At 40.9% G+C, this 72,089-nt stretch overlaps 1 protein-coding gene and 1 pseudogene across 8 annotated transcripts; both read left to right on the forward strand.

Moving 5' to 3' along the window:
- The first annotated feature begins 8,092 nt into the window (after positions 1-8,092).
- Icos (inducible T-cell co-stimulator) lies at positions 8,093-43,966 on the forward strand. Of its 8 annotated transcripts, none has more exon segments than NM_001431818.1 (7): positions 8,093-8,203; positions 14,595-14,693; positions 20,846-20,984; positions 37,077-37,415; positions 38,033-38,139; positions 39,061-39,145; positions 41,326-43,966. In NM_001431818.1, coding segments are annotated over 5 exon segments (603 nt in total). In that variant the 5' UTR covers positions 8,093-8,203; positions 14,595-14,693; positions 20,846-20,926; the 3' UTR covers positions 41,340-43,966.
- Positions 43,967-49,804: 5,838 nt separating this feature from the next.
- Positions 49,805-52,679, forward strand: Psma7-ps3 (proteasome 20S subunit alpha 7, pseudogene 3; annotated as a pseudogene).
- Positions 52,680-72,089: the final 19,410 nt, after the last annotated feature.

The following is a 72,089-nucleotide window of genomic DNA, read 5'->3' on the forward strand; positions in this document are numbered from 1 at the left end:
TGTCATCCATCATCGCTACAGTTCTTTCCATTTTAAATTGTTTTGTTTCTTTAACTGAAAATTTACCAGTTATTTCCTCACTTAGTTTAATAGTTATTTTTTCTTTGAAACAGAAAGAAATATATTTCTGGTTAGGAGGCAGCGTTTTAAGAGCTTAGAAGCTGCCGCTTGAGTCTTAACACAGTGTGCAAACATTAAATAAGGCTTTTTAGATTCACCAGAGCCGTGAGGTAATGGGATATGCTGCAGCAGACTTGGAAAGGCAGATACAGACAGGCACGTAGTCACTGTCTGTGCAGAAAGTCCTGAGCGGGACCCAAGGGGAGCAATTTTAAAGCTAATTAGACACAAAAATAACCCAAGACAACCAACCCAACATTTCAAAAAGCAAAGCTGGAAGACTGGCAGCTCTCGTCCTTCAGGCACATTTACTGTACGGTTACAGTAATCAGGACAGCATGCTTTGGCAAAATAACAGGCAAGTAGACGAACAAGGCGAAAGAGAGATGAAGACACACGCACGTAAAGCCAGGCAAAGATCACGTGTGAGAAAAACTGAGCTGACCTCCATTGTGGGAATGGCTTCTGAGCTACAACAGTAAAGGTCTGAGAGCAAGAGTCTGGATTCGATGAAGATGAAAAAAAAATGTGGTGCAAGAGATCCCAGAAGGAGGGTAAGGGGCCAAGCCACCGAATTACGTGCAGAAAGTGCGTCTGATAAAGGGCTGTTGCCCAAAGTATAATGACAGCTTCTCTTAAAATTCAACGAGAAGATATATGACCTAAATAAAAGCTTGGTGAAACCTATGAGCTGATATTTCACTAAAGGAGAAACGCCAATGACAGGGCACATCTAGGAAGCTGTTCGGTATCGTGCCACTGAGGAATTGCTCCTAAAAATGGATGACCAGCCTGTGTTGCGGTTATTGGAATGTTCAAAATACAAATTACCCTCAATGCCTAGTACTGGCGAGGATTTGAAGCAACAGGGAATGACGGTCATTGCTAGCAGTATTTAAAAAAATGTTATTGTCTTGTGGAAATTGAGTAGACAATTTCTTATAAAACTCAACCTTGTCTTATTCTGTAAGCCAGACAGTCATACTCTTACTATATGCAGGCACATGAATCAAAACTTCATGCCTACCCAGAAATCCATGCACCGATATTTACAGCAGCTTTGTTCATAACAGGCAGAACTTAGGAGAGAAAAATGTCCTTTAGTAGGAGAATGGTCACTAACAACTACAGGAGATCCAGACACGCAGCGCCAAAAAGGTGGAGGGATGGCCTGCTGGTTAAAGCAGTCGCCATGCAAGCACGAGGGGAGATTAGATTCCTGTCACTGGTGTAAATTCTATGGGAGCGGTGGCCTGCCTGCAACTCCAGCCTCAAAAGACAGACACTGGGAATCCCCTAAGCAAGCTGGCCAGGGAGACTCTCCGATCTGCCAGCTCTAGGTTTGATGGAGAGACCCTGACTCAAAGAAGGTGGTTGAGGGCTGATGAAGGAAAATTTTCTATATCAGTCTTGGGCCGCTACATACACATGTACATGCATGCACATTTAGTTTTACATGCATGTGTACTCACACACAGGGAATCATCTACTCTCAGATGCATTTAAATGTACCATATACATAAAGAAGGAAAAGAAATGAGATACCCATCCATCAAAACAAAAAGAAAATGGGGGGAAATTAAAAGTATCAAACGAATACTACTAAGTAAAATTAAAAAACACATATATCTATGACTGTAACTGTGACAGTACAAAAGAGGAAAAAAAACCATGGAGACAGTTAAAAAAAATGAGTGGTTTCCAGGGTGATGGAGAAGGGAGCAGTGAGTAGGGAAGATAGGGAATACTTTTAGGGTGGGGAAACTCTTCTGTGTGATAGAAAGAAATAGCTCGTGCACACCATCGGTTTTTGCCCAAATGTATAGACTGTAACACCAACAATGAGGCTTAGAGAAACAGCAAGTTTTGAATGATGGTGATGTGTCACTGTAGCGTCATGGATTCTAACAAATGTCCCACTCTTGCACAGAAAGGTGACAGGAGTGAAGTTTGTGTGTGTGTAGGGACGGAGTGCATGGCAACTGTCTGTGCTTTCTGCACAGGTGTATTCAGACTGATTCAAATGATATTTATTAATAAAATAAAAAATTGGACCATTAAGTACTTTTTAATGGATTTTCACAGTTAAGTATGAGTTAGGTTGGGCACAGTTGACTTTTCTCAAGCAAAGTATGACTATCAAGGGAAAAGAGGAAGGTGGTATTAAGGCTTAAGGACTTGTAATAGCATCAAAAGTAGGAAAGAAACAACTAGTAAGGTATAGGGGTATGAAGGTCATATGTGTCAAGGAGTATGAAGGTCAAATATGGTCAATAATCTTTGTCAATTTAGAAAGAGTACCAAGTGCAACAGTTGATTTTATATGTCCACATGAGTGAGCGAAGAGATACCCAGAGAGCCAGTAAAACATTTCAGGGTATGTCTGTGAGGCTGTTTCCAGGGGAAAGTAATGTTCTGATGGTGGGCAGAGTAAAGATCTGCCTCCTTGTGTGGCAAGCATCAGCTAGTCTTTTGGGCGAACATCAACTAAGGTGGAGGAAGGGCGGTTTCTCCTGCCCTCAGACACCTGCATGTTCTCGGCTGTTGGATCTTAGACTTAGATAGGGACTTACATCATTAGTTGTTTTAATGGTTCTCAAGCCTTTGGTTATGTTGGAGCCACCAGCTTTCCTCTTCCTCCTTGGATGCAGGTGAAATACTGTGGTGCTTTTCAGCTTCCATTGTTTGCACAAGTCAAGCCCCTAGAATAAGTATCTATCATCTATCTATCTATCTACCATCTATCTTCTATCAATCTACCATCCATCCATCCATCTACCTACCTACCTACCAAATCTACCCATCCATCTACTCTTCCTATTGTTAATATACCAGACTTAGTCCTATGCGGTGTGAGGGCAGTATTATGTTAATTTGCCTCTTTTTTCTTCCTCCATTTTCTTTCTTTAGAGATTTATTTTTCTTTAACGTGTATGGGTATTTTGCATACATGTTCTGAGATTCATTGAATACATGCCTGGTGTCTATGGACCTCAGAAGAGACCTCTGGATCCCTTGGAGCTCGACTTATGGTTATTGGATGCCATTATGTGGGTACTGGGAATGCAACCCAAGTTCTCTTCAAGGGCAGCATATACCCTTTTAAAATAAATTAATATTTTTTATTTTATGTGAATAGATGTCTTGCATGCATGTCTGTTCACCAAGTGAATGTAATATCCATGGAGGCCAGAAGGGTGCACCAGATCCTCTGGAACCCAAGTTAAAAGCAGTTGTTAAGTTGCCATGTGGGTGCTGGGAATTACACCTTGACCATCTGGAAGTTCAGTCAGGGCTCTTTACTGCTGGCCGTCTCTCCACCATCCTACCTCTTTGAGGCAGGATCTCATGCATTTCAGGTTAGCTTTGAAGTTACTATGTAGCCTAGGAGACCTTGAACTCTGGTCCCCTCCATGTGCTGGGATTGCAGATGTGTATCACTACCAACTTATGTGGTGGGAGAGAACTAAGCAGGAGACCTGAATGTTGGGCAAACACTTGAAAAAGAGCTACAACTTACTCCTATTTCTCTTTATAATAAAATAATTAACATATGTAATTTTGCATTTTTTCAAATACTCCACTTCATTATTATTATTATTATTATTATTATTATTATTATTATTAATCAGTCTCTAGTGAAGGTGGTCTCACAAACGCTATGTAGCTGAGGCTAGCCTCAAGCTCCTGATTCTCCTCCTTTGTTCTGGGGCATTGTGCTCCACACAGCACCCAGATCCTGTCTTTATTTTTCTTCACAGGAATGTCATTATTCACATAGGTAGGTCTAGGTACATTTGTACATTTTACTGTTCTCATCCAAAGCATTTCATAGAAATCCCCCACATTAGACAGATGTTACTTTTTATTCCCGGTGCTGGCATTTGTTAATTGTGTGTCTCTGGGCAGATGACGTAACCTTTCTGGCATAAGCTCCCCACCTAATCATAAAGTCAAACATTTCTCCTGGGACAATTGTGAGAACAAATTGATATCACATGTATAAATCTCTAAAACAATGAACCCAGCAAATAATAGGTTCTAATCAAGAGTTAGCTAATCCTACAACCACTGCAGGGAAAGCAAACCCTTTCTTCCTCTTTTGGCAGTTATGGCCTCTCCGGGACAAGGATTAAATTGAAGTCTGGATGTCTACTGAGTCAGGGGCTGTAGGATGCCGTGGGTAGAGCTCTGGTTGGAAATCTGACCACATCGATTTCTGACCGTGCTACCTTGGACGAGTTTCTTCACCTGTGCTTCAGTTGCTGCAGTTTCAAAATGGGAATAACAACAGTGTGTGTGGTAAGACACCTACTGTGGTGCAAATAAAATTATAGGTGTAACACCCAACAAACCGAAGCTAGTCAATGGAAGCAAGTGCACAGTGGAGGGCAGAGGCTTTGATGTTCACTGGTTTAGCCCCTCTCATTTTCTGGCTGTAAGCTTTGAGAGCATTATTATAAGCATTCATTTAAAACTTGCTTTTTTAAAAATAGGGTCTTATGTAGTCCTGGCCAACCTGGAAATCCTGATCCCCTGCTCTGCCTCATAAGTGTGGGAATCACATGCGTGCACCACCATGCTTGTCTATTGTCTTCCACCCCCAGTATTGTAGCCAGCCTGAAGGACACGGGTGCTTTATTGACTGTTTCCAGACTCTAACCTCCCTTCGAAATCTCTCTCGATTTCAAACCTGGTCTTGCCAAGGAACTCTCAGAATCCAAATCTGCAGTGAGTACATGCCAACATCTTAGCTGTCTGATCCCTGCCTCTGGTCAGAGCCTAGAGCGAGCCGGGGGACGTGTTTAACTCTCCTCCACTGACATCATCTTGTTCTGTTTCTTCCCTGTGTGTGTGTATTTAAAGTTACGAGTAACTGCCGCTTGCCACATCACAGATCTGTCGCAGATCTGACAGGGTGGCTGCACAGCGAGTCAGCAGTCAGAGGGCATGGGAACAGGATGGGAGGAGACTATGTTTACCACTCTTGCCAGCTTCCTATCCTCCGCAGGAAATTGCAATCCCCCAAAGACATCTCAGCGTCCTTCTCAAATCTGAGTGGACGCTCCTGCACTTCTTCCTGAAACAAAGAGAGAGAAAAACCTGCAGCTGTGCAGGTCATTGGCTCCTTTGAGGCTTACATAGAAATTTTAAGGAAGTAGGTAAGGTGTAGCACTCTTTCATCAGACAATCTGTCTATCTTCTGGCTTCCGCTGAGAATACAGGAATTCACTGTGCTTGTTTCTGGGGGCTGTGACTAATTAGACAAAAATCCATTCCTCCTACTGCACCTCATATGCATTACATAAATGCCCGAGGAATCACTTCGTCTCTTCCCCAGAAAGGGAGGGAGCGCTAGCATCTGTACAGCTGTGGGTTTGAGGACCATAAGTATGATTCAGCACTGCCCCCCTGTGGTCTTATTCGGTAACTATCGAAGGCTCAGGGATGAGAAGGAATTGAAATTTCAAAGCAGGAAACCCTTAGAAACATACTTTTCTCTCTTAAGTACACAGTCAGATAACACCACTTCCACTTTAAACAAGTATGTTTTGTTGCATAGAACTAATTTCAAATTTTCAAACATGTCTACTTTTTAAAAGCAAACAAACCCAGTTGAACAAATAACACACATATTTTTTTTTCTGTATTTTTGGCTGTAAAAATCTTTGGAATGTTCCAGTTGGGCCACGCTTCTGTCTGTTTCCATTTAAGTTATACAACCCTAGGAAGTGGAGCCCAGTAATACACGTCCCTTCAGGAAGGCTCTGTCAGGCAATTGGTTAACTTACTGAAAACTACTTGGTGAATGCAAAGTGATCCTGTATCCCTCCATGGGCATTCCACTTGATATCACCTTCTACATTAATTCTTTTGTAAGAAGAATCAGTTGCACTAACTACCAATAGGCCAGATACCCCGTCTTTTCCATCAGACATCCTGGAAAAAGGAGAGTTACCCTGTAGGGATGAACAGACCTCCTACACCTTCAACTACAACTAAACATTTGGCATTAAGGTGATACACGTTTTTTTACTGTTGTTACCTAAAAAGGACATACCAGGGTTGTTAATATCAATTTTCATAAAAGTAATGGGTTGAAATGATGCTGACAAATAGAGTCCCCTCATTCAAACACCATTCTTTTAAGTCAACGATAAAGTGCCATTGCTCAGACTCAGTAGCCAAGCAACAGTCTGGGGGAGGAGTCCGGTTTGGCATTTTCACATTAAGTTGTGTTTTATTAGGAAACCTCCTGGATATCAGGTAAAATAAGAATCACATTCAAAGGATGGGGAGATGGCTCGGCTGTTAAGAGCATCTGTCCTTCAGGTGGAGTGAGAGGACTTTAATTAGCATGTCCCGCCATTACTGCAGGAGCTGGTGATTGAGAACTGATGGAAACTCTAACATTTAAGCCTGGTCTTTAGAATTTTCTCCTTGTTCCATTCTGGTCTTGCCATGTAAGCTGAGTGGGGACCTCGTACAATTTTTAACCTCTTTACAGAGCACTTTCCAGGAATAATAGGGCATCTATCTCATCAGGTTCTATGGCAGTTTAAGGGTCCTCTGTATGCAAAGTGTTTAGAGTGGCAGGGAGTGAGTCCTCCGTAAATACCTGCTGCTGTTAGCATTGGAATCCAGCCAGTGTCTAGGAAATAATTCAACTCACTTATACCTGTTAGGAGCCTGCTCTTCAAAGTCAACCAGACTATTTTGCCTGGATGTGGTATCAGCCAGTACTGCTCAGTGGAACCAAAAGCTAAGGCATTTCCATAATCACAATTTTTGTAGGAGTCCAATTAAGTAGAAGGAAAACTCACCAGCCGCAGGACATCCACATCATGAGAGAATGCAGCAAGGACTCTTCTGTGTGTGAGTCCTTGTCCAGCAGTCATAACCTGATTCTCATCATGAGAAAACATGGGACAAACCAAAGCTGGGAGACATTGTACAAAATAATAGGTCGATGCTTCTCAAAAGTGTTACTTTCATTTGAAAGACCGAGGAACTGTCACAGATTGTTGGAGGTTAAGGTGGAGGTGACAACGAAATAGCTTATCTCCATACGAGCCTGCACTTGGGTGTTGGAGGCAGGAGAGTCAGGAATTTAAGTAGAAGGAAAAGCTGTCAAGTGTACACCACGGTTAAGAAGATGGCGCCCCAGTAAACAAGCAGAAGCTTAAAGCCTTGGAACTTTTGAAAGCAAACAACCCCACCAGTGGGGCTTCTGCAACCTGCAGCGTTCTGCTTGAGATGCTGAAGTCATTAAGCCTTTAGCAATTTAGTTTAGATTTCCTTTGAGTTTTTTAATTAGTTTATGGGTTTTGCATTTTTTTTCCCCGAGGCAGGAGTTCTGAAGCACACGTCCAGGAGAGCAATAAGCTACAGTCTAAGGAATGCGATCAAAACGATAGAAACGATAGAAACGGGGTCGGCTGGGCAGTGTTTAATTCCCCTGGGAAGGAAAATGAAATGCGATTGCCTGGGGGCCTTTGCTCGCTGTGTTCTCCAAGGCTGTTTAGAGTTTTCCTGTTTACAGGGCACTGACCAATAGCTAACTAAATAGGTACCTTTAACAAGCAAACTGCAAATGCATGTGTGTTAGGGTTGGGTACTGGTCCTAAAAGAGCCAGATGTCTCTGTTAAAAATCTTTGTTGACGATGCCTAGGAGTTCTGTAACCAAAGGTCTCATCTTCCCTTATGCCATTGTATGTCTTACTCTTTCCCTATGTGTTGAATGTATTGGGATTTTCCATTTTCTTTTCACACAATTGTAGTCCGTGTACTGCATCCATTTAGAGCTGAAGGTCAAGGTGAAAGCATCAGAACACAGAGTCGCTAGAGGGACACAGCCTGTGCTTAACCTCCCTGGGGGCTGAGTCTTAGAAGAGTAGCAACCTAGGGAGCTAACGCTGCTGTTTACTTCCGCTGAGCTCCTATTGGTGAAAGTAACAGGAAGTGCAGCCTGAGGGTCAGTCTGACGAGGCAGGATAGAGCCTTTCCCAGGAAGCCTTTCACTTCCTGCCGATCCCGAGGGAAGAGGATGGAGTTACAAGGACCTTCTGACAGTCAAACAATGTGAGGAAATTGCAGGTTCCAATTTCTCATTTTCTAATTCGAACGATGAAATGACTTAGGAGAGCTTCTGTTATCACCACTGACTTCCGTTCATTCTATAGTGTACCACAGTAAGGTGGGGTTGTAAGGCAGGATCTTTCAGTATAGCGAAGGCAGATCTGGAGCTAATCGTGCAACCCGGTCTGTCCTCAAACACATGATGCCTCAATTTCGGGTCTGCCGGGATTATAGATATGTGCCACTATGCCAGCTCCAGACTGAGTGTTCACACATTACCTGGGCCTTGAACTTTGACCTCTGTGGCAGTGTTCACCTAAAGAACTCATCTCGGGTGTAAGCTAAAATAAATCCCTTTCTCTCTGATTGCTTTTCCTCATGATGTTTGTCACAAAAACTAGCCTCTAAGGGCCCCCATGCACTCTCATACTACATAGATGTATATGCAGGCAAAACATTCATACACATTATAAAAGAATGAGAAAGGAAGAAAAAAAGAAAGAAAGAGAAAGAACTGCCTACATTTGGGCCATTTGGATTGATTTTATATGGTGAATTTTCTTTAATAAGCTGCTAAATTAGATCTATTAAGTACTTAAATACATATGTATGCATGTATGCTCATGGTCCATGGTTTGCCTCTGATTCGTCTTGGTTATACCTTCCTATTAATACTATGTCAGCCTCACAATGCCAGATTTTGATTCCAGACCACTTTACATACCCTGGAAACTCTGTGTTTTGAGGGCCACTGAGGTTCGTTTGTAGGGTGGTCTGTTTTCAATCCTGAGCTGGTCCTTTCCTTAGTTCTGTTTCCGATTTCTTCACAGGTTCATAGTCTGTTCCATTTTCCCGTTTCTCTGCGAATTTTATGTGTTCTAGAAAATTAGCAACTCCTGGCATGTTTTTAAAAGTTATGTGGTATTTATTTGGTGTTGCATTTCCTTTAAAATTAAGATAAGACTCATTAGTATCTATGCTCCTTTCCTTTCTAATATTGGTACTATGGGTTCTCTTTATCCTCAGACTAAAAGAATCTCGCCCAGATTAATTATTGAAGCAAAGATAGCACTTTTAGTTTATTATTTAACATTTCCTGATTCTTAATGTAATAGTTTTGTTTTAAGATACATATTAATTCTATATTTCTGATTTATAAGGTTACATGATAGTTATTCTTTTTTAATTACTATCAAACCAAGGGATTTATTCATTGGTGCTATTTCATTTATGCATGTACATGTGTGTGATGCATGTACATGTGTGTGATGCATGTATGTGCGTATATGTGTTTATGTACATATGTGTATATGGATGTGTACTCTTTCTGTGTGTGTACGGTACATGCATGTGTGTTTGTGCATGTGTATACGTACATGTGTGTATATAGGTGTGTCCTCTGTGTATGTATGTGCATGCATGTCTGTGCATGTGTGTTCGTGCATGTGTATATGTACATGTGTGTATATGGGTGTGTGCTCTCTGTGTGTGTATGGCGCATTCACACATGGAGGACCAGAACAGATGTTAAGTGAATTTCTCCACTACTCTCCATCCTTCTTCCTAGAGACAGGATCTCTTGTGGAACAGGAAGCTGCTCTTCTGGTTAGTCTGCTGACCACTGAGTTCTCAGGAAACGCCTGTCTTTGCTGCACTATGTTGGGGCTACAGGCATATGCAGCCATACCTGGAGTTTTATGCATGGATGCAGCCTTATGGTTATGAGAAACTCACAGAAATGTTAAGAGCAGGGGGAGGGATTGGACTCTGAGCCTGGGATCTGCTTCAGACAACCAGTGCCAAGCCTACCCGTCAAGCTTAAGGCTGGTAACAAGTCCAGTTTTTGATAAGCTGGTTTCGCAGAACCTGGTTTCTGGTACCAGTGCATGAGTCTATATAACATGCTTTATCAAGCCTTAAAGTCTTGTGTCCACAGGTACCTGATTCTGTTCCATCGAACTGTCTGCATGTTTTCCAGACTGATTAAATGATTATACCTTTATACTGTGGCAGGCCTAGTAATCATCTTCACCTTTCTCTCTCTAAAACACACTCTTCAGAATGAAATTTAGTATCACTCTGGCAGTCTCCTTTTACTTCCTCTCTGTGATGGTTTGTATGTTTGGACCACAGAGTGGCAATATTTGGAGGTATGGCCTTGTTAGAGTAGGTGTGTCACTGTAGGTGTGGGCTTTAATACCCTAGCCCTAGCTGTCTGGAAGTCGGTCTTCCACTAGCAGCCTTCAGCTAAAGGCGTAGAACTCTCAGCTCTGCCTGCACCATGCCTGCCTGGATGCTGCCGTGCTCCCACCTTGATGATAATGGACTGAACCTCTGAACCTGTAAGCCAGCCCCACTTAAATGTTGTCCTTATAAGAGTTGTGTTGGTCACAGTGTCTGTTCACAGCAGTAAAACCCTAAGACACTCCCTTCCTGCATGTTCCTTGGGAGATTTTGAGAAAACCATTTGAGAAAACCACTTATGCCCTGAGCTGGGGAGTCCAACTTGGTTTTGATTCCAAACTTAGTAATCCTGTTCTGAACTAATCTGATTTAAACAGGGAAGTTGGATAATAAAGTGTGACATTAATATTCATGGCTTTATAACTGTACCTGTCAAAAAACTTTGTTAATATTTATATACCCACATGGCTTATCAAACTCCAAAACCAAAGAGCTATGAATACTTCTGCGTGTCTATAATTAGAGGAACAGAGAGTGGTTAGCCATGTCCAAGGTTATTTATAATTGCATTCCTTAGGCAGCATAGCCTCTGAGAGATGGGACTGTAAGCAAACTTTCAGGGCCAATTCTTACACCCCAGAGCCTTTGCTTCTCTTTCCTTCCCAGCACATGAAGAGTGCTAACATAGAAGCAGGTCTGTCTGGGTTCCAGCCATGGTCACAGCTTATCGTAAAGCAACTTCTCTGAGACAGGCCCCTGTGTTAATGAGATGGAGATTATAATATTATCTGTCTGCACAGAGCTGTTCCTGTGAGCATATCATGTGCTAAGGTGTTGTGTGCCCAGCCCCATGCCATGCAAATAACTTTCCCGCCTTCCAACAGTCCTTCCATTTGCCTCTAACTAAGGCATTCTGGGCTGTTTCACAGCATCTTCCCCACTAAGCTTTTCAGGCAGCTCTGACCTTTCTTGCCATAACTCGAGCCTCAAGCAGATATCTATTTACCTCCTTCAAGGTCCTGTCATGGCCTGCCAACTTTTGAGAGAGCCTTGCTTTGATTTTCAAGTGGTTCAGAAGTCAAGAACAGGGGAAGACCTAGTTCCATGTGACTTTCTTAAATCACAAGGCAGTCTACCCAAGACATAAAACAACAGTTCAGAAATGAAAGGGGGCATTGATAATTTGAAATGCTCAATAATTTTACATCTGGAATTTTAAAATTGTTTTCTTTTCATGTACATATGGTGTGTGTGTGTGTTTGTATGTGTGTGTGTGTGTGCGTGCACATGTGTGTGTATTTGCGTGTGTGGTGGGGGTGCTTGGCTGAGGTTCATCTTGGGAATCTTTCTTGACTGAGGCAGTGTCTCTCAGTCAAACCCAGAGCTTGATACTATGGTGAGGCCAGATTTTCCAGGGATCCTTTATCTCTGCTTTCTGAAACTGGAGTTACAGCTGAGTCCCCACACCTACTTTGCCATTGCATGGACTCTGGGGATCCAAAGTCTAGTCCTCTTGCTTGTGTTGTTGGGGTTTAAATCTTGGCTTGTGTCCAGACAGAACACACCAAACCCACATGATTCCATGTGGAGAGGTTTAATGAGAGAAGAGGAGTAGAAGAGGGGAGAAGTAAAGGCCGGCCATGAGCAAGTGGAAGGAAGCAACGGGGAGGGGAATAGGAGAGAGAAGGAACAAAGGAAGAACAGGGAAGAGAAGAGAGCAAAGAGCAAGAGGGAATGGGGAGGGGCAAGCAGCCCCTTATATAGTCAGGCATACCTGGCTGTTGCCAGGTAGCTGTGGGGTGGAGCTTAGACATAATACCAACATGTGTGGCAAGCATGTTAACTGATGTGCCATCCATCTTCCTGTTTCCGTATCCAAATACAGAACTATACCTATGAAACCCCCTTTTTTACACATAAAATCGCTTATGAATTAGTAGATTCTCTGTGCTCCCGAGAGTCACAAGTAGGTATGTAGGGGTCTGACACTCAGTTATATAAGGGGTGGGATTATTGGGGAGTTTAAAGGGCCAGGAGGCTGAACATGGAGGTTTTGGGGAGAAAGGAGCAATAAGCCTCAGGTTCACAATGAAAATAGTGAGGTGCAGTGGAACTAACAGCCAAGCAAATGAGAACATTTTCTGGGCATATTCTCAAGTTCATTGTAGGGCTGGAGAGATGGCCCAGTGGTTAAGAGCACTGGCTGCTCTTCCAGAGGTCCTGAGTTCAATTCCCAGCAACCACATGGTGGCTCACAACCATCTGTAATGGGATCTGATGCCTCTTCTGGTGTGTCTGAAGACAGCTACAGTGTACTCACATACATGAAATAAATAATTCTTTAAAAAAATAAAAAGCTCATTGTTAGCAATATGATTATCTTTGTTCTTTATGTTTAAGGCACTCTACTCCTGTATGCACAGTGAAGAGTCACCAAACTTTAACAACACCCCTCACTAACATTCAATGCATCTTATTCTCACTGAATAATACATGATTCAGAAATATTTTTAAAATTTAGAAAAGCACAAAGAAAATATAACTTTTGAAATGTTAGCATTTTAATTAAGATTAAAATGTAATTAAGATTTAATTTCATCAAGATTCTGGCATCTAGCTTTTTGTTCTGTTATAATTTCTACACAGTTTTCTTTTATATAATATTTTACTTTTGTTCATATGTATATGTGTGTGAACATATGTGTGTTTATGTATGTGTACCTGTGTGCTGTACACACTTGGAGGGCAGAGGACAATGTCAGTCTTTCTCTATTAAGTCTACCTTGTTCCTTGAGGTGGGATTTCTCAGTTAGGAGTTAGGCCAGCAAGCCTTAGAGGTTCCAGTCTCCAATCTTCATGGTGATGGGGTCACGCTTAAGCAAGCAACCTTGCTGGATTTTTAAAAGTTCCTTTTATCTTACTCTCCCTCCCTCCCTCCCTCCCCACTATGTGTGTGTGTGAGTACACATGCATGTACCTGCCTACTGTGGGGTGTGTGTGTATGTGTGCGTGTGTTTGATAGCACAGTTGATGGGAGTAGATTCTCTCCTACCTTGTGGGTCCTGGGATCAATCTCAGGTCACTAGGATTGGCAGCAAGTTACTTTATCACTGGGCCATCTTGCTGGCTTTGCCTAGCTCTTTCTATGTAGATATTGGGAACTCAGAAGCTCACATTTGTGCAGCAAATACTCTTACCCACTGAGCCATATTCCTGGTTACAACTTTATATATTTCATATGAAACTTTAAATATTAAGATTAAATAAATGGTGTACATATCACTTGTCTTTTCCACTTACTGTATCCTAAGAGGCTTCTCAACCATTCCATGTAATCTTTGGCTTGAACCTTTGTGCTGGCTTCTACTGGATGTGGTTTTTCTTTTGCTTTTTTGGTGGCCTTGAAAGATGAATAGTTATTTTTTTTTTCTTTAAGAATGGAAAGCACACTTTCAGTTTATACCAGTAGGTGTCATCCATTCATACAAAGCATAATCTAAAACGTATAATGCAATTCAACCTAATTTCTAATGCTAGTCTACACAGGTGCCTTGGGGGGGAGGGTATTTAAGTTGTAGCAGATTTTAGAGCTCCTCCTTCTATGTGCGTGCGTGCGTGCGTGTGTGTGTGTGTGTGTGTGTGTGTGTGTGCATGCGTGCGTGTGTGTGTGTGTGTTGAGGTTGGAGGATGATTTTGGGTTTCCGTATACACATTCTACCTTGTTTGAGACAAGGTCTCTTTGTTGTTCATTACCATCTAACCCAGGCTAACTGACATGTTAGTTTCAGGAAATCCTCCATCTTGCTGTAAAAGTACTAGGGGTACAGATGTGCACTAACACACCTGGCTTTACATGGCTTCTGGATATCTGAACTCACTTTTCAGGTTTGTATCTACCCAGCTAGAGGGCAGGTTTATTTTTATTTTTAATGGAATGAAGCTCATATGTTTGAAGATATTGCTTTTGCATCCTCAAAATGTGTCAGTTACTACGGGGGTTACTAAAGTCTTACTTTGAACAGCTACGAAAGTTGTCATGGTTTTCTGCTAGGGGTCACTGGTCTCAATCCTGTCAATAAAAAATTGAAACATAGTAAGATTTATAGTAAAATATAAAATAATTATTAAAACTGATGAAATATTTAAATAATCAATAATAATAATTAGTACTGCTTAATTTTCATATGCATCATCCTTTTCTCTTTACAAGGGTCCTTTGAGGTCACAGATAAAATAATTTCTGAGCAGAGAAGTTAGACTTCTTTCCCAAGTTCCTGGACCTGGTAAATGATGGAGCCGACTCTAGAATGTAAGTCTTGATGTTGTTCAAATCCATATGTATGTATATAATGTCAAAACTTGTTATGCTTCAAAGCACATGTTTGAAATGGACAGTCCAAGCAAGGCACAGAGATGCGTGTCCATAATCTCATCTGTTAGGAAGCTGAAGCAGGAAGACCAAGAGTTTAAGGCCAACTTGGGCTATGAAAAGCAAGCAGCCTGCTAAAACAAAAGCCACCAGCACCAGAAAAACGTGTGAAAGAAAAGAATATTCTACGAGACAAATCAGATCTTTAGGTATATTTTATTTGCCATTTGTTATGAAGGCTCATACTCTTTTGATATATATATATATATATTTTTTAGCAGGCAAGGGGAGAGGCTGGGTGCTGATAATGTAGTGACCCTGGTAAGAGAGGAAGAAAAATGCTTGGGACATAGCTGGGAAGGACAGCAGTTGGGGCTCACTTTGAATCATTGGGAGAAAGGAGAGGGCTGGTTAAGAGGCTGGATGTCCTTGCTACTCCACAGAGAACTTTTGGGAGGAGACACTGTTTTGATTAGTAAGGACAGAGCTCTTTTCAAGTCTGCCCACTTCAAAGGCAAATGCAGCTTAAAGGACTGGTAGGTGCTTTTGGGAGGCTCTAACTTTTTTTTTAGAAAGGTTTTTTGTTCTCAAGACCATGGTGTCTGAGCTCCTCTGCTCACCCAAATGTTGCTTCCTGACAGCTTTAAGCAAGGCAAAATGAGGCTATCTGCAGCACTTGAGAGAAGCAAGCTGGCTGGCACTGAGCACTCAGCCACTCAGAAGGCAGGAGCTGCAAACGTTACATTAAATGTGACAAATTTTCCACTCCCCACCCTCAGCTCCGGTGTCTGCACACACAAATCAAAACCTTCTTAAGTCATGGAATTTAAAAAAATATAAAGAAAAGAAAAGAAACAAGCAAATAAAAGGTACTTCCTCGGGGCAGGGGGTGAATGGAATTTTTTTTCTTATTTTTACTCAACTTGTTTTTCAGGCTCAAAGGAAAGTGACTCTGAATATTTCAAACCACAAACGCTTGTACTCTTTACAGAGATTGTGGGAATCAGGGATGCTGGCCCTAAACATGATTTACATAGACCTTAGCTTTGCTCCCCTGCTTGGTACCAAATGTCTTTCCTACATATTGAGGACCATGGTGGCTTAGAAGCAATCAGATTTGCATCAAATAAAAACATACATATTCACTTGAACTAAAGTGGAATTCAACCATAACTGGCCCAACTTTTCTCCCCTTGAGGAAGAAATACTCCACTTAAATTTCACTAGAAAAGTCAGTTTTTGCATTACAGGAATTTGAAACTTCCCCTTGGGACTAAGTATACACTTCCTCCATGAACAGGGAGGGTTGATGGTGTGATGTAACTGTGAACCCAGGTTCATTGCTTGCGAACGGAAAAAGCCAGCGACTCAAGGATAAGTTATCAGGGCAAGAAGAGAGATTTACTTGGAAAGTTATCAAACCAATTAAAATAAAGAGGTGGAGGCTGTTGTCAACAAGGCTGTCTAGCACAAGATGGCTTATAAGTTACGTAGGGATTTCTGTGGAGGGATCAGGGTAGTTATAAACTTCGGAAGACATACTTCTGCAGTGCGTGGGTTGCTGTTATCTGTAGTCACTGGAAATTCTGGATTCTGTAAATCTGAAGTTACTGATTAGAAAGACTTATGACTCATGCCCTTTTAGTTATGTTTCCCAGAAATTGATAATTCTTCAGTGAACTAACTATACAAAAGTCATCTTTCCTTTCTGAAGACAGAGAGAACAAACAGCTTTTATCCTGTTGGGTGACCTCAGTCAGAACGATCACCTTCAGCAAAGTTAGTGGCAAGTGAATAATGTGTCACCCAGCCATGTCACTTCCATATGTAAAGATTTCTAAAAGCTCAAATAAGAACAAACTAAGAACAGGATAATTTAGGACTTTCCTCAGTAAAAGCAAGGCCGGGATTTTCTGGCCAGATGAACTCAGGCCAGCATCAGTGTATATGATGGCAGTGTTGAGGGTGGAACCTGTAGTTCCACTGTGGTGGGCCTGACCAGCATCCGTCTTTGTACCCCCATGTGACCCTGAGTTAATTACACAACCTCTCCTACTCTCAGTTTCTCATCCTTGACCCAGGAAGAATGAGGAGATCTCCTTGGTAGAGGTGTTAGGAGACATGAATGAGTGAATACATTAGAAATAGTTCAGGAGTCAGGGGCAGGACCCTTCCAGTTTTTGCCGGCTCCAAGAACCAAAAGCCAGTCACCAGATTATCTGTCATGATCAAGTAGGCTTCATCCCAGGGGTGCAGGAATGGTTCAACATATGGAAATCCATCAATGTAATCCACTATGTAAATAAACTCAAAGGGGAAAAAAAACACATGATCATCTCATTAGATGCTGAGAAAGCATTTGACAAAATTCAACAGCCCTACATGATAAAAATCTTGGAAAGATCAGGAATTCAAGGCCCATACCTAAACATAGTAAAAAATAATATACAGCAGACCATTAGCCAACATCAAACTAAATGAAGAGAAACTTGAAGCAATCCCACTAAAATCAGGGACTAGACAAGGCTGCCCACTCTCTCCCTACTTATTCAATATAGTACTTGAAGTCCTAGGCAGAGGAGTTAGACAACAAAAGGGAGGTCAAAGGGATACAAGTGGGAAAGGAAGAAGTCAAAATATCACTATTGGCAGATGGTATGATAGTATACTTAAGTGACCCCAGAAGTTCTACCAGAGAATTCCTAAGCCTGATAAACATCTTCAGCCATGTGACTGGGTATAAAATTAACTCAAACAAATCAGTAGCCTTCCTCTACTCAAAGGGGATAAACAGGCAGAGAAAGAAATTAGGGAAATGACACCCTTCACAATAGCCACAAATAATATAAAATACCTCGGTGTGACTCTAACCAAGCAAGTGAAAGATCTGTATGATAAGAACTTCAAGTCTCTGAAGAAAGAAATTGAAGGTGTCAGATGATGGAAAGACCTCCTATGGTCATGAATTGGCAGGATTTTTATAGTAAAAATGGCCATTTTGCCAAAAGCGATCTACAGATTCAATGCAATCATCAGTGCAATGCATCAAAATTCCAACTCAGTTCCTCATAGAGTTAGAAAGGGTGATTTGAAAATTCATCTGGAATAACAAAATCCCAGGATAGAGACAACTATCCTCAACAATAAAAGAACTTCTGGGGGAATCACCATCCTTGACCTCAAGCAGTATTGCAGAACAACAGTGATAAAAACTGTATGGTATTGGCACAGAGACAGGCAGGTAGATCAGTAAAATAGAATTGAAGACCAGAAATGAACCCACACACAACAATGGTCACTTGATCTTTGACAAAGGAGCTAAAACCAACCAGTGGGAAAAAAGAGAGCATTTTCAACAAATGGTACTGGTTCAACTGGACATCAGCATGTAGAAGAATGCAAATCGACCCATTCTTATCACCTTGTACAAAGCTCACGCCCAAGTGGATCAAGGACCTCCACATCAAACCAGATACACCCAAACTAATAGAAGAGAAAGTGGGGAAGAGCCTTGAACACATGGGCACTGGGGAAAATTTCCTGAAGAAAACACCAATGGCTTATGCTCTAAGATCAAGAATCGACAAATGAGACCTTGTAAAAATGCAAAGCTTCTCTAAAGCAAAGGACACTGTCCTTTCCCAATTCTACATCTGATAGACGACTAATATCCAATATAAAAGAACTCAATAAGTTAGACTCCAGAGAGCCAAATAACCCTATTAAAATGGGGTACAGAGATAAAGAAAGAATTCTCAGCTGAGGAATCTCGAATGGCTGAGAAGCACCTAAAAAAATGTTCAGAATCCTTAGATTCCACCTCACACAAGTCAGAATGGCCGAGATCAAAAACTCAGGTGACAGCAGATGCTGGCGAGGATGCGGAGAAAGAGGAACACTCCTCCATTGTTGGTGGGATTGCAAGCTGGTACGACCTCTCTGGAAACCAGTCTTGAGGTTCCTCACAAAATTGGACATTGCACTACCTGAGGACCCAGTCATACCGCTCCTGGGCATATACCCAAATGATGCTCCAACATATAACAAAAACACACGCTCCACTATGTTCATCGCAGCCTTATTTATAATAGCCAGAAGCTGGAAAGAACCCAGATGCCCTTCAACAGAGGAATGGATACAGAAAATGTGGTACATTTACACAATGGAGTACTACTCAGCTATCAAAAACAATGGCATCATGAAATTCATAGGCAAATGGTCGGAACTGGAAAATATCCTGAGTGAGGTAACCCAATCACAAAACAAAACTACACAAATACACACACATGGTATGGACTCACTGATAAGTGAATATTAGCCCAAAAGCTCAAATTACCCAAGATACAATCCACAGACCACATGAAGCTCAAGAAGGATGACCAAAGAGCGATGTTTCAGTCCCCCTTGAAAAGGGGAGCAAAAACTCATAGGACGGGATATGGAGACAAAGTTTGGAGCAGAGACTGAAGGAATGACCACTCAGAGCCTGCCCTACCTGGGGATCCAGCCCATATATACACAGCCACCAAAACTAGACAGTATTGATGAAGCCAAGAAGTGCATGCTGACAGGAGCCTGATAGAGCTCCTGAGAGGCTCAGACAGAGCATGACAAATATAGAGGTGAGTGCTAGCAGCAAACCACTGAACTGAGAATGGGGTTTCTGTTGGAGGAATTAAAGAAAGGATTGAAGGAGCTGAAGGGGTTTGCAACCTCATAAGAACAACAATACCAACCAATCAGAGCTCCCCTGGAGCTAAACCACCACCCAAAGAGTACACATGGACAGACCCATGCTTCCAGCTGCATATGTAGCAGAGGATGGCCCTGTTGGGCACCAATGAGAAGAGAAGCCCTTGGTCCTGCCAAGGCTGGACCCCCAGTGTAGGGGAATGTCAGGACAGGGTGGCAGGAAGGGGTGGTTGGAGAGGGGAAATACTCTTGTAGAAGAAGGGGAGGGGGAATGGAATAGGGGGCTTATGGACAGGAAACCGGGAAAGGGAATAACATTTGAAATGTAAATAAAAAATATCCAGTTAAAAAAAAAAGAAATAGTTCAGGTGCTGGGAGAATGCTCATCATCTTGGTGTGGCCTCCAGCCTTTCTTCTGAACTGGGTCTGGGCTCTAGAACTGGGGTACCTTGGTGTTCATGAGAGCATCATACTTGTGAGGTAGGAGGTAGCTTTCTGTGTAAGTAAGGGGAAAAAGGACACACACTGAAGAGTGTAAGTCGCTTACACATGCCACAGTGAGGACAGGCTAAAAATGAGGCAATCACAGGACACCTCAGCTACATCTTAGTGACAGGCCTTGGCAGGAATGGCTCTCTCTACTTGGTTAAGAGCTAGATCTTCAAATGACGGCACAGACACTATAGGGCTTGGACCAGGCCAGGCTCTTTACGTTTCTGTGCCTCATTTCCCTATATTTGTGAGATGAGGAAAATAATGACCCCCAATAACAAAGTGGTTAATATCAATACATAACTTAACATGCATAAAATAATATAAATATATATATACAGAAAAAGTCCATGTGAAACAATTTAAGTATAATACTAACTATATTCATAATATGGTATATTTTATACATAGTAAACATGCATTGTTTTACATTGAAGTGTGTGTGTGGGGGTGGTGTGTAGTATGTATGTGTTGTGTGTGGTTTATGAGCAAGCATTCAGAGGCCCGAAGAGGACACTGGGTATCTTCCTCTATCATTCTTCCTGCTGCTGCTTGAGACAGGGTTTCTCATGGAACCTGATACTCACCATTTTGCTTAATCTGACTGACAAGTGAGCTTTGGAGATCCACCTGTCTGTCCTCCTGTGGTGTTCTGCAGTTACAGACTTGCACAACCACAGCCATGCATGCATGCATCCATCCATTCATTCACTCATTCATGCATCCACTCATTCATTTATTTATACATCCAGCCATCTTTTCATTCATTCATTCACCCACTCACGCATCCATCCATTCATGTAGCAATGGGCACTTGGCACACAGGAGGCGCTGTGTTAGCTCTCCGTGAAAAGGTGGACGGTAAATGTGACACCGCACCAACCTCCACAAACCCACTTCCTCTCCAGAAAACAGAAAACAACTGAGAACATGATTTCACTGCCACTTTTGAGCACTGGAGGGGAAGAGTGCAGCTGTTCCTGGCAGACATGAAGCCCTACTTCTCGTGCGTCTTTGTCTTCTGCTTCCTAATCAAACTTTTAACAGGTGAGTAGCCTATCCGTAGTTACTGAGTTATACTTCAAGAGAACGTTAAGAAAAATCCAAAGTAGAAAAACTAAGTACAAATGGAATGTGTTTTTATTTTATTTTATTTTTAAAAGTGCAGACAGTTTCAGAAACTCTGCAGCTCATGGTTCAGGGCATCACGCCCCGTCAGCATAGATGGCATTGTTTCTTTTGATACTGTGTTTTAACATGAAAAAATATGTTTCAACAGACCACTAAAATTTTAAATCACATGCTTAAAGTTACCTGTCAGTGTATAAAGTAGGAGAGCAGCTCACTGTTTTTAGAGAAAGATGAAAGGCAAGGTGATTTGTGTCAACAGAATAGAAATTGAATAACTCTGAAAATCCTTCTATAGTAGAGAGTAAAGTGGATGGAAAATTTCCAAAAGGAAAATGTTGACTTTAATCTTACCTGGATGGTCCTGTGTCTGAAATGCATCCATCATATGGCTGTTGATTGTTGTTGTTGTTGTTTTGTTTTGTTTTTTTCTTATTGATTGTTTTATTTTTATTTGTTTTATTTTTCAAGACAAAGCCAGACCAACCTGGCTGATCCTATAAGGACACTAGGTATGAAGGTCATCATGACATTTAAAAAGGGAGAGTGGATGACTGACAATATTCACCAGCCCTTCTAGACCTTAAACATTCTGGACTCTTTGAATCTTTTTCGTGGGTGACATTGATCAGAATCTACACAAGCAGTTGAAAAAGGGCCATGTGCAGTCTAAGTAATTACACATGGTCTTTTATTGGTTCTTATTACATTACATACACTGACCTATTGTTCTTGAAATTGGGATAAGTGAAGTGAAACATTTAAGTGGTGGGAAATGCCTTTAGTAGGAGAAGTGAAAGCAAAATATTCCATGGTATAAGCCCATCTGGAAATGCATTTTTCTAGAACTGTTACTTTTCTATTTAAAAAAGAAGTCAAACCTAAAATTGGATTTACTCAACATTTGGTATTGTGCTGTTTCAAAGGTACTCAAATGTTCTTAAGAAGGATGAAGAAAATGCAAAGAGGGTCCTCTCTAATTACCTGGAATAAGTACCAAGAACAGCTCTGGGACAGACGTGTCCTCAGCTATGTAGGCCTTAGCAGAATCTGTGAAACAAGACTAGCCACGGCAGGGAAATCCACTCATTTACTCATCCACTTATCCATTCATTTGCGCATCACTGGACACTTACCATGCAGGAGATGTTGGACTGGCTATTGTATGGACAATGGTGAGCAAGACCAGGCAGGCCCACTCTGCTGAGACTAGCTGGGTACTAGTGAAAGAGAGATGAATCAAATAATCCTACGGATTGATGGCAAGAGAGTGTACCAAGGATCCAGGTCAGACAGAGAGGCTGTGTGTGTAGCTGGAGCCATGCAGACTGTTCTGTGGAAATGGCACTTGAGTTGAAATTGGAAGGACAAGTAGGTATCGGTGGGAAGAACAGTGTCAAGGTAAGAAAGAGAATTCTATGAAAAGTCAATACAAGGGATCTGTAGCTGTCACAAAAAGTCAGAGGGATGGACCAGGGCTGATGTGGCTGAGCACAGTGGGGGAAGGGAAGCTGGGCATGATGGCAGATGAGGCTGAGAAAGAAGTCAGTGGTCAGACTCTTCAGCCTACATGGCCAGCTAAAGAGTTTGGATTTTCTTCCAAGAGTATTTGTACAAGTCATTGAATGGTTGGCTTATAGTGCCTCAAAAGTTTTCTGTATCCCAAACCCATTTGGGTAGTAATGGTGATGGTGCTGTACTCAAAAGACTTGTATGAAAAAGTGGTTAAAAAAAAAAAAGAAAAAGTGGTACCATTTTTGTAGAGGGATGGATCCAGCCATAAGATTGTCACAAGTTGCCAAGCTTAGCTGATCAATATAATCTTATTGGATAATAATAATCTCAGGAATAGTCACCTGAGATCCTAAATGAATAAAACCAATGTTAGTCTCATGACATGGAAAACTATATTGTGTAGAATGCCATTTTTCAATGACAGGTATCAAAATGGAATCAAGAGCAGCTGAACAGCAGTAAGAAACACACCAACGATCATCACATTCAAAGTCGCCCCAGATTGCATATACCTAGGAACTCCTCATCTCACAGCTATAAACACGGAGCCAAACTCAGGGAAACTAAGCACTCCTGAGTAGCCGTAATGCTTTTAATGCTTCCAATTCTTGGCTTTCTTATGCCACAATGACACAGGGATTCTCACCCTCAGGCAGTACTGAGAAAGATCCATAAACCAAGAAGGGCTAAGTGATCTGTCACACAATACCTAGTGGTAGAACCATCATTAGAAGCCAAGTGTGCCCAGCTCCATTGAAGATTTGTGAACAACACAAATCTCAAAGAGGGGGGAGGGGATGGGTTCTGACCAATGTTATTTAGTTGCTGAATTAAGAAGGTTGAGAGTCTTGAATATTCCCAGTCTTCAATGGATCTCAATGTAAAATTTAACAAAATCTTATTGTTTTAATGATTCTGGAATGACAGAAGGCTCTTTTTTACAGAAGAGTCTGCAGAAAGAAGGTATAAGAGAAGACACCCTTCCTAGGCAATGGAGGTGGTATGGGTGACCTGCTAAATTCTGGCTTTAGGAAGGCTACTTTGAAAGCAGTGTAGAGAATGCAGCCAGTGGCAATGATTGACAGTAAATGCATGTCTTAGGATATTTTCTTAGGAATCCAGGAGGGTAAACCTCTGACCCTCTGTCTCTGACAGTGACAGAGCAGTCATTCTAGAATCCCACCATCTCCAGAGAAACAGCCCTTCAGGGTTCTTTTTTTAAAAAGCATTTTATTTATTTAGTGTATATGAGTACACTGTAGTTGTCTTCAGATACACTAGAATTTGTTACAAATGGTTCTGAGCCACCATGTGGTTGCTGGGAATTGAACTCGTGACCTCTGGAAGAGCAGTCAGTGCTCTTAATCTCTGGGCCATCTCTCCAGTCCACCCGTTAGTGTTCTTATCACCAAATCCTCCCCACAGAGCTCAATGAGGTCTGGGGAGATGAACTGACCTCTGGGTTCCTCCCTTTGAGCACCTATTTCTAGAATTTATGCTGTATTGAAAAACTGTATATTGCTAACCCTTTCTCTGGATAGATGAATTTAAGTCATTCTCAGCATGATAAGCCTTGATTTTATGCCTCCAAGAGTGTATGTATTTACCTTATTTTCCTGAGTTACTTAATCACCTTGTTTTTCTCTGTGTTTTGTTGGGATAGTGACATTCCCTTTTAATATTCCTTGTTGTGTCCAGTGAATATGAAAGGTTGATGATACCTTTTTTAAAAAGATCATTTTTATTTTATTCAATTGAATGTTTTGTCTGTACTTATGTCTGTGCACCACAGTCATGCCTGGTACCCATGGAGGCCAGAAGAGGGTATCAGACTTTTGGAACTGGGGTTAGAGATAGATATGGTAATGAGGGTGCTGAGATTTGAACTCAGATCCTCCAGAAGAGCAACAAGTGCTCTTAGTAACCAAGTCATCTCTTCAAGCCCTGATAACACTCCTTAATCTATCAAGTCATTATGTTCAGAGGATGATAATTACATAATTAGTTAAATTTATTGATCACTGGGAATTGATCCCAGGACCTTATGTCTGCTAAGCAAGTGTTCTATAACTGAGCTGAACCTCCAGTCCTGTTTACTCATTTTTTTAATAGAAATAAGCATTGTTATGCCCTTGTCTGTAACGCTTAACCCCCACTTGCTACACTGGCATAACAACCTTGAAGTGACCTTCTGTCCCCCACTCTTCCACTGACTCCATCATTAGTCCATGCATGAGTTTAGTTGAAATAGTGTCAAGTCAGGTCATTCTGTGTTCCCTCCTGAGAGCGTTCCTTTCCTGTCCCTATAATCCTTTCTTTGTCCTTCTATCCCAAACTGGACTTCAGAGACAGCATCAGTGTGGATGTTGCTCCTGTCTTGTGACCCCTGTTCTGACCAGTGTTTAGAGCCTTTCCATTAGTCTGAGCACAGGGGACAATGTCTTTCCCCCCTAAAAATTAGATGGAAACCTTTATAACCTAAACTTACCAGTGCCACAGGTACCTTTCCTGTGACTAGGAGTTCTAGTCTGTAGTCTGCTCTCCCTGGAGATTTTCATCTATGCTTTGTGACCTTCTGGATTGCAGATAAAGTATTTCGTGTTAGTCTGAGTCTTATGTTTTAATCTAATAAAAATCCTTCTAGTATTTAGTGAAAAACAATTTTTAGACAAGGTCTCATGTAGCCTACACTGGCTTTGAACTTTGGATTCTCCTTCTACACCTCCCAAGTACTGGGATTATAGGTATGGGCCATCACGGGTCTATGGGGCTGGAGACTGAACTTAGGGCTTTGTATATGCAGACAAGCTGAAAAACTGCCCTACTTGTACAATTTTGTGATCTTGAAAGCCACTCATTTTAACATTGAAATTCAAGAAGTTCATGCTCATGTTGCCCTCTTTCTCAGGTATTTTCATGAATTTTGTCTGTGACCAGATACTCCTCAATTTGTGAACTCAAACTTTATTCCTTATTTCCAGTATCTTTTTCTTCTTCTAGTGTTTGCTTGATCACATTTTCCTCTGTCTCCCCCTCTTTCTAGAAGTTTCTATTACTCTCATGTGAAATTTTTCTCACCAGAGTGAACAAAAGTCCTTTCATTTTTGTGCTTACTAACTACAGCTTCTTCAGATCTATGATAACATTAGGTTTTTAAAGTTACTAGTACCTTACCAGTAACTTGTAGGCACACAGAAAAAATCCAACTTTCCTCTTAGCTTTGTTCACAACACCATCTATATACATGTTACTTGACTAAAATGTTCACAACAGCATATGTAATAAATTGAATGAATATTATCACTTATGCTACCTTCCTCTTCTAAGATCATTTGGTCATTCTGTTTGAGATGTAAAACGAATTACTGGGTTTTCCAATTTAAAAAATTAAAATCACTTCTATTTTCTACATAAGTGGTGACCTGTTTCTTAATCTTCTAATAAATAAGTTACTCTTCTAATAAGCAGTCTGTTCAGTGGTAGCTTTCAGTCATTCTGGGAAGAAGGAAATATTGACATTTTATAAGAATTCAAAATTATGTTTTGAAAAGTAGAATATACGTATGTACAGATCATGAAACATAAGTCAAAGTTGTTGGTCAAGCAACAAAGTTAAATAGAGAGTGGGAACTTGGGGCTGGTAACCTCTGAGGGCTGTGCATGGTACTGTGATGCCATGACTGCTTTGTTCAAGGATAAGTGGAGAAGAGACAGGTCATGACTAAGCAGAGAGATAGACACAAGTATTTGTGTGCACTTGACCACAGGTACTGATGAATCAACTCTTTCTGAGTCATGCTATTGCAGGTAAAGTACTTCCCACGAGCAATTCAAGATTTTTTAGAGGGGGCTGCTTTCACACTTGAGAAATCAGACTTAAACAGCTAATGTTTATGCTGTCCTTAGATAATCCATTCATGCAACAGAAGCAACACAATTACTTCACTACACTCAAAATCAGTTTCTACCATCTAAGATTCAAGCAAAAATCCCATAGAAATGTCTGTTTGTACTTGTTCAATTACAATGCAAGCTTATTATACCTATAGATCCATTTTTACAGGAGGACAAATTACTGGACAAATTTCATGAGAAATTCAGACCCTGCTATCAAGAAACCAGATTTGTTTTCAACTACACAGGGCAGCTTCATACACAGTGGTTGATAAGTAAACATGTATATAAATGAAGGTGTTACACACATGCAATTGCATACTTGGGAAACAATTTTATTTGTTTACTTATTTATTTTGGTGTATAATTGCCTTTCAGTCACCGAACACATGCATGCCGCCAACGTGAGTACTGAGTATTTGTCAAACTAATACGTACACCTTAAAGGAAAAAGGGAACGCTAAAAGGAATTTCCACCTTTAACTTTATGCTTCTTTTCCCATAGCAAATCTCTTCAGTTCCTGTAAAGTGAGAGATTTGGCCTAGGATATCAGACCAGGAAACCCATTCAGGAAGGAGACTCTGAGGTCATATCGATTCAATTTATGGCTCTAATATTTACTGCTGACTTTATTAGCTTAGATAAAGACTATTGAATATAACAACCCAAGAGTTAGTTCCCTCTGCTGTAAAACAGAGATTAAGAAATGACCGTTCCACGTAAAAGCTAGCATTTGAAAGCAAATGATATATTTTTATAATCCTTTAACAATGTACCCTGTATACAGTTAATACAATGGAAGCTCCTGAAGATGATTGGGATTCAAAACACCAGATGGGCATCAATCAGTTTGAATCTTTGGCTTTGCTTTGTAATGTATATGCTCCCCAATTTCCAGCAAATAGGACCCCTTTCTTCATTTGACTTGTTTTCTTGGTCCATGCTAAGGGCCTGTTAAACCTTCATGGTCTTATCTTCATTTATTTTTAAAAGCACCATTGAGTCCCCACTGTGTCCCAGATCCCAGAAACAAGGCAATTCTTATCTTCGTAGACTTTATGATTAAATGAGGAAGCAAGACAAGAATAATTAGGATCTAATATATATGTTAGAAATATATTGGCTAAATAAAGTGTTGTTGAGAGCATAGACTTAGGAGTCTTTGGGTATCTCAGCAATGGCTAAAGGGAGGACTTGCTACTTAAAATAGTTCTTAAAGAATGAAGGAGTATTTCTAGTGGGATAAAGGGCTGATTGAACTTTGAGGTTTGTGGAAACAGAAGTACTGTGAAAGGAATGGCCCACAACTTCAGTATGGCTGGACCAGATGGTTTGTGGGATCATGGAGGCTTTGGTGTCATGCCAAGGAGATAGGCTTTTTACCTTATAAGCAACAGGGGACTAATGAAGACTTTCAAGCCAAGGAATAAAATGTTTTATAGAAACTCAATTTTAGAGGCAGATGGAGGAAAGAGACAAGACAGACTAACTCTCTCTCTCTCTTTCTCTCTCTCTCTCTCTCTCTCTCTCTCTCTCTCTCTCTCTCTCTCTGTGTGTGTGTGTGTGTGTGTGTGTGTGTGTGTGTGTGTGTTGGAATGGGGATAGGTAGCTAAGAAGATGCTTCTACAGATGGACGAAGACACAAATAAGGTCTGAATTGGCAATGGGAACAGAGAAGAAAGACTCAGTTCAAGAGGTTTCTATGAGTTAGAGTCAACTGATCTTTGTGACTGATTAGATGAGGAGCGTCAGAGAGGAGAAGAAATGATGAAGGCTGTGCATGTCCTGGGTACAGGGTAAGGGTTAGTGAGTGACCAGGTTCAGCTTGGACACGCTCTACTTGATGTGCTGACTTTATCCAGAGAGAGATGCCGAAAGGGATGGGAAACTGGCCCAGAGGACTAAGCTGGAGATAAGCATCAGTGTAAATGAGTTCACCACAAACGTCCTTGTGTGTGAGCCCAGAGCACTGTGCATGGTAACTGGGAAGTGGAAAGCAATATTTGTATTCATGAATCGCAACACCGATCTCCCCTCCCCTCTGTGGACCAGAGCTGATTTCACTTAATCTCATGTGATTTCCTTCCTATGATAATTTCAAACCAGTGGCAGTGAGATCACTAACAGAGTAGTTTATTTGCAAATTAATTATGTTGTGAATATTGATTCAAAGTTTTATATCACCTTTGGGGTTTTTCCATTTTCACAAAGAAAATAACTTTTAACTAGAAGAAAATGGGACTTTCATTTTTCTTATTATGCATTCTTAGAAACCAAGGGTTTTTTTTTCCCCTCTTTTAGAGTTCCTTGGAGAGTAAAAGCAGCTATCATTGTGTGTGTGTGTGTGTGTGTGTGTGTGTGTGTGTGTGTGTGTGTGTGTGTAAGAGAGGAGGAGGGAGGGGGGGAGAGAGAGAGAGAGAGAGAGAGAGAGAGAGAGAGAGAGAGAGAGAGTGAGAGTGAGTTTGGTTTGGGGGGTTGTCTCCAGTTTTCCTTAGATTTCTGATTTGCTTTCTCTAAATGGCATAGGGTTTGTTTTACTCACTCACCCAACGGTGGAACCCGCTCACTCTTATTAGGTTTGGTGATGCTTTTGAATTATGAGTATAGGCACAGTACACACATAAGAGTCTACTAGTCAGGATTCTAAAGGTTTTACTTGATGGAATCAAAAGAAATGGCGATTATTAAGATGAAAGACTGGTAGAAAGTACATTTTAGAAACAATGCTAAAATTCATGAGTAAAGGATCAAATGTAAGAAGTCTCTAATACACCATTTTAAGTCTGATAAATCTTTCGTTTCACACTCTTGTGCTGTACTGAGCCAACCGAAGCTTATTATTGTTTGACTGCGGAAAATATGTTTAATAAGCACTATCAATAATTGCAAACTCAGGAGATCTTATCTCTCAGTCTGGGGCCTTTGTAGAGGTTTGTGGTTAGAAGTCTGAGTTAAAAAGAATAAAATCACATTGCAAGTCTGTTTTATATCCTCTGCATGGTGTGGGGTCTCTACATGTTTCTTTAAAGCTTTTTTTCAACCAGAGCTAATACAACTGTTCATAGAGTCCTAGCTGGGTAGGTCCTAGGTGGACTATCTGACACTTAGAAATAAAATACTTTGGATATCAAAAGAATCCATTTGCAAGTAGAGTCTTCTGAATTCTCATGAATTTTTTCTTTGGGGAGGGACTTTTCTCAAGAGGTTTTCTTCTTTTTCTTCCTCTTCCTTTTTTTCTTCTTCTTCTTCCTTCTTCTCTGCTCAGCTGCTTCTTTTTTTCTGTTTGTTGAGATTCATCTCACTCTGAGGTCAAGGCTAGGCAGGAACTCACTATGTAGCCCAGGATGACCTTGATCTTAAGGCAATCCTTCTGCTTCAGCCACCTAAGTGTTGGAATTTCACGATGCATCATCATACTGGCTCCAGAGATTTCAACAGTCCCTAAAGTACGAGACACAAATGCTTTTACCTTTGGGGAAAAAAAAAAAGAGAGAACATCTAAAAAGTCCCATAATATAAAAGCTCTGATTTTACTTTTGAAAGTAGTCTATTGGTAGTATTATATCATAAAATCCACTCAGTTTTAAAATCTATTATAAAAGTCACAAGAGCAGGTGACACTTTTGAGCCTGGTGAGAAGAATGTACCCTCTAAGACACAGTGCTCTGAATGATTCAGAACATATACCTACCTCCTGTTCTCCGGTGTGAATAGCATCTTGATGTGTCAATAAGGGCAGATATGCGTTGCTATCAAAGCAAGTGTTACACAGCACTCAGAGGTTAAGACATCACAAGGATATAAATGAGCACATTACTATTCGGACGTTTAGCTTAAGTGTTGAAGTGTGCGTCATTGGTGCTTGTGTTACAAATCACTAATAAGTGATGGTTATAAACATTTGGGTGAGTTGGCAGAATGCCTGTTCTGGGGCCTCTTGGCCTGTCCACACAGTGGACAACTTAAACTATTACACACTTCAAGAGAGCTAAAGAATCAGAATTAAACCTGTCTGGCCCTTAGTTATCATGAAAAGGGAACCGACCAACCAACTAAATAAACAAACAGACAGACAGACAGACAAACAAACAAACACCTATCAATTAGGCTAGCAAACCTTTTGAACCTGGTAGGTGTTTATAGGAGTTTCATGTTTACCAATTTTTCTGTCTGTCTTCCTCATTGTGTGTGTGTGTGTGTGTTAAAGCCTGTGCATATGTGCATACCTGTATGCATGTCAAGGCTAGAGATTAATGACTGGTGCTTTTCTCTAGTGATCTTTACCTTTTTTTGAGACAGCAGCTCTCACTGACCCTGAAGCTCACTGATTTGCTAGATTAGCTGTATTTGGCTATATTGGTTGTCAATGAATTCCAAGACTTTCTCCCCACCCACTCCTAGTGCTGGGGTTATAAATGCAGGCTGGCATATTTACCTCTGTTTATGGATAACCGGGGATCTGAACTCATGTCTCATACTTACATGGCAGCCCCCCAGTCTTAGTACACTGCTCTCTCTTTTTGTATCGATATGCCAAATTCAGCCTAAAGGCTAAGAAGAGTTTGTGATTTGATATTTAGCACATCTGTCCTATAGGTACAAAGTAATTTTGAATTAAATATTTAACTACTGTGGTGGCAAACATTCAAATTGTAGGTTTACAGTTGCCAAACTTTTTTTTTTCCAGACTGAAAGCTTAAAACTTAAACATAGAGAATGTGGGAACATGAGTCAGCCTTCTTTCTGATTACCACATTCAATAATGGAGGTGAGCCTGGACGTGTTCAAGCTAAGAATGATCATTGAAATGAATATTCATGAGTGCCTGAGAAATGACACTCTGGAGGCTGCAGTTGATTTTAATACCCTTGGTTCTGCATATAAGAAAAACTGAACCCTTCCTAGCCACCCCATATCCTTCTGTAGGCAAGAAAGATCATTTCACTCACTTTAGCATTTTCCAGACTCCTTGGTGTTGTGTTTTATAAAAATATAAGGAGAGAAGGAATATGTTTGGTGGAGGTGCAGTCAGGTGTGGGGAAAGGGGGTGCCTCTGTGGGACCCTGCTGAGGCATCCCTTCCCCCTGAGGGACCAGCCACAGGAATGTATAATATAGAATAAAGTTTATTCAGAGCATGGGGAAAGGTGTTGAGGGTAGTAGAGACAGAGAAAGGCAGAGAAAGTAGAGGAGTAGAGGCCGGCCATGAGCACGTGGAAAGGGGGGAGGGGAATGGAGAGAGAGAGAGAGAGAGAGAGAGAGAGAGAGAGAGAGAGAGAGAGAGAGAGAGAGCGAGCGCGAGCGCGCAAGCAGCCCCTTTATAGTGAGTCAGGCGCATCCGACTGTTGCCAGGTAACTGTGGGGTAGAGCCTAGACAAAATGCCAACATTCCCTTTTATGGTTTTTTGGTTTAGTTACAAAAAAGAAAAACATTAGAAAGGGGTTATGGTGGATCAGGAATAGGGTCGTCATGATCTATTGCTTGCTGACTTTGGAATGATGTGTCTCTAGGGAACCTAGGAAAATGGGTATGGGGATGTTGGTCCACTCTTGGGAGAGTTGGCTGTGTCCTTGCTGTCCAGGGTCCTTGGAACCATCTGTGGCTAGATAGGAAGGAACAGGTCCAGCAGAAGCATCTGTGTCTGTGAGAGAAAATTGGAGCATCTGGGGATTGCCTCTCTGGAGCTGTCCTCGATGCAGTAAATGCCTGGACTTGACAAGATGGTCACACACACACACACACACACACACACACACACACACACACACACATGCAGAGAATAAGGTTAAGTATGTTTGGGAGAAAATTTTTTCCCTTAGGTGTACGTTTGGAAGTTTAAGTGGATATTTGAAAATACACTTGAAACCCTTAGGTCTTGGTGGTTGGGGAGAGGGGAGTCTCAGTCCCAGGACACAAGAGAGGAATCCCACTCTCAGAAATTGATAACAAGTGGGAACTTAGGCTATTCACTGGCAGGTATACTTACCTGTATGGAGTCTATTTGGTCCACGAGAGGAACATCTGAGTGGGTTTCCTGTAGTTTATAAGTTTACAAAAGAGACAGATTTGTTAGCAACATGAATAGTCTTTAAGATAAGCTTAGGGGCTCACTCTTCTTCCTCAGTCACTCTTCTTCCTCACTCTCACTCTTCCTTCCGCTCTTCCACTCTTCCCCCCTCTCTCTCTCTCTCTCTCTCTCTCTCTCTCTCTCTCTCTCTCTCTCTCTCTTCCTCTCCTGGCTTGACACGATAGGTGGTGAATAAAGCTACAGGAGTCTCTCACTCTTCTTCCTCACTCTCACTCTTCCTTCCGCTCTTCCTCTCTCTCTCTCTCTCTCTCTCTCTCTCTCTCTCTCTCTCTCTCTCTTCTCCTCTCTTCCTCTCCTGGCTTGACACGATAAAAAAAAAAAATAAGCTTAGGGAAGAGAAAAATCTTTTTAGACCAGAAGGAGCAAGAAGGGTTTTTTCCTTCTGTCTAGGAAATTGAATATATAAAAATTTAGCAAGGGAATTTACAACCTTGACCTTATGAATACAGTTAGACAGTAGAGCACACTATAGCTTAATGGCAGGGGTAAAAAGTAAGGCTAAACATATTTACAAAAGACAGTGATCTTCAACCTTATTTTGTTTTTAAAAAAGAAGATCATGGGAAGCATGAGGTCTTTGAAGGGAATTCACCTGACAGTGAAGTTGTGTCTCTGTGATCTCTTCTAGATGTGTTCTGATCCTTAACCCACAGAAAGTAACTGTCGGAAAGAACCTCTGTGTGCATGTGCATGTAGTCCTGTGCACAGAGGTGCTTAAGTACACATGTGTGGATGCATATGTGGAGACCAGAAGTCAATGTCAGACGACTTCCTTAGTCACTTTTGACCTTGGGTTTGAGACAGGGTCTCTCTCCTTGAACCTGAGATCACCATTTTCCTTTGTATTTGCCCAGCAAGTCCCTAGGCTCTGCCCGTTTCTGTCCTTCAGCACCGGGGTTACCAATGCACACGGCCATGCCAGGCTATTAGTGTCCAGACTCAAGCCTTCATGCTGTGCACTAAGCAGTTTACCCACTGAACCATCTCTGTGGGAAGAACTCTCTAAAGATACTGCTTCCACTTATTTCACAGATGGCAAGAGAGAAGTCCACAGGGGTACTCTAGGTAGAGACCCACATGCCAGGCACGGGACAGAACCAGAATTTGTTCTTCAGTTCCTTGAGCAGCACTACACAGCAGTTCCACTTTTCACCTTGTGCTGGCTTGAGGGTCACAGAGTAGGCAAAGAAGGGGAAGCTGCTGACACACGACACTTTTTTATGTGATGCGTGTATACGACGGCTACACAGTGTTGACCCAGAATCTCTTTGTGGTTTGCTTGCTGCCATTCTAAAGTCTCTGGGAAATTTTCTCCGAACAATGCTAAAGGAACTGAGAGGCTGTCCGCTGATCTTATCTTCTGCAGCTAATAGTAGAGGCTTAGGCTTCAACAGAGCAGGAGTGCAACTTGGCGCTCACTGTCGAAAGTCCTCAGGCAGCGCCCCGCCCTTTTGCTGGAAGCCAGTGCAGCAGCACCTGTGGTCTGATCTCACCCCTTGCTTTTAACTTGCACCTTTCCCTCTACGAAAAGAGTGAAAGCTTTATTTTCCTTCTGCATGCTTCTAGACGTTTACACTCCCATACAGAGGCGCGAATAAATAATAAATGAACACGTAGAGTGAATAACCATCGCTTGGGCTACCTCACCCCCACAATTACCACAAGCCAAGGATAAAGCGTCGCTAGCACATAGACACCTTTCTGCTTTCTATGTTCTTTCCTGATGCAAACTCTCTTCCCCTCTTCAGGCAGGAGCATTACAGGTAGTTTTTGTAGCATCCATTCAGGTGTTTGTTGTGCCTCTGCTCTCGGGGGTGATGCAATAAGTCACAGTGTGTGCGCATTCACTATTTTTCTAGTGTGCTCTGGGTAACCAGGAGGCTTCTTTTGGCGCACATGTGATTTTTAATCCTCCTGCCTCATGTGTGGACTATCCAGCTGATATGAAAACATCACAGCTGTGTCCTGTACTTGCCTTGTTTGGAAGGTAGTGCCGCCAATTTTAGACACATTAGATGGACGGATGTCTAGTGTTGTATTTTTTAAAAAATATTTATTTATGATTGGTTGAGATTCTTGACTCTTCTTTGCACTGTACCTGAATTCTGCATTTATTTTTAAACCTGGCTTTTAGCTTTAGTTTAAAAATGCCTTGCCTCATATACTTTTTAAACTCACTCACTGCATTTTAGTAAGTGCACGGTTTTTTTTGGCCAGTTTTATTTCTTTTTCAAATTAGTTGACATACTTTTTTCCTTTACCCTGATGATAGGATTGTTAGCGTGCCTTTCATTTCTCAAACATAACGAGCACAGCAGTTTCATTTTGGGGCATCTGATAATTCAAAGGCACACGAAGCTGATGTATGCTTGTCTAATCTGATATTTCTGTTGTTGCCTTTTGCCCCGTGCTCCATTCTTTTCTTTTTCTTTTTACTATACTTGTCATGGTATTTTAAAACACTATTTGTAAAATCAACTCTACATCTTTACTACCTGGCTTGCTTTTTACTTTTACAGTCTAGAGTAATGGCAGTCCAAGATGGCTCTGACTAAAACCCCTGATCGAGACTTTTCTGGACTATACCCACCCAACACAAGGGTCAGTTTACTCAGGTTTCTTTTTAGTCCAAGAATCCTTCCAGCATTCTTAGGAAAGCAGCTTACTGAGGTAAACAACCCCCACCTTCCTTACTTTTGTCCACCATGGGACATAAAGCAGGAAGAAGAAGAAGGAGGAGGAGGAGAGGAGGAGGAGGAGGAGGAGGAGGGGGGAGGGGAGGGGGAGGGGAGGAGGGGGAGGAGGAGGGGGAGGAGGAGGAGTAGGGGGGGAGGGGGAGGAGGAGGAGAAGGAAGAGGGGGGGAGGAGGAGGAGGAGGAGAAAAAGAAATATTTTCAGAGCAAAATTGCCTGCAAAAGTCCTGTTCCCACCCTGGTCACTTAAAGCTGCATTTTCTAGTTCAATTATTTAATCCCCAAAATACTACTTTTAGGCATTTTGTTTACTCTTTCCTGGTGTTTTGTGGTTGAATAAGGTATATTGGTTGATGTAATTAGAAGCTGGAACACTTGTATTTATCCTTTAGTAGCCAAAACTCTAATTTGAGAAATTTTCCTAGAAATATGAGAGGAATGCACTAAGGTTAAAATAAATATATAAATGGATAAATAAATTCATAAGCATTTCTGATGACGCTTAAAAGATGTTAAGGCACCAAGTATAATGATGCTGATCTTAATGTAACCTGGAGACCTTCCTTAAGGAAATAATATGGTAAGATGCATTTGGGCAAATGCCATAGTGTTTACATAAAAGCAAAGTGCTGAGAACAGTCCTGGTACCACTCTAGTGCTAATTTTAATAAATCATGGGAAACGAACACTGATGGCTCAGGATACAGTCATAAAAAACGATCAGGACGATAGCAGAGCACAAGATAATGTGTTTGCTATGCAAAGTTATGCCACTAAAAAGGTCAAAATTAAAAGTACAGAAATATTTTGTTTTACTAGAGATGGCTCTTTTTTCTTTAAATTATTTATATTGCTTGACATTTTTAAGGAAAAAAGGAGAGATTTCACAACTTAAGTAAAAGCCACCACTCTGATAATGTTTCCAAACATTTTTATCATAAAATTTTTCATTAAAAATGACATGTCATTTAAAGATGAAATAAACTGAACAGTTTGAACCTATAGGCCAGTAGTTCACAATCTACAAATAGGTTAAAATCATTTCAGTGCCTTCCTCCTGTGATCTCCATGTAGCTCACAAAACTAGTGATTCGATGGCTCCAGTAATCTTAAAAAGTGGAAAAGTAAGCGAAAACCTAGGACCTCACCTTGATGATTGGGCCGATTTTGTTCTTGGTGAATGGGGTACATGAAAGACACGCTACTGTCTGAACATAATTGATCTGTTTCTTTCCTTTTCAGTTGGAGGATGAAGCGCTATTTATATACAATCATTCAATTTTAGCTCCAGTAAATTCATATACTTTTAAATGCTTTTATTTTCTGTAATATCTTCCTGCAAGTCTTTCTTTGTTCAGTTAAAAGAGATTCATGCCTTGGTTTCAGTTTTGAAACTTACTTCTTCAAAGGTATCCTCTGACCCTCGGTGAATATTACAACGCACTGTCCTAGCACATTTCCCCAGACGGCACTTTGTTCCCAGTCTAAATTATGGCAAATCAACACTTGTTTATCTGTTTACCACCTGGCCCCAGTGTGGAACCTGTAAAAGCACTGAGACTATCTGAGTCATGCTGTGTTACTTGATATATAACATTTTATATTCTATCACATGAAAAGCCCACTTCTGGTTACGTGTATTCTAGTGCATAGTTTTGTCTTATCACACCCCGGTTTTATTTGTTTGACTATGGAATCTTTCATTTTGGTATAAATAGGGGTGGCTTTATAAAAAGAAATCACTTTCCCACTTAAATATAGTTATTATGGCAATGGGTTCACAACACATCACTCTTTCTCTGTTCTCTCTTTTGATGTAGGAGAACTCAATGACTTGGCCAATCACAGGATGTTTTCGTTTCACGATGGAGGTGTACAGATTTCTTGTAACTACCCTGAGACTGTCCAGCAGTTAAAAATGCAGTTGTTCAAAGACAGAGAAGTCCTCTGCGACCTCACCAAGACCAAGGGAAGCGGAAACACCGTGTCCATCAAGAATCCGATGTCCTGTCCATATCAGCTGTCCAACAACAGTGTCTCTTTTTTCCTAGACAACGCAGACAGCTCCCAGGGCAGCTACTTTTTATGCAGCCTGTCGATTTTCGACCCACCCCCTTTTCAAGAAAAGAACCTTAGTGGAGGATATTTGCTTATTTATGGTAAGACATTGCTTTTATCATTCTGCCTTAAAAGTGTATGCTCATCTCCAAGACTTTTCTCACCAAGGGAAATAAACAAGTCTTTTTTGTTTGTGTTGTGTTGAAATTCCTTTAGAAGTAGCTGACAGCAGATCATCTTGGATGAGCTATGCACGGAAGGATGTGCTGCTAATATTAGCTGTTATTTATTGGGAATAAGTGGTTTCTTTACATAGACTGATGAGTTAGAATTAGGGCATAGCCTTTCAGAATCCTTCATGACTCAGTGGCTATCACATTTTCTTGCCTAAGGTAGGAAGCAGCTTGGAGAATGAGATGAGACAATTGAACGTCAGTATTATAACAAGTATTTTCCTATATAGTCTTGGGGAAGCTGCAGACGGGAAGGCATCTTCTATTAGTCACGCTTGTAAGCATACTAGCATACTCGTTCCAGTTTGAATTGCAGAGTCCTTACTGTTGGTTGTCATCTACTGGGTTTCATCGTTATGAGGAAGAAAAGCCTTCCTTGGTTAAGAACCTTCCTTACATTTTGTGAAAGCATCATCTATTCAGCACTGGGTAAGGACATGTTTTTCTGGGTCTTTCATCAACATATTTTCCCCTCTTCAACCCAGAATCCCAGCTTTGTTGCCAGCTGAAGCTTTGGTTACCCGTAGGGTGTGCAGCTTTTGTGGCAGCGCTCCTTTTTGGATGCATATTTATCGTCTGGTTTGCAAAAAAGGTAAGTGAACTTAACTTTTCCTTAGCCTCTCTTTCCTGGGTGGGGTTTTACTCATCAAAGAACGCCGGGTGCTTCTCAGAGTAACGTGCAAAGGGTAGACCGCTGCTTTTCCTTACGACATGCATACTAACTAAACTAATAACTCAGAACAGAGATTATCTGCTTGTTTGTTAATAACTCACTTTGTTCCCAAAATGACTCAGAGGCTTATAGAGATATGAGATTATTACTGTTTCTTTCATAAAAAGATGGAAAATTGGGGCCAGCCAGAGATAAAGGTTAGGGAGGAGGTTAAAATATAAAAAGTGGATGCCTTTGATTTTTAAGAATCGTCAAACATTGGGTTAAGATTTGAATCCAAGCTTCCTAAGAGTCAGGACAAAGCTGAAACAATTAGTTTTAGGTTTCTCTTGATTGGCACATTGACACAGTGGGATTATCTTATGACCTACTAATAGCAGTTAAGAAGGAAGCAGCTTTTTTATAGGTTGCGCCATCAAACTTGCTCTTAAGAAAAATGTCTGAAAAGTTATTCAGAACAGTATTAATAGGGACAACAAAATATCTTTTTGTGGTAGGACATATTTTTAGCTATTCACATGATAGATTTTTCGATCAAAGAACTTACTCTATTCTGCATATGCTGAATATATAAGTTGGCCAGATTGTTTGTGAATGTGTGTACGTGTGTGTGTGTGTGTGTGTGTGTGTGTGTACATGTGTGTAGGAATGTATGAATGTAGCCATCTCACCAGGTCAAAAAGCACCTTTTACTGGGAACCCTTTGCATATTGTTTTTACTGAGCTTAAGTTCATAATCACACCTTTGTTGCATGCTACTTCGAAAAAAAAAAAGCCAGAAAACACCTGGAAAACAGATGGGAAAGATCAGATAACAAACCATGTTTCTATCTCTTTCAGAAGTACAGATCCAGTGTGCACGACCCTAATAGCGAGTACATGTTCATGGCGGCAGTCAACACAAACAAAAAGTCCAGACTTGCAGGTACAGCACCCTTTAGGGCTTTGGGGAGAGGAGAACACTCTTCATGTCAAGACCGGAATTAATTTGTTTATTTCTATTTTAAAAGAAAGACATTTTTTCCCCTAAAGATAATTTTTGTATTTTTATGTGAAAGTCTGAATCTTCATTTTAACTGCACTTATATACTCTGTGGTATATTAAAAATAATGTTTGTGAATTGGTATTAATACATTACCAGGGGTCAAGGATGGAGTTCAACTAGTGTAACACAGACAAAGCCCTGGTTTCTAGCTCCGCACCACACAAATGGGCATGGTGTTACATACTTGTATTCCTAGCACTCGGGAGTTGGAGAATCAGAAGGGCAAAGACATTTTTAGGTACATGGTGAGTTAGAGGCCAGTCTGTGATATATGAGTTACTGTTTCAAGATTATCAGAGGATGGGGTGGTAGAGAAAGAAAAAGAAAAGAAAAGAAAAGAAAAAAGAAAGAAAAAGAAAAGAAAAGAAAAGGACAACAACCACAAAAAGCCCCAGATTGGAGTAAGAGGATAGCAATTTAAGCCTAGCCTGGGCTATAGAATGAGTTGCACAAGGCCAAGCTGAGCCACTTGACGAGTCCTTGTCTCCAAAGAAACAGTTAAAAGGGAGATACAGACACGTGCATCCCACAGGTAGAGCACTTGCCTATCATGCCTGAGGGCTTAGTTCAAATCCTAGTACAAAAAAATAATCCATGGCTCACAGTTGTTTTAAGGTGATCTTCAACTAATATTTAAACATCAGAGATGTATCTGGCTCTGAGAGTAAAGGTCATGGAACCAGATGGTGGTCATCTATTGACTATCCTTTAAATGAAAGCTTTTGAGTGAGGGTACTGTGTGGGTGATGGGAATTTTAGATGAGGCTGGGAAGAGAGGTTTAGGTGGATGCTGGGTGGAGGGGAGTTGATGAAAACACTCGGTTGTTTGGAAAAACGTCCAAGGCTAGAGCACCTTGGCACAGCTTCCACCTAGTCCATGGGGAGTTAGAGGGGAGTGCTGCCAGGTCTGGGAATATCCAGAGAGCTTGAAACATCCACTGTGGAAAACTTTACGCATCTTGCGCCCATGGGTAGGAGGATGTAGGTAGGGTAGGAAAGGAAACAGAAGCCACCGCATTCTTGCTACCACTCGGTGTCTCAGTAGCACACAGATTATCATGGAATCACTGCATGAATGAGGGGCTAGCCCTCACTGTTGGTCTTTACTCTCCATTTAGATAACTGGAATTGAGGTCCAGACTGCCGGTGGCTCCCTTCCAGAAAGTTACTATCACAGCTTTGGCTCTTGTGATCACTTTTGTTTGATTACTTTGCTCCTGAAAAAAGCTAAAACAAAAACAAAAACAAAAACAAAAACGACAACAACATTCTTCACCCCAATCACTGTCTTAATAATAATGCATTCTATCTTATTTTGGAGTTCCTTAAACAGAGTCTGTGAGAAGGACTTGGGTGCAAATAGTTCACTGGAGAGGTGATCCCAGGGAGAAGTGCAAAGGGGGAAGGAAGCCACAGGGCAAGAGAAAAGGCAGTTGTAAAGTGGAGGGTATGTTACCAAGGCCTTGGTGCCAGGCTCTGGGGGCCTGACTTCATGGGGCCTCTGTAATCCATACAGAGGCCTCCCACAGTTTCTATGAAGGATGGAGCATGGGGTACTTAGTCATTGGTTTTATTACCCACAGTTGGGAGCTGGCTACAGGGAGCATCTCTCTGTTCTCCCTGAACTGGACTCAAATTAAAGCTGTTCCCATGTCTTCAGATAAAGCCAGAGGCAGGAAGGAAGGCGGCACACAGGACTACAGTGCTGGAGCAGTTAACACCTACACAGTCTTTTTTTTTCCTCCATCTTTATTAAATTGGGTATTTCTACACATATACAGTCTTACTAGACTGCAGCTGGACCCAGTGCTGGACACATTCAAAATTCAGATAATGTCCAATCCTCACATCAAGTGTGGGATGAGTAAAACTTCATGAGAAATGAGAACGTGTGTGTGTGTGTGTGTGTGTGTGTGTGTGTGTGTGTCTGTCTGTCTGTCTGTCTGTCTGTCTGTCTGTCTGTCTGCCTGCCTGTCTGTCTGTCTGTGGGTGTACCCCACGGGGAAAAGCAGAAAGCAGATTGGAAGGAATTCAACTCATGTTGAATGTTATTTTACAGGTATGACCTCATAATCTGGAACACGGGAACCCATGGAGGAACTACACTGTCTAGTTCCCCTGAAACTTGAATGGAGAAAGTCTTCTATTTTCTGGACCACAGGGCATCTGACTTGATTAACTACTGATACCTCCTTTTGGTGTTTTGTTTGTCTGGATCAGTGACTATCAGTCACTCGGAATTTCAGCAGACTGCCCTGGGTTTGCTGAGTCCTTTTAAGGCAAACCCCTTCTTATAGAAGACCCGGCTCATATGTATTCAACAAACAGACCTCACTGGGATACAATCCCCTCTTTCTGCGCCTGCTTCTAGCTATGCACCGGCCAGCAAGACAAACATATCTCCAGCATTTTTACAAAAATGCCAGGGTATGAATCTGTAAAGTACACAGGCAGCCATTGACCACCGTCTGTCCTCGTTTTTTCAGATTCTATTTTTTTCCATAGAGATCAGCATTCCTTCTAGAATCAGACAGTAGAGGGAGATGCTTCACAACAGAAGCTCTTATGTTTCTGAGATGTTGATGAATTCATGCTTTAGTACCACCATGTTCTCTAACAGCTTCTATATTCCAGCTGATCACTGCTTCAGGGCTTAGATGCCTGCTTTTGCCTTCAAGTCTCCCCTTAAAGATACTCCCACAGGTCTACTTGGTGGCCTGCAGCCACTCTGAATAGGAAGTTTGGTCTACAATTTCCCCCCTCTGCTGCTCAAAAAAAAAATTAGTAGATATGATTTTCCCATATTCTCCCTGCCAAAGTAATTTTTTCCAGCAAAGACATCTAAATTCAGTTAATATGGTTTACTGTGTTGATATTAGTGGCAGTAAACATTTCTCAGAATCAAAAGCAAATTAATTTTGCGGTGGTGTTTTTCTACCATTATCTGGGTTTCCATGGTGCTATTACTCACAAGTTTAGCTATTTTTATGCATCATATTAAAGTTGCAAGCAAGCAGAGCAACCCTCGGTTAATGGGCAAACATTCTCCTGGGGTAGAATGAATTGTCTATTTAGCCCGAAAACTGCAGTTTCTGTGGGTGGCTGCCAGACTACAGCCGTGCTTTGCTCTGGCTTTGACAGGTTGAAATAGTCCCCATGAGCCTGGAACAGCACTCCAGACTGTGCTGGAGTCCCAAAGTTAGGAGGGCCATGGAGCCTGGGACAGGCTGCTGCTTTGGTCTTTAGGATCTAGGAAGAATTACAGAGGGGCCAAGACAGAGTTCCCTCCCCTAGAAACTGTGCAGCCTGGAAGTCAGCCCTGGCACTTTAAGATAGCCTTCTTTAGAACATGAGTTAGTTGGTAGTATTCTGACGTGTAAACAGCCTATGATTGCTCGGAGCTGGACCATTTTCTCCACTTCCCTGTCTGCATGCCTAAGACTTCTAGAGCAGCCAACGTATATGCAACATTAAAGAAAAAAAAAAAAAAGAAAAGAAACAGCAAAAAGCAGACAAACAAGATAAACCCCAAACTTAAATAAAATAGGGCTGCTTCCTAGTTTTAAGTTATAGTTGCTTACTCAGTTTGCTTTACAAGTGAACTGGGTATCAACGGATACTTATTACATTAAGCATGTGTAATGCTGGCTATGTACAGTACAGTACTGACCTTAAGTATGGTGTTCTCTCTCTTCCAATGACTCAGGCAGCCTGGCTGGCTCTGTGAGGGCATCCCCTGAGTTGGATGGACCTCTTTGTTTAGGGGGTGAGGGTACTTTACTCCGGTCCTTGAAGGATCCCCATCCCAACACTGAACACCTACCAATGAATTCTTGAAGAACAAAATTTCTGTGAAATAAAATCTGGCTTACAGAGGAGCCATGTGCTAAAGATGCTAGCAATAATACCAAGTCACGGCTAAGCACGAGTGTGCAGCAATGGGATAGAACCTTGCTGTGTTTTCTGGGGGCGAAGAAGTGATGACCTTAGCTACCACATGCAAATTAGCCCTTGCTCTCCCATGACCTTGTGTGCTGCATAAGATAGTTGCTCCCTTTGCCTCGCTTTCCCCCTTTTAAACTCTAAAATAGCCACAAACTTATAAAAGAGTCAGAAGCACAGGAAAAAGTGTGTTCTGCGCCTGACTTAGTTTCTGCCTTGACCCCCCCGGCCCCACAGAATGGTGCCTATTTCCTATGGAAATGAAGGCTGTATTCTTTGATGACTTGACAGTCACCAATGTCAGAAAATTATCGTTGATATGTCACTATTCTCTAGTCTTTGGTCTGCATTCAAGATCTTCCCCTCGGTTCTAGGATGTCTGTAGGAGCCGAAGGTTCTGCTGGAGACTTCCCCCTGTGTTTGGCTGTCCAGTCTCTGGAGTATTCTTCAGTCTGGACAGTTCTCTTCAGTCTGTAGTCTGGGCTCTTTGTCTGATCGTGGGCCATTGTTTTGTAGAATGTTTCTTTTGGGGGGGTCACTCTGATGTTTCTTCATGAATGAAATGAAGTTATTTGTCTTTAGCAGAAATAATACAGAAGTGGTGTTGCGCCCTGTAGGGCAGCTCACATTTCGGTTCGTCAAGTTACTGCCAATGTTTGTTTTCATCTCTTGACTAAGCTCCTGTCAAGCTTCTCCATTGCGAAGTGATTCTGCCCCTCCACCCCCAACAGCCAATAAATATGCTTTGTGAGAAAGTATTTTGAAGTCCTCTGTTCCTTGTCACGATTTCAACTTATTCATGTGTTCATTTGTAGCTTCATGGTGTCGTGGTCTCTTATTTCATTAAGTGGGTGAAAAATATTATTATTATTATTATTATTATTATTATTATTATTATATTTTGTTGTTTAAAAATGGTCTCATGTGGCTCTGACTGGCCCTCAAGTTTGCTAAGGATGACCCTACATTTCTGATCCTTTGGCCTCTACTTAGTGAATACTGGTATTGCAAGCATAAGCCACCAGATAGTTTTCATGATAATGGGACTGAAACCAGAATGTCTAGTATGCTAGTCAACTGATCGGCGTCTTACGCCCATTACTCTGTTTTGATAATAAGGTTGCCCCATCCTTAGCAGTCAGTGAATATGCATTTGAAAGACAATGTCCGTGGTTCAGCTTTACTCACTGCTGCTGGAGTTTCCATGCTGCTAGGAGCAAAGAGTGGACAGCGTTGGAGATACGGATGCTTCTCGACAGGAAGATGCATTATAATAAATTATAATAAATACAGGGACAACCATAGTGCGTTTACATGTCTGTGTGTCTACAAAACTCTACACACACACACACACACACACACACACACACACACACACACACACACACACTTATGCTTGCATCTATCCAGAAGCCTGTAAGTTCACATCCACGTCACAAGTCTCACGCACTTCATGGACCATTGTAGTTTGCAATCCTTTTGTTTATCTGATACTAGGAAACCAGACTCACATCTTACATTCTTAACCAACTATTTATATGATCAATTCCTAGCCTGAAATCCACCTGGCATCATCTTCCTTCCTCTTCCCACTCTTCTGCACATGGTATCTACTTGGAAACTGACTTTCATCCCCAGCTACCCAACCTTATTGCTCTCTTTGCCCAGGCCGAACTACAGTTCTAACCCTGAGCTTGCACAATGCATAAGTGGCTTTTTCTCTTGTTTGGAGAGGGGGTTCACAGACTACGCTGTGAATTCCTCTAGGAGGACTACCTCCTTTCCTCACTCACGGCTACAGTGGACTCCCTGGGCAAAGATACACAGTTGTATACTCTGGGCCCTGCACAGTGTGTCTGTAAGTCCAAGTTTCAGTTACCTGCCACAGTACCTTACTTGCCAAGTATCAGTAGATACTCCCTCCTTGACTCTCTTTTTTTCCACAATTGTTAGTGTTATTCGTCACTTGTCACAGACTCTCCTGTCTTGGTGTTTCTAGAAGGACTCAACAGAAACACCCTGCTTTGATCTGTCACAGTGGGAGCATCTCGTATTTCCTTGCTTACTCTTCAGCATCTTCTGTATCTTAAGGAACAAGCTCTTCACTAGGCCTTCCCATGCAACCTAAAATTCTATGCATTTCTGAGGAACCCCTGCCAAGTCACGCCAAAATGTGCCCTTGCCCCATCCTCAGCACAGCCTCAGGACAGACTCTTCCAAGAGCCTGACTTGTGGTGTCTTAACTTGTGATGATAGAATTCTGTACCATGTAATATCTATTTTCTCTTTAGTTCAGATCACAGCCCGGGAAAGAAAGGACCATTTTTGCCTTATGTGATCCAAATCCTTAACTCTCTCCATTAAAAAAAATAAAGGCTTTTCTTGGGTGGATAAGATTTCCCCTGGTGCCTCAGCAGACAGGCTGTGCCCAGACTCTGTTAGTTAACCTTTGCTCTGTGGAAAGAGGAACTGGGGAATTTGAAATTTTCCAGAAGAGTGAACACATCAGTATCAACATCCAATCTCCTCCTCCAGGGTCTGTGCTTCAGGTAAGACCAGGAAGCGGGTAATACCACTGTCTGTTTCACCAGAAGGCAAGTGAGGATGTCCTTCACTCCAGGCCGTGTTTTATTTCTCTACCTTGCTGGTTAGTGCTTATGATTTCAGTATCTGAATCTTAACAGCTCATCACCTTGCCATATGTTCTGTCTGTGGCAGTGAGACCAATTGGGATTGAATCTTTAAGTAACCCAGATGCCAACCCACGTGGACCCTTCACTGTCTTGGTCTTTCAATCTATCTACTGCTGTGTCATTTTGGAGACATGTTCTCATCAGAGCCCTGTGTCATCCCTTTTCCCTTTGGGGTCTCATGATGTCACCTAGGATTTTTTTTTTTAATTTTCAAGAAGCTAAAAGTGGTAGTCAGGCTGGTTCACTGGAAAATATGGTCCCTGAGAGTAGAGATGGCAAAAACCATGAATATCTGATTTTCTTTCTCTGGGTTCATCCATCTGTTGAAACAGGGTTAAAAACAACTTTTCCAGTTTCTTATGGAAAAACAGTTTTGTGATGTCAGCAAATAACACAGTGACATCTATGTATGCTCTCTGATAAGCATACTCAGTCTTAGAATGTGTTTTCCCCTTAGTACATCTCTCTGAGTTCTGCTGTGTTTGGCTTTATAGTAATAATCCCATGTGACTGCAGTCTACGAAAACTGTGGTACTCTTTTTTTGATCATTGTTGCAATAACGTGGAGCCTCCCATAAATGCTTTCTTGGGGCTAAAGTTCTCCTCTTCAGTTCAAACTCTTACAAAAATTCCAGTGAAATACCTAATATAAAACCCAAGTAGCTGTAGGTCCATTTAAAGAAATGATAGCTCATCAGAAATAAGTTTCATCTGAAAAGCATATTTTTCCCAGTCTTTGAGTAGGGAAGGGTTCATTCTGAAAGCAAAACTTCACAGCAACAGGGAGGAGCCCCGTTTCTCATGATTATGACCTCCTCCATACATGGAGACAGCAACTGAGAAGCAGTTTCTTTCCTCTTCCCTAAGTGGTTCTTCTGTCTTGCGTCTTCTCCCAGACTCTCTTACTTCACACAGCTGGTGTAAATGCTTTTCTCTCTTCTCCCATTGCTACACTGTCTGCTCTTTGGTGGCAAATCTCCTTCAATCTTTCTTTGATAGTACCTTTACATTTAGGGTCTACTTTTTTGTTTGTTTTCTGAGACAGGGTTTCTGTGTTGAGTTCTAGCTGTCCTGGAACCCGCTGTATAGGCCAAGCTGGCCTCAAATTCAGAGTTCTGCCTGTCTCTGCTTCCCAAGTGCTGGGTTTAAAAGTGTGTACCCCCACTGCTCAGCTTAGGGCCTATAGTTTAATTTAAGATAATTTCCCATAAGTTACCAACTTGGTGAGATTTAAAATCACCACGCAAACAAATGTCTGGGTGTGTCTGTGAGTAATTTTTTAGGCTAGTTTAATTTAGGTGAGATGACCCATGTGCTATCATCACTCCTTGGGCTGAGGTTTTGGACTTACTCAAAATAGGAATGTGAGCCAAGGACAAGCATTCATAGCTCTTTGCTTCCTGGGTGTGGACACCACGTGATTGAGCCACTAAAACTTTTGAAGGGGAAAGGGATCCCCAGTAGATCCTCCCCTCTTCATCTCTATCTTGGTTTCTATATTTAAGAATCATGTCATCTTTCTTCGCTGAAACTCCATGGCTTTCCTTAAGAGAGCTCCTGGTATCATCCATCATCTTTAGGTTGTCTCTTTGTCCAGTGAGTGCCACAGTCCTGCACAGAGCTTCTGACATCAGCCCACTGGGGAGAACATCTCCTTGCCTGTGAAAGGGCAGGGAACATGGGCTTCTGTACCATGGGTAAGATAATCTAACGCTGTCAATGCTAGCTGCACTGCCCTTATTACAAAGAGCACCCAGAGGCTTAGTGATTTCTTTGCCTGTTAATCTGCTAGAGGCAAACAGAAATCCTTAGAGGGCAGTCTATGCCCGACTCAGCCTACTCTCAGGCAGGAGAATGAAGAACAGGCTTAGTCGCTTGATCTAGCCAGGAGCTGCCCTGTCTCTTATATCTCATTGCTCTGAGATAAGGTGGTTTTTCGTTTCTGTACTTTTTTCTTATGGCAGAGTTTGCCAAAATTCTAAAAGAGGGTGACATTAGTTTTCTAATGTTCATTTGCTTCATCAGTTTTGGAAGTGGACTAGATTTAATTAAATTATATTAGGTCAGAGTTTCCCTTCTAATGGAAACCAGAGTGGGTGCCTCCCAGTTTCCTCCAGCCCCTGTGTACATCAAACGCTATGGTGTCTGAATCTAACTTCTTGTCACACTCAGGAAAAACAGTTCTTTCTGGGGATCATTCTTCTGGCAGAAAGAAACCGAAGTGGGCGAACACGCAGAGCATGCAGAATGCCGACTGCCTTCCAGCCAAGGGTTGGATCTAGTCTAACGTTTCCAAAATAGGGCTTTGATAGCAAAGCCTTTTGGGATGGAAGGATCAAAGGAGTAATTTAAAATAATCAGACTGCCTCTGTATTGTTCTCTTCTCTGTCTGATTCTGTTTCCTCATCCTAAAGGAACAATTATGCTAATCTGGATTTCAAGCAGATTGTTACAGAAGTCTAAGTGTCCTGAGTTTTAACTGTTTGAAGTAATCAGTTATATGTGAGCAAAAGTTAAGTCTCAGGCATCAAATCTGTTCAAGAGGAAAAGTGTTTACAAAGCTCAGCAGAACAGAACAGAACACTGTCCCCAATTATAGGTGCTCCAAAGACTCTCATTCCAACCTCACAGATTGCCTAAGGGAACCAGATGACTCTCATTGCCTCTGTTCCTTCAGAGAATAGAATTAGGCCAGAAACCAAGGCACATCTCCTTCTCCATTTGCTTTATCTTACCCAATCTCACTTCACACACCCTACGGGGACAGAATGTGAAGAGGATTAAGAGAAGGGGAGGAGGAGTTTCTGGGTAGCAGCAGGTGTCAGGCCACTAACTGGGTGAGAAAAATCTTCCTGCCCTTCCTGAAGATTGGCCTCCACTTCTAAATCTCCCTGCTCCACAGCCAATGCCCACCAGCTCTCCCTTCTGCCCTGACCAGAAAACGGGTGTAAATGTTTGTCCTGTAAAGTTTTGTCACATCTGAAAAATGCTGGTCAATAGCTGTTTTAATTATTATCTTTTATTTTATGTGTATGAGTGTTTCGTCTACATGTATGTATGTGTACCATGTACATGCCTAGTGCCCACAGAAGCCAGAAGAGAGCTCCTCTCGAACTGGATTTATAGATGGTCGTAATTTAATAAGTATAGGTTAATTCTGTCAGAGCAATTAAGTGAGACCAAGTGTAATTTATGAAAACAACTAAAAATGAGAATTCCTAGATTAAAGTTTTTGATCTTTGAAAAGTAGTATTAAGAAGATGGAGCCAGAGAAATGACTCAGCAGTTAAGAGCACTGGCTGTTGTTTGTCCACAGGACCCAGGTTCAATTCCCAGGATGACTCACAGCTGCCTGTTACCAAGTTCCCGGGGGTCTGAGAATTTCACAACTGTCATAATTTGCATAAGAAACAATTCACCACCCCTAGCTAACATTAAACTAAGATTTTTTTTTTCAGAAAGCATTTGTTCCTGAGAAAGTGGTTCCTGCCAGTCACTAATGCTTAGGTGTACCAGATTGTGTAGTTTACTCTGAGATTATATAACAGCTGTATCATCTTACCTAACCATCTACTCTACTGTAGTCTGGCTTACAGATCTGGGCTGGCCACTGGTTGGCTTGGCTCCTAACTAGGTCGAAATGTACAAGACATTTCCTTGTGCATAAACGTGTGTTTGAATATGTCCTGATCACTCCTGTCAATGAAGTATTCTGAATCATTTAGGATAACATAAAGATATTGGTGAACATAAAAGAGAGAGGAGGCTAGAACTGGTCAGTGCCATTTGACCAGTGTCCAGTCTTGAGACAATAATGATATAAAAATGAAATTGTAGTACCTCTGGGCCAATCAAGGACCTGGTCAATGGCTGACTGTTAATGCATAGGAAGGAAGTGAGGAAATGGATGGCTTATTTAGTCTAACCCTTAGTCAATGCTACGACTGTGTCCATAGCAATCTTGAAAGAGACATTGAGCCTTGGGTGAGCACATTGAGTGAGAGAGCTTTTACTCTGAAATAGGGACCCATTTCATTTTATAAACATTCCAAATAGCAAACTCTTCTTATGTTTAACTAAAGTCTGCTTCCTTATACATCACTTGGTTCTAGTTCTCATTGTATGAACATGTGCACACACACTAACACACATACAAACATGCAGAAACACATACACACACACACACACACACACACACACACACACACACACACACACACACACACTGAGCTTCCTCCAGTTTTTTTTTTAATTCAAGGAAAAAAAAAGTCCATTGTGTCCAATGCACTCTACTAGATGCCATAGGGAATAAAAAATGTAAATCTTGTCTTGATTAGTGTCTTCATGAGGAAACATCATTAGAGATGAAATAGGCAGTCTAGAACACAGAGAGTGTCCAAGGCAGGTAAAAATGAAGTGCCAAGTAGTGAACAGGTTGGGAGATTCAAGAGAGGAATATCTAGGTTCTTTCCAGCTTCTGGCTATTATAAATAAGGCTGCTATGAACATAGTGAAGCATGTGTCCTTGTTATATGTTGGAGCATCTTTTGGGTATATGCCAAGGAGTGGTATAGCTGGGTCCTCTAATTCAACTATTTCCAAATTTTTGAGAAACTGCTAGACTGATTTCCACAGTGGTTGTACCAGATTGCAATCACACAAACAATGGAGGAGTGTTCCTCTTTCTACACATCCTTGCCAGCATCTGCTGTCACCTGAGTTTTTGATCTTAGCCATTCTAACTGGTGTGAGGTAGAATCTCAGGGTTGTTTTAATTTGCATTTCCCTGATGACTAAGGTTGTTGAAAAATTTTTTTAGGTTCTTCTCGGCCATTCGAGATTCCATAGTTGAGAATTCTTTGTTTAGTTCTGCACTCCATTTTTAAGTAGGGTTATTTGGTTCTCAGGAGTCTAACTTTTTTGAGTACTTTATATACATTGGATATTATCCCTCTATCAGATGTAATGTTGGTAAATTTTTTTCCCCACTCTGTAGGTTGCCATTTTGTTTTATTGACAGTGTCCTTGGCTTTTCAATTTTATGAGATCCTATTTGTCTAGACTTGATCTCAGAGCCTGGGCCATTGATGTTCTGTTCAGGAAATTTTCTCCTGTGCCAATGTGTTCAAGGCTCTTCCCCACTTTCTCTTCTATTAGATTCAGTGTATCAGTTTTATGTGGAGGCCCTTGATCCACTTGGACTTCAGGTTTGTACAAGGAGATAAAAAAAATGGATCAATTTGAATGAAAAACAACAGTACCAACTAACCAGACCCCGCGCCCCCCCCCCCAGAGCTCCCATGGACTAAACCACCAAGCAAAGAGTACACATGGAGGGACCCATGGCTCCAGCTACTTGTGTAGCAGAGGACTGCTTTATCTGGCATCAGTGAAAGGGAACTCTTGGTACTGTGAAGGCTCAATGCCCCAGAGTAGGGGGATGCTAGGGCAGTGAGGTGGGAGTGGGTGGGTGGGTGGGGGAGCACCCTCATAGAAGCAGGGGGATGTACAGAGGAGAAACCAGGAAGGGGGACAACATTTAAAATGTAAATAAATAAAATAACCAATAAAAAAGAAGCCATATGTGAATACATCTTCAAAGGTGATAGGAGGGAATGGGACAGTGTCAGCATATTTTCCAAGGGGCTATTTCAGGTAAGGGACACTAGCGAGACACAGTCACCACTTATGCTTATATTCCTTGTGTAGAGAAATTTTTTACACTTCTACCTTTGACACACTTAGTGCTCATTTTTTCCTTCCCTGAATGATAGATGACAGCCATGGAGACGCTTCTTGAGTAAAGGACCAGATAAATATTGGGACCCTTGGGTAGGATGTTCTTAATTTTGTAGTTTAGTAAGCAAGGGCTGATTCTGTCAGGGCAGTTAAGGGAACTAAGTATAAATATGAAAACAATTAAAAATTAGAATTCATAGATTGAAGCTTTGAAAGGTACTCTTAGGAAATGGAACTGGAGTGATGGTTTAGTGGTTAGGAGCACCAGCTCCTCTTCCAGATGGATCCAGGTACCATTCCCAGCATCCACATGACTCACAAGTTTTTGTAAGTCCATACATCTGACCTTTTCTGGCCTCTGTGAGCACCAGGTACATACAAATACTGCACAGACATATGTATAGGTAAAACACCAATATGCACACAAAATACAATAAGTTAAATTTAAAAAATTAAATCACAGACATGTAGAAAATTTTTAATATATATCTGACATTTAACATACTGCCAGAATTTATAAATAGTTCTTAGACATCAATAGTTACAAACAGTCCAGTTAAAAATAGACTCAAAGCCACTGACTGATCGTGGAGGACCCAGTGACTGTGGAGTACATCACCCACTACATTGCCAGTCTGAAGCAGCATTATACACAGAGCAATGGGTGCAGGACATTTGGTATCTCTGCCCTAATTGTGGGTTTTGACTTTGATGGCACCCTCAGACTCTATCAGACTGACCCCTTGGGCACATACTATGCTTGCAAGGCAAATGCCATAGGCTGGGGCACCAAGCTGGTGCATGAATTTCTAAAGAAGAACTACACTGATGATGTCATCAAAACAAAGGAGCTGACCATCATCTAGTAATCAAGGCGTTGCTGGAAGTGGTCCAGTCAGGTGACAGAAACATTGAACTTGCTGTCATGAGGCAGGATCAGCTCCTCAAGATTCTAGATCCTGAAGAAATTGAGAAGTATGTTGCTGAAATCAAGAAAGAGAAAGAAGAAAATAAAAAGAAGCAAAAGAAAGCATCTTGATGAAGAGGGTAATGGTCAGAAAAGCTTTGAGCCTCCATCAGGGCAAGCCTCAGTGCTATGGGCCTCTTGGCCATTTGTCCAAGTCTAATAAACGACTACATCTTTTAACTCAAAAAAATAGACTCAAGATGTACTTCAAAGACCTACATTTGACCATGACCACATGAGAAAAGTGTCCGATAGCAGGTCAATGCAAATTAAAACCACAGCAGTACAGTACCAACCACACAGTAGTGTACATCAAAGGAGTGACCTTTTAGAGTAGCTATACCTCTCATACATTGCTATTGGGAATCCAAAGTAGTAAGATAATTTTGGAAAACAGTATGGAAATTTTCTAGAAACCTTAACAGCCTTTTACCCTATGACCTAGCAATTTCACTTACAAGTTTCTCCCCCCAAAGATATAAAAAATATGTGTCTACACAAAAACTTGCATGCGAATGTTTATAATAGCATGATTCATAGTTGATTAAAAGCTAAGAACAAGCAAAATGGTCATCTGATGCTGAATGAATAAATAGACTATACAAAATCTATACACTGGAATATCAATCTAATAATGTAAAAGAAGAAATAATTGATGCATGAAATAGCATGAATATGTTATAAGACATCTGGCTCATTCAAAGAAACTTGCTATCAAAGATACTCTATTACATAATTATAGTTATATGACATTCTAGAACAATCAAAACTTTATTGATAGAAAGCAAATCATTGCTTCCTGAAAGCAAGCTGAGAGAGATGATAAAGAAAACAGTTTTCTGATGTTGAAGAACTATCTGCATCTCGATTTCAGTCATCGTTGCACTTCTGTACACATTATTTAAAAGTCATCAAGCTAAATGCATTAGACATGAGGCAATGCATTGAAGCCTTTCAAAAACTAAGAAATAATTATTTGTTATAAAGAGAGTATTCCACTAGATGACTTTTTAAAGAAATAATTCACTAAAATAATTATGAATTCAAATGCCAAGAAGGCCACTTAACTATTTTCTTCCATGACACTCAGCAGCTGGGAAAAACATTCTCCTAAGTCATCCAGCAGAAATGGAGGTGGTTTGAAGAGCATCTTTTCAAAATGCAACAAAAGATGAATGAAGACTATGGGAAGGAAATTGGCCTTTTAAGCTGAAGCAGGTAATGTATTTCCTTCAGAGAAATCCTGACATCTTAAAAGACAATGGAATGGAAGGGGGAAAAAAAAACCTTAACAGGAGAGAAGAAGATGTAACTTTAAAAGTTATAAATTTCTAAAATTTCTTTTGAGGTGATGATGTCTTCAGAATCTACAGCAGAAGAGACAATATGCCCTTAGATTTCCCATCAGACATTAAAAAATCTCATGAAAAAAAATTTCCTAACTGGATGTGTGCTCATGATCATGAACTTTAGTTCTGGTACCAACTGACTGACATCCTGTCAGGGCTGAAGCTGAGACTTCCCCTTGTGGTCCCCCCCTCACCTCAGGAGTTTTGATTCATTGTTACAGTCTTTGGTCATGTTAAGATGTATTTAGATTCAGTGTAGTGATCGCTTGGATGTCCTCTCTATAAATTGCTGTTTGCAGTGATCTAACTTTATAACTATATTGCTTTTGCCATGATAATCTTGGGATGACTTCAGAGTCTTTTTAATGGGAGGAAACAAAAACAGTTATAATTTCCGCAGTGAGAAAGGTCCAGGCAGCAGTGGTTGAACAAACCCAGGCTCTACCAGATATCTGAGCCTGAGCTCTGTATGAGCCCATGTGGAACAATAACTTCTCAAGGAAAAAATTAAGGGTGTTAATTTCTTGCATGTTAAATTATTTGAACTTTAGCTTGGAGGAGAATTTAATCTTTTAGACTATGTTCTTCTGGGAATTTCACAATATGAGGGAGTTTCTTTGTAAATTTTGATCTCTTTGGGCCATTGAGTAGTGTTTACTAGTAGAATACCTTAGTGCTGCACACTCCCTTGGATGACATATTGAGCAGCATCTTTGGCCATAATTTGTGGTGGTGAATGGAGGAGACATTAAATCTTTAGGCTTGGGTGTAGTGCAATTTTGGAGTTAATCTAGTTAGTGTACAGTCTTGAAGAAACTTTATGCTTCCAACCACCAGTCAAAAAGAGGAAACTAAAGGTGCAGTAGATGAATTGGGAAATAAGCCCTTCAACACAAGTTGGAATTCATGGGGAGAGGAGAGGAGAGGAGAGGAGAGGAGAGGAGAAGAAAGGAGAGGAGAGGAGAGGAGAGGGGACTGGAGGGAGAGGGAGAGGGGAGGGAGAGTAAGAGGGGGAAGGGAGAGAGAGAGAGAGAGAGAGAGAGAGAGAGAGAGAGAGAGAGAGAGAGAGAGAGAGAGAGAATGCTGTTTGCTGGACACAGAGGTTGGGGTGGATCTGGGAGGACTTAGGGGAGTGAGTATGGTCAAGCACATAGGATAAAATTCTCAAATAATTAATAAAAATAAAATTAAAAGGAAAGTGTCTCTTGAAGGTGAGAATAATATTGAATAAATAAATATTATCTTGTGAAAGAAAGTCATACATATTCTTGGCTGATAAAAATGTCATGGTTGTTCATTTCTAATATTGTGATAAAATACCTTGAGAACAGAAAGCAACTCAGGAGAGGAGGAGTATATTTTAACTTACAGTTTCTGGTTGTAGTTCAACATTTTGAGGAAGTCAGGAATGGGACTTTAAACAGCTGATCATGCCACATTCATAGTCAAGATCAGAGAGAAAGAAATGCCTACATAGTCACTCAACTGTACATGTGAGCTTGTGCTTGTCTTAATTTCTTTACTCTTACTTACTCTGGGCCCCTTATCTAGAAAATGCTACTTACTGTCCCACAGTGGGTCAGGTTTTTCACACCAATTAACATAATTAATGTAACCATCCCGAAGCCAGATCTACAAGTGTACCCAGAGTAGGCCACCCCTCATTTGAAACTGTCTTCCCAGGTGATTCTTGGTTGCGTCAAGTTGACAATTAAAGCTCACTATCATATGATTTATCTCTCAGAGGCTTAGAGCAAAAACTGATGGAAATGCTTGGAGAATCACACCTACCGGCACCCAATCCCATCATCATCATCATCACCATCATCATCATCATCATCTTCCATTTCCAATTCTGTAATCAACTAGCTGACACTGTTGCCTTCAACTTGGCTTTCTTATTTGACCCTACTGACCAATAAAAGCTATCAATTTTCTTAAAAATATTCCCGTTTTATTGAGAGTAAATTTTTCTCTCATATAGTATCTCTTGATTATACCCCCTCCCAGATCTACCCCCTTTCTATCTTTCCTTAGAAAGCAAAAAGGCCTCAAAGGAATAATAAGAAAATAAAATGTAGCTTCCGGTCTCCATGTGCACCCCGGAGCTAAGGCTGTGCCACAGTTATCTGTGCCTAAATCATGACCAGAGACAGCTGGTCTCCCAGGAGTGCTGTCACTCCAAATTTCATAGGTGAGACCACCACTTTTGCTCCAAAAATTGGCCAAAGAGGGACCCAACAGGAGACCACAGGGTACAGGAACCATTGAATGGCCAGGGACAAGATCCTTCTGGTCTCCATCTGTACCCCAGAGCTAAAGCTGTGCCACAGCTCTCCTTACCCAAATCCCACATGGAGAGAGCTGGTCTCCCAGGAGTATTGACACACCTAAGATCACAGGCTCACAGGCTCACAGGAGGGACAAGCTCCAGTCAGAGACAGAAAGACCAAGTAACATCAGAGATAACCAGATGGCACAAGAGGCAAGCTCAAGAACCTCAGCAACAGAAACCAAGGCCACTTGGCATCATCAGAACCCAGTTCTCCCACCACAGCAAGTCCTCCATACCCCAATACACCAGAAAAGCAAGATTTGGATGTAAAATCACATCTCATGATAATGATAGAGGACTTTAACAAGGACATAAATAACTCCCTTAAGGAAATAGAGAAGAACACAGGTAAACAGGTAGAAGCCCTTAAAGAGGAAAAACAAAAATCCCTTAATGAATAACAGGAAAACACAACCAAATAGGTGAAGGAATTGAACAAAACCACCCAGGATTTATTTTATTTATTTATTTTTTTATCTTTATTAACTTGAGTATTTCTTATTTACATTTCGATTGTTATTCCCCTTCCCGGTTTCCATGCCAACATCCCCCTAACCCCTCCCCCTTCCCTTCTATATGGGCTTCCCCTCCCCATCCTTCCCCCATTACCACCCCCCCAACAATCACGTTCACTGAGGGTTCAGTCTTGGCAGGACCAAGGTCTTCCCATTCCACTGGTGCTTTTACTAGGCTATTCATTGCGACCTATGAGGTTGGAGCCCATGGTCAGTCCATGTATAGTCTTTGGGTAGTGGCTTAGTCCCTGGAAGCTCTGGTTGGTTGGCATTGTTGTTCATATGCCGCTTCAGCTCTTCCAGTCCTTTCTCTGATTCCTTCAACAGGGGTCCTGTTCTCAGTTCAGTGGTTTGCTGCTGGCATTCACCTATGTATTTGCTGTACTCTGGGTTTGTCTCTCAGGAGAGATCTACATCCGGTTCCTGTCGGCCTGCACTTCTTTGCTTCATCCATCTTATCTAGTTTGGTGGCTGTATATGTATGGGCCACATGCGGGGCCAGCTCTGAATGGGCGTTCCTTCTGCCTCCGTTCTAAACTTTGCCTCTCTATTCCCTGCCAAGGGTATTCTTGTTCCCCTTTTAAAGAAGGAGTGAAGCATTCACATTTTGGACATCCTTCTTGAGTTTCATGTGTTCTGTGCATCTAGGCTAATTCAAGCATTTGGGCTAATAGCCACTTATCAATGAGTGCACACCATGTGTGTTTTTCTGTGATTGGGTTATCTCACTCAGAATGATATTTTCCAGTTCCATCCATTTGCCTATGAATTTCATAAAGTCATTGTTTTTGATAGCTGTGTAATATTCCATTGTGTAGGTGTACCACATTTTCTGTATCCATTCCTCTGTTGAAGGGCATCTGGGTTCTTTCCAGCTTCTGGCTATTATAAATAAGGCTGCTATGAACATAGTGGAGCACGTGTCTTTGTTATATGTTGGGGCATCCTGTGGGTATATGCCCAAGAGAGGTATAGCTGGGTCCTCAGGTAGTTCAATGTCCAATTTTCTGAGGAACCTCCAGACTGATTTCCAGAATGGTTGTACCAGTCTGCAATCCCACCAACAATGGAGGAGTGTTCCTCTTTCTCCACATCCTCGCCAGCATTTGCTGTCCCCTGAGTTTTTGATCTTCGCCATTCTCACTGGTGTGAGGTGAAATCTCAGGGTTGTTTTGATTTGCATTTCCCTTATGACTAAAGATGTTGAATATTTCTTTAGGTGTTTCTCAGGCATTCAGCATTCCTCAGCTGTGAATTCTTTGTTTAGCTCTGAACCCCATTTTTAAATAGGGTTATTTGTCTCCCTGCGGTCTAACTTCTTGAGTTCTTTGTATATTTTGGATATAAGCCCTCTATCAGTTGTAGGATTGGTAAAGATCTTTTCCCAATCTGTTGGTTGTCGTTTTGTCCTAACCACAGTGTCCTTTGCCTTACAGAAGTTTTGCAGTTTTATGAGATCCCATTTGTCGATTCTATATCTTAGAGCATAAGCCATTGGTGTTTTGTTCAGGAAATTTTTTCCAGTGCCCATGTGTTCCAGATGCTTCCATAGTTTTTCTTCTATTAGTTTGAGTGTGTCTGGTTTGATGTGGAGGTCCTTGATCCACTTGGACTTAAGCTTTGTACAGCCACCCAGGATTTATAAATGGAAATAGAAACAATAAAGAAAGCACAAAGGGAGACAACCCTGGAGGTAGAAAACCTAGGAAAGAGATCAGGAGTCATAGATGCAAGTATTACCAATAGAATACAAGAGATAGAAGAGAATCTCAGGGGCAGAAGATACCATAGAAAACGTTGACACGGGGTTGGGGATTTAGCTCAGTGGTAGAGCGCTTGCCTAGGAAGCTCAAGGCCCTGGGTTCGGTCCCCAGCTCCGGAAAAAAAAAAGAAAAAAAAAAAAGAAAAAGGAAAATGTTGACACAACAATCACAGAAAATGCAAACTCCAAAAAAAGCTCCTAACCCAAAACATCCAGGAAATCCAGGACACAAGGAGAAGATCAAACCTAAGGAAAATAGGTATAGAGAAGAGCAAAGATTCCTAACTTCAAGGACCAGTAAATATCCTCAACAAAATTTTAGAAGAAAACTTTCCTAACCTAAAGAAAGAGATGCCCATAAACATACAAGAAGCCTACAGAACTCCAAATCGATTGGACCAGAAAAGAAATTCCTCCTGTCACATAATAATCAAAACACCAAATGCACAAAAGAAAGAAAGAATATTAAAAGCAGTAAGGGAAAAAGGTCAAATGACATATAAAGGTAAGCCTGTCAGAATTACACCAGACTTCTCACCAGAGAATCTAAAAGCCAGAAGATCCTAAGCAGATGTCATACAGACCCTAAGAGAACAAAAATGCAAGCCCAGGCTACTATATCTAGCAAAACTCTCAATTAACATAGATGGAGAAACCACGACATTCAATGACAAAAACAACTTTACACAGTATCTTTCCACAAATCCAGCCCTACAAAGGATAATAGATGAAAAACAATACAAGGAGGGAAATTACACCATAGTAAAAGCAAGAAAGTAATCTTTCAACTAACCTGAAAGAAGATAGCCACACAAACATAATTCCACCTCTAACAACAAAAATAACAATCACTATTTTGAAATATCTCTTAACATCAATGGCCTCAGTTCCCCAATTAAAAGGTTAACAGACTGGATACAGAAATGGACATAGCATTAAGCACCTCAGTGGCAAAGATAGACACTACCTCAGAGTAAAAGACTGGTAAACAATTTTCCAAGCAAATGATCCCAAAAAACAAGCTGGAATAGTCATTCTAATGTCAGACAAAGTTAACGTTCAACCAAAAGTTATCAAAAAGGATAAGGAAGGACACTTCATACTATCAAAGGAAAATCTGCCAAGATGAACTCTCGATTCTGAACATCTATGCTCCAAATGCAAGGGCACCTACATTCATAAAAGAATCTTTACTAAAGCTCAAAGCACACATTGTACCTTACACAATAATAGTGGGAGACTTCAACACCCCACTCTCAGCAATGGACAGATCATGGAAACAGAAACTAAGCAGAGACAATGAGAAGCTAACAGAAGTTATGAACAAAAAGGATTTAAGAGATATCTGTAGAACATTTCATCCTAAAACAAAGGAATATACCTTCTTCTCAGCACCTCATGTAACTTCTCCAAAATCGATCATATAATTGGTCACAAAACAGGCCTCAACAGATACAAGACTATTGAAATAATCCAGTGCATCCTATCAGATCCCCACAAACAAAGGCTGGTCTTCAATAACAACAAAAACAACAGAAATCCCACATACACATGGAAGCGGAACAACACTCTACTCAATGATAACTTGGTCAAGGAAGAAATAAAGAAATTAAAGACTTTTAGAATTTATTGAAAATGGAGGTACAACATTCCCAAACTTAATACACAATGAAAGCAGTGTTAAGAGGAAAACTCATAGCTCTGAGTGCCTCTGTAGGGAAACTGGAGAGGGCCTGCACTAGCAGCTTAACAGCACATCTGAAAGCTCTGGAAAAAAGAAAGCAAATACACCCAGGAGGAGTAGAAGGCAGGAAATAATCAAACTCAGGGCTGAAATCAACCAAGTAGAAACAAAAAGGACCATAGAAAGAATCAACAGAACCAAAAGTTGGTTCTTTGAGAAAATCAACAAGATAGATAAACCCTTAGCCAGACTAACCAGAGGGCACAGAGATAGTATCCAAATTAACAAAATCAGTAATGAAAGAGGAGGCATAACAACAGAAACGGAGGAAATTAAAAAATCATCAGATCCTACTACAAAGCCTATACTCAACAAAACTGGAAAATCTAGATGAAATGGACAATTTTCTAGACAGATACCAGGTACCAAAGTTAAATCAAGATCAGATAAATCATCTAAACAGTCCCATTACCCTTAAAGAAATAGAAGCGTCATTAAAATCTACCAACCCCAAAAATCCCAGGACCAGATGGTTTCAGTGCAGAATTCTATCGGACCTTCAAGGAAGATCTAATACAAAGACTCTTCAAACTATTCCAAAAAATAGAAACAGAAGAAACACTACCCAATTCCTTCTATGAAGCCACAATTACACATATACCTAAACCACACAAAGACCCAACAAAGAGAACTGCAGACCAATTTCCCTTATGAATATTGATGCAAAAAATAAGCAATACAATTCTTACAAACTGAATCCAAGAACATACCGAAATGACTACCCACCATGATCAAGTAGGCTTCATCCCAGGGGTGCATGGATGGTTTAATATACAGAAATCCATCAAAATAATCCATTACATAAATAAACTCAAAGAAAAAAGCCACATGATCATCTCATTAGATGCTGAGAAAGCATTTGACAAAAATTCAACACCCTTTCATGGTAATAGTCTTGGGAAGATCAGGAATTCAAGGCCCATACCTAAACATAGTAAAAGTAATATACACAAAACCAGTAGCCAACAGCAAACTAAATGGAGAGAAACTTGAAGCAGTAGCACTAAAATCAGGAATGAGACAAGGCTGCTCACTCTTTCCCTACCTGTTTAATATAGTAATCAAAGACCTAGCCAGAGCAATTAGACAACAGAAGAAGGTCAAAGAGATACAAATTGTAAAGGAAGAAGTCAAAATATCACTATTTGCAGATGATATGAAAGTATACTTAAGTGACCCCAAAAATTCCACTGGAGAACTAAACCTGATGAACAACTTAGGCAAAGAAACTGAATATAAAATTGACTCAAATCAGTAGCCTTGCTCTACTCAAATGATAAACAGGCTGAGAAAGAAATTAGGGAAAGGACACCTTTCACAGTAGTCACACATATTATAAAATACCTCAGTGTGACTCGAACCAAGCAAGTGAAAGATCTGTATGAGAAGAGCTTCAAGCCTCTGAAGAAAGAAATTGAAGAAGATCTCAGAAGATGGAAAGATATCCTTTGCTCGTGGATTGGCAGGATTAATATAGTAAAAATAGCCATCCTGATGAAAGTGATCTACAGATTCAATGCAATCCCCATCAAAATTCTAACTCATAGAGTTAGAAATAGCAATTTGCAAATTCAGTTGAAACAACAAAAAACCCAGGATATTGGAAACTATCATCAACAATAAAAGAACTTCTGGGGGAATCACCATCCCTGACCTCAAGCAGTGTTACAGAGCAATAATGATAAAACAAACAAACAAACAAACAAACAAACAACAAACCTGCATGGTATTGGTACAGAGGCAGGTAGGTAGATCAATAGAATAGAATTGAATGCCCAAAAATGAACCCACACACCTATAGTCACTTGATCTTTGACAAAGTAGCTAAAACCATCCAGTGGGAAAAAAAAGATAGTATTTTCAACAAATGGTGTTGGTTCAACTGGAAGTCATCATGTAGAAGAATGCAGATCAATCTATGCTTATAGCCCTGTATAAAACTTAAGTCCAAGTGGATGAAGGACCTCCTCATCAAACCAGATACACTCAAACTAATAGAAGAAAAAGTAGGGAAGAGCCTCGAACACATGGGCACTGGGGAAAATTTCCTGAACAAAACACCAGTGGCTTATGCTCTAAGATTAAGAATCGACAAATGGGACCTCATAAAATTGCAAAACTTCTCTAAGGCAAAAGATACTGTCTTTATGACAAAATGGCAACCTACAGATTGGGAGAAAAAAAAACAACCCTACATCTGATAGAGGGCTAATAGCTAATGTATACAAAGAACTCAAGAAGGTAGACTCCAGAGAACCAAACAATGACTTTATGAAATTCATAGGCAAGTGGATGGAACTGGAAAAATATCATCCTGAGTGAGGTAACCCAATCACAGAAAAACACACATGGTATGCACTCATTGATAAGTGGCTATTAGCCCAAATGCTTGAATTACCCTAGATGCACAAAAACACATGAAACTCAAGAAGGATGACCAAAATGCGAATGCTTCACTTCTTCTTTAAAAGGGGAACAAGAATACCCTTGGCAGGGAATAGGGAGGCAAAGTTTAGAACAGAGGCTGAAGGAACGTCCATTCAGAGCCTGCCCCGCATGTGGCCCATACATATACAGCCACCAAACTAGATAAGATGGATGAAGCAAAGAGGTGCGGGCTGACAGGAACCAGATATATATCTCTCCTGAGAGACACGGCCAGAATATGGCAAATGCATAGGCAAATGCCATCATTAAACCACTGAACTGAGAACTGGACCCCTGTTGAAGGAATCAGAGAAAGGACTGAAAGAGCTGAAGGGGCTTGAGACCCCCATAAGAACAACAATGCCAACCAACCAGAGCTTCCAGGGACTAAGCCACTACCCAAAGACTATACATGGACTGACCCTGGACTCTGACCTCATAGGTAGCAGTGAATATCCTAGTAAGAGCACCAGTGGAAGGGGAAGCCCTGGGTCCTGCTAAGACTGAACCCCCAGTGAATGGGATTCTTGAGGGAAGGAAGGTAAAGGTGGGAAGATTGGGAGGGGAACACCCATATAGAAGGGGAGGGGAGGGACTAGGGGGATGTTGGCATGGAAACTGGAAAAGGGAGTAACATTTGAAATGTAAATAAGAAATACCCAATTAAATAAAGATGGGGGGAAAAAAACTCCAAAAGAAAAACATTAAATCAAAGATGGGGTACAGAGCTAAACTAAGAGTTCTCAACTGAGGAATTTTGAATGGCCATGAAGCACCTAAAGAAATGTTCAACATCCTTAGTCATCAGGGAAATGCAAATCAAAACAATCCTGAGATTCCACCTCATACTAATCAGTATGGCTGAGATCAAAAACTCAGGTGACAGTAGATGTTGTTGGGGATGTAGAGAAAGAGGAACACTCCTTCATTCTTGGTGTGATTGCAAGCTGGTACAATAAGGATGTTAATTTCTCAAAATTTGCAAGGTAGAGGAGAGTAGACTTAGTGATAAGTGACCAGAAAGTATATGAAAATTTTGGAAAAATAGGGAATATAACTTGGGGTCAAACAATGACCAGAAGTTTAGACAGAAACTGTTTTTTAACCAAATGAGGATCCCAAGAGCAGAATCATTTTCACATAAGTTTTCCAAACAGCAGTTTTGTGACAGTAAAAAAGCAAGGAAAAGCAATACTCCTATTACAGAGATGTCACTAATAGAACTTGACTCTGATTTGGGGAGTAGAGCTTTCAAAACAAAAGTCTTATTCATTCTTGGAAATTTAAATTACGAGCTGGCAAACAGTTGTGTATAAAGGGTCATTCATTTATGGGCAATACAGTTTCCATGGTGACAAGTTAGCTTTGCCATTGCGTTATGAAAATATCTATGGACAAAAGATAAACACATGGCAAAGTTATGTTCCAGTAACCCCTTAGGTTCTACAGTACCTTCTCACAGGTTGTGTTTTGCTGACCCCTGTTTTGAAGGCTTATGCCAGTGCTACCTAGTAACCTGTTACCTGAGGTCTAAATTCAACCTTTCAACCCCTCATGGAATGATGGGCTGTGACTCTGCAAATGACATTTCTATTTTCTGGAGTCTGAGGTAGCAAGAAAACAATGACCTCTTTCATGTTTTGCTTCCTGTTCTTGTTGGGAGTCACCACAAGGATTTTTTTTTTGACCATGGTACCTGGAATTGGTTCAGTTTGTTCACACTTACTGAAGTCATCTATGATCTGCTTCAAAGATACCAACACCTGATGCTAGCGTGTCCCCCTCACCCATTCATTCCAGTATCCCAAGGAACTGTTCCAAGCTCCTAATGAGTCAACCCCAACCATCCTGTCCCTTCTTGCCACACCTCAGACATCCTATGTCTTAAACCGTAGCCCTCTGTTTTGTTCCACCAGCTCCAGGAGTGAAGTTGCTTTCTGAAGTTACTGCCTCTTTGGACATCAGTACTTCCTTGTGCATTTCAACCTCTCAGAATTTACCGCATTCCTTGTACTAAATTCAGTTGAATTAACTGATGCAGTTTTCACTTCTTTTCATTGAAATCTGATCAAAATAAAACTATATTTTACCTAGAATAGGGCTTTACATGGGGGATAGATAGGAAATCAAAGTATAGCCTTAAATCCTTGATATAGTAATCAATATTATATTAATCAATTAATACTATATATAGTTGCATATACTATATATACATATCACATATTTACAGAAACCAGTGGCACGAAGTCCTGAAAAATTGATAATTTACTGATGTCTATCTGGCAAGCAGATTTTGATAAAAGTTGAGGATGTGAATTCATCAAGGCAACATATTCATTCTTATGAGACACGATAAAGAAGACAGAAACACAATGAGCGTGAGAATGGATTATCCTGGAGAGAGAAAAGACACCTGCCAAGTCCAGGAAGTCGAGAGCTACTCAACGTGGGCAAGTTCTACAAACATCAAGGGAGGTGTTTGTAAGTCATTGCTAGTGACTTACTTGAGACTTATTTAAATAGGAGTGCAAAGACACAACTATTTATTGATGTTTATTTGTGTATTTGAGACTAGTCCCAAATTCACTTTGTAACCGAGAATGATCCTGAATCCCTGATTCTGATGCCTCTACATTGCAAGTGCTGGGATTAGAAGCATGTTATAATATGCCTGGATGCAAAGATAGAATTGGAAGAGCTGGTGAGAGAAATGAACCGATATTTAATGGTAAAGGCTATAAAGATATTTAAGGGTCAAATAATGAATCAAATAGTTTTGTGTAGTTTTTACTGTTGACTTTAATTTAGATTGAGGAAACTTTTGGGTAGAGAAAAATTATTGCTTGTCAGAGGGTTATAAAATATGTACAAAAGGGGGAAAACATATATACTGGATGGCAGAGATGGGTAAGGACACCTGAGATGGAAAAGTGAAAGTAATGTACAGGAAGAACACCTTTCCCTGTGAGATTTAGCTAAGTTCAGATGTGGGGAAAAGCTACATTTTGTTTTAAGTATATGAAACCTACCTATCCCTTAAACAATAATGAGATCAAATAAAATTTCATAATTGTCTCCTAAGCAAAGCTGAGGTTAATCAATAGTAAGAAGCTGTTTACTCAGGATAGATGAACCATGGGTGGTGAGGCGGGACCATTCTGCCCAGACACCCCTTCACAGGGAGCTGCTGGAATGCTATTGAAAGGAAGCCTTCATTTGTCATTCCCTGGGGGCTGGCTCAGGTGCAGAAAAAAATGCCTTGATCTTTTCTTCCTCATTTCTAGGAGCATCTCATGCCGGCTGATGTGAGCCAATATGGAAACATAGCTGATGAGTCATTCAGATACAGATCTCCCAAGAGGAGTTGATTCAAACTGCGATTCCATGTACTGCAAGCCAGATTCCTCCCCGTCTACCCATAGATGTACCTTCAATGTCACTTTCCAACAATCATTTTGAAACCTAAACTGCCCCCTGAGTCTGCCTGATGGATAACTCACCTTGAAACACCAACTCCACAGCTTGCTTCTCACAGCTTGTCCATCAGGCCCAGCATGTGCATCCTGGCCTCATTGTGCTCTTCAAATCAAGTCACTGGGACATAAACTCTCCAAAATTCCAACCACTTTCCTGCTTTATAAGGTCTGCCTCAAGGTCATCTCACCTAGACTTGAACTGTCCCCCACCTCAATGAGTTCAGTGCATTTAGTTTTGTTTGAGGGACATGTTCTGATGTTTTCTGATGCCAATTATGGGACATTTGCAGCAAAAGTAGTATTATTCCTTTCAATATTTAGGAAGTCTGGTGGCATCAATGGGAGGAAAACATGTTGGAAAATATTTTTTTTTTGGTCAGTGCCATAAGTAATAAAGTCTGAAAGGCATGCTTTCTCTCTTTTCTTAGGAATTCCTAAAGATTGGAAATTACCACAAGGCAAAAGGGATGGAGGTTCTGCAAACTTGAGCTCAGATGACATAATGTAGGACACTCAGTACAGGTGGCTTCCGGCTTCACCATGCATTAGTGTCCTGAGAATTCTTCTGAGGGGCAACTTGAGCTTTGGTGAAGCCAGGGTTCTTGAAAATCTGCTTTGACACCCTTGTCCCCTTGGTTCTAAGATGGCTTCCTTTCTTTCTGATAATTTTCATGTCGGTGATTTTCCTAGACTTTTCCTCTTCCTTTCCACACAATCCTTTCCTGACTTAACAAACAAACAAAAAAGCAGAAGCCAAATGAATAGCAAACACTTCAGCCAGCGAGAAGCGCTGATCGTCACACAAAGCTTGTCTCTTCTTTAAGATATACTGGTATGGGCTTAAAAGTATTTAGGTTAAAAACAATAGTTTTCTTGTCAAATAATTCTGAGACCATCTCTAAAATGGCTGTAGGGGAGATAGACTGTGGTGGGCTGAGATATGGCTTTGTCCCTGGGAAGAAATGGAATTATTTAGGCTTTCTGCCTTTCCTAAAACATTCAGAGACAAGTGCTTCTTGTGTATTTTCAGTAGTCCTCACTAGTTTGTATTTCTTCTTTTCTAAATTTTAATTTGTTTATGCCTGTGTGTGTGTGTGTGTGTGTGTGTGTGTGTGTGTGTGTGTGTGTGTGTGTATGATAGTTGTGAACATGGTGTATTATTTGCTAGTATGTGAGTGTATATATGTTGGGGGTGAGTATATATGTACCTGTGTACTTGTTTCTGGGTTGCCAAAGGTCAATGAAGGGTATCTTTTCTTAGTCACTCTCCACTTTTATTTTCTGAGTAAGGGACTCTTTGTGAGCCTGAAACAAATTAATTTGGCTAGACGGGTCTCCAACGAGCTTCAGGGATTACCTGTCTCTCTTCTTTCTCCCTCCTCCCAATGTTGAGGTTCTAGACATGTGTAGGTGCTGAGGAGCCTAAACTCAGTTCCTCATGCTTGCACGGTAAACACTTTGCTGATGAAACCATCTTCCCATGTCTCTCCCCAAGCCTTAGAGCAGTGGCTCTCAACCTTCCTTATGCTCTGACTCTTTAATACAGTTCCTCGTGTTGTGGTGACACCCGACCATGAAATTATTTTGCTGCTACTTCATAACTATAGGTTATGAATTGTAATCTAAATATTTTATATGCAACACCTGTGATAGGGTTGTTCATGATGTCATATTTATCGTTCTTGAAAACTGGTTAGCAAATCTCTTCTCTACTGCCTCTTTTTAGGCCAAATGGACCCAACACCTTTTCTTTTCAATTTTTTTCCTATTTTTTCCCAGAAGACTGTTTCAATTTCTCTCTCTCTCTCTCTCTCTCTCTCTCTCTCTCTCTCTAAAAAGCACTGTTGATAAAGGCAGGGGTAGAGCACTAATTATGTCAAGTTCATCCCCATGAAAGATCCTGAACTCAAATTTACCAGCCTCTGACTGGTTAGACCTTTGAAGTTCGGGTGTATTTGAAGTCATGTGGGTTTTTACCTCTTTTTATTATCTTCATGATCTAGAGCAAATGGTGTCTAGGGGTATTGACTGTCACAAGGTCAAGCACCACCACCCCGGTTAGCATCTTCCGGCTGTGTTCAAAGGATGTGCCTTGAACTTGAGCTGTGAGTAGAGGCCACTTTGCAGCTGTTTGTACTCAGACACATTGCACAGGTGGGACACAGTAATCTGAGGAGAGTTCTGATGCTAGGTGCCTATAATCTAGAAACTCTGCCACCCCCACGAAGGACAAAACAGAAGTTCTTGCTAAGCACTTTTTTCCACAGTGTAATTTGTTTTTCTGAGGAGATTGGACTTCTGCTGTTGTGCATCAAATTAACATATGAATCTTACTTTAAAAAAGACAAACCTGAATTTTAAATTTGTATTTCCTCTTAAGAAAAAAAAAGATTAGAAATCCCCCCCTTTTTTTCTAATTACATGCTTGAAAGAAGTTTACAATTTGGTTATACAATGTTCACTAATAATCTGCCTAAAATTAGTACAATTTCTGTTCTTATAATTATCAGGAGCTTTTTGACTCTCGCATACACATATCTTCCTTTCTCCATAGCTGTCACCAGCTTTGAGTCCTGTCGTTTCTTTGTTACCACCTTCGTGTCCTCACCTCTTTCTGTGTTCTGAGAGAGAGAGAAAGACTGGAGGGGGGGCATGGAGGAAGGAGACAGAGAGAGAGAGAGAAAGAGAGAGAGAGAGAGAGAGAGAGAGAGAGAGAGAGAGAGAGAGAGAGAGAGAGAGAGAGCTCAAGGAATGGGACTTTAGCCTGAAACCCAGTCCACTTTATCTGTTCCATGTACATCCAAGGTTTTTTCAATCCAAGCTTTTGTAGGTAATACTTAACTGATACAATGTCTGGTTAGGTAGTTCTCATTGGCTTGCAACTCTTTGTGGTTAGCCATCTGGCTTTACACTCATGATCTTCCTACCTCGACTTTTCTAGGTTTTGGATTACAAGCCTGAGCTATTTGACTGGCTGTGCATAATTATTTTCATGCTCTTAGCATGTTCCCCTTTGTCTGTGTTACCTTCACTTAGACATCTCACTGCCAGACAAATAAAGACATTTGGTGTCTCAACTTCTTCTGTAGGGGAGGAAGAATTTCTTATTCATCCACGTATTCATGGTTGAGGTCCCCAGGGAAAATCACAGATTCACATGAGAAAACCATAGGAAGTTATTTAAAGTAAGTTTCCTGATTATATCCAAATCCAGATGAGAAAGTGTGCATTGTTTATGCTTAGTTCTGATAAGGCATGGGAAAGTGTGATTGAACATATATATATAAAATAAACAAATTTTTAAAAAGTACATTTGCAAAATTTCTTTGTTATTTTTAATTTTTAATTTTCAAACTCTTTAGAGCCTCAATGTTTAAATTTATGGGATTTATTTCTCTAGTTTCTAGAAAAGCCCCAAGGCACCTAAAAAACTCACAGGACTATGGAAAACACCCCAAATCCTAGGATACTCACATTCATGTGGCCATACATGCACATCACTGCACACACACAGACACATGTGTACATACACAGGCACACATGCACACACACAGACACACACACACATACATCCACACACTCACACAGACACAGGCACACATACACAGTCACACACACACACACACAGGCAAACATGCACACACACATGTACACACACACACACACACACTTTCATCTATTCTTTTTCATCATTTTTAGGAAAGGAATAATCTGCTCAGGTTTTATGTCAGCTTTTAAGTTTCCAGTTTTTTGTTTTAATATTTATATATTGTGATATTTTTACTTTCCTCTCTTGAACAGTAGATGGGGAAGAGGAGACTGTTCCCAAGAGAATTCTTAGGTAGGGAGGATTTTATAAACCACAATAAGCACTTTTTATCTGTGACAATCTTACATGTAGAATGTGTCCACTTTGCAATCACCTAAGTCTTAGCTTTGTACAATAGAACTCCACAGAACCAAGCTTTTAAAAACATTAGCTCTAGAAAAATAAAGCCTTAAAAATGTCAAAGACGGCAACAGAAATTCTTCCTGGATTTAAATGTTAGCAATTAGAGATGAGCAATCGCAAGTCAGAAACATTTGGATGAGATTCTTTTGTAAACCATGGCAGGGATTTTGAAGAGTATTTCAGTGTAATTGCTCTCTTTTGTTAGCAGCTGTCTTAAGAACTTGTAGTAATTTCAGTTAAGTCACAGTGGGTTGAAGAAGAAAACAGTGGAAACCAAAGTCTCCCTTTAGAGTGACTGCCATATGCTTACTCCAATAAGTAATATTGAACCTCCTCTAAGTCTGGTAGAGCCAAGACAGCTTGGGTTTGGGATGTAGAAAGTGTGAGAGTTCTTGCGTGGATTACCACAACTCCATTTGTGGAACAAGGTGTCACTACTCAGCATAGCTTATAGTCAGAGCAGGAGTGACTCAGCAGTATCAATGCGGATAGAGAAACCAAGTAAGAGCTCAGAGAAATGTGAGGAACAATTAGGGTGTCACAGACGAAGGAGCTACTGGGAGCCCTGGAGTCTAGAGGATCAGATATCCATACCCGGAAGTGAAGGACATTTAAGGTAAACACAGGTATCGTAACTGGCATGAAGATATGCACACAGAGCCCAAACTCAAACCCAGGATAAGGAGGTCACACACTTGCGGTGATCCTAAACTGGGGCCTTATGATCACTCTGTCCAACTTCTTAAAGGACAATTTCTATAAGGCTCCTATAAGGAGGACATAGAGAATGCAAAGCTCATTTGATTTGTATTTGAAGAGCTTACACATCTTAAAAATTCACAGCCTTGGATCCATAAGTCTCCCTGTTTTTCTTTGCTTCTTATTAGTCCTTTCTATTTTGAGCATGTTCTGCCACTGATCCCCTTTTACATTTCTCTCCCATTTTTATTTTTAGTATGCAATGTCTATCTCTAAGCACTTAGATGTTTCTTTAAGAAATGCTTTTTTTTTATTTCTAAAGTATTCACTATGGGGCACACTTGTAAAATTGAGTCCTATATCCATCCATTTACTCATTTATCCAATAATCATTTCTTCAGTGTTTAATAAGTGCTAGATATTACTTGAGAAACTGGATACAGAAACTTGAGATACAGAAATCATTAAAATACAACTTCTTGTCTTTGAGGACTCACCATCTAGGGCAATGGTAAAAGACATAAACACCTAAATGCCCAGAGACTTGAGTGAGTGGTTTTGAAAATTCAGCAAATGTGAAGGATTGTTTAGGGATCATGCCATGGCCCAACATTCATGCCATGGCTCTGTCTTCATCCTGCATTTCCCCAAGTGGTCAACTTGAATAGGCTTTATTTGTTATACATCTTTATGTGTGATGTTGCCTGTTCTTACTTTTTTCATAGTATGCATTCTAAACAAATATAATTAATAGAAATCTATATTCAGGAAGGTGACATTTGAGGTTGGCTTTGAAGGATGAGTAGTAGCTCAGGAGCGAGAGAGAGAGAAAGAGAGAGAGAGAAAGAGAGAGAGAGAGAGAGAGAGAGAGAGAGAGAGAGAGAGAGAGAGAGAGAGAAAGAGAGAGAGAGAGAGAGATGAAGGAAAACCTGGAGAGATGAAATTTTTGAAGTATTCTGATAACGGTAGCAACTTCTTGTGGGGGTTGTAGTATGCCCAGAAAGAAATACAGAGGCACTTCTAGAAGTCAACAAACTTCAAGCCTATACCCAGGAGATTGGATCTTATCTTGTGGTCAGTGGAGAAAATTTGTTGGTTTGTAAGCAGTGCTATGTCGTGTTTGGCTCTTTGATGGCAGAATGGAAGATGGGTGGAAAGTAGGCAAAAGTTCAGAGACCATGGCAGCGAGAGCCTGAGCCAAAATAATAGTGAGAACAGTGAAA

The sequence above is a fragment of the Rattus norvegicus genome, chromosome 9 (genome assembly GCF_021556685.1).
Source record: "Rattus norvegicus strain SHRSP/BbbUtx chromosome 9, alternate assembly SHRSP_T2T, whole genome shotgun sequence".
NCBI lineage: Eukaryota > Metazoa > Chordata > Mammalia > Rodentia > Muridae > Rattus > Rattus norvegicus.

What these genes read in the sequence shown, in the direction of transcription:
- Icos (XM_087567527.1), top strand. Translation starts at nt 20,927, where the DNA reads ATGAAGCCCTACTTCTCGTGCGTCTTTGTCTTCTGCTTCCTAATCAAA. An exon ending in CCTAATCAAACTTTTAACAG is followed by an intron (nt 20,985 to 37,076) that starts GTGAGTAGCCTA and finishes CTTTTGATGTAG; the next exon opens with GAGAACTCAATGACTTGGCC. An exon ending in TCGTCTGGTTTGCAAAAAAG is followed by an intron (nt 38,140 to 39,060) that starts GTAAGTGAACTT and finishes TATCTCTTTCAG; the next exon opens with AAGTACAGATCCAGTGTGCA.